Consider the following 72,089-nt stretch of genomic DNA (forward strand, 5'->3'; position numbering starts at 1 on the left):
CCTTATAACATTTATCATATACATAAGTGTTTTTTGCGCTTTCGCGTGTTCTAACTACACCGTCTAGATGTTACAGATGATAATCTCCGAGTAGGTCACCGCGCACCGTTTTCGCCGCCCGTCTCACCAAACAAGTCTATATCACCGACCAGTTTCTTCACTACATCCTCTACCTCATCCTCTAGCTGTTGGGTCTCTGCATCGCTTAGTCCTTTGGCGAACTCGCCCCCTATCGACTGAAAGTCAATAGTTGGGTAATGGGATTGAACCACTGCGAGGACATGAGTAGCAACGGACACAATGGCGTTGCGGTTGAAGCTCTTGAAGTTCTCCCACGCTGCCTTACACCTTTGGATGATGGTGTCCAAACGTTGCTGCCTGCCGTCGGGCTGAGTAGCCATTTCCAAGTCGACGCAGTCAAGCACTGGCTTAATTGCGGCAACTACAACGTTGAAGTTCTCCCTTTGGGTCTTGGCCTCCTGCACCAGCACATCAAACTGCACCTTGGCTTTATGACGGTAGCCTGCAAGTGTTACAATGTTCCATCATACAAGAAAGCTACTTCAACAGTAATTCCAACCAAGAGGTATTCACCTTTCAGCTTCTCGGCCAATTTGTCTACTCGCTCTGACTCCTTCGCCTTCTCCTGGCGAAGTTGTTTGACGGCCTGGCGAAGTTGGTCGAGCTCTGCGTCTTGCTCTACAAGCGCAACAATTAACACAAAAAATATGGCTGTTCAACAATGCAAAAGTACATTCGCTGATATACCGTACCTGCTTTCCCCTCGGATACACTTTTAAGATGTTCGGATTTCTTCTCCAATTGCTCGGAGGCACTCTTCAGTTGGCCGGAGACAACGGCCAGTTGCTCGGATTGACTCCACACCTGCTTGGACACAACCACCAGTTTTTTGGTCAGGACCCCCTTCTAGTATTCTAGGTCCCGCGCGTTGGACTCTACAAGGTCTCATTCGCGTCGGGCCCTCTGGATATTTCTCTCCGAGAGGTTCATCTCCTCTTTGAGTTTTTTGTTCTCCTCAGCAAGGGGCTCCATTCGCTTTATCATCTGGCGACGCTGCTCGGCAATCCGAGTTATCTCCTGCGCATGCATAATGACAATGTTGAAATGCAATTCCTAACATCAAAGAGGAGCACTCCAGACGTAGTACTAACCTTGATCTGCTTCATCACCCTAGTAAGGGAGGTCTCCAGTCTCCTGAACTCCCTGGTGGTGTCCTCCTCTTCGATAATTACTATATCATCGCCGTGCTTTCGGAGGATTCAGACAGCTTGAGCTCGAGGTTCTTCACGCTCGATCTCCTCCACCTCGTCATCTTCTACTGTAGCTAGAGGCACTGCCTGGGGGCTTGGTGGTCAGATGGCGGGTCCGACCATGCCCTCTGACACCTTGGGGGGTGCTGTCTGGTCCTTCGGCGTTGCAAGATTTTCCACTCCAGATCCTGGTGCGATGCCGGTTACTGCAGCTTCTACTCCTAAGGACCCGGTGATGCTCACCGTTGCCGAGGGGGCTATCGCCGACTCGTTCGTCGTTGACGACAACTGTTCGTCGCCGCCAAGTCCGCTAATGGTAGCGATCAGCTCCCCCGCGTGCTGCCGAGCACCCGGGGACTCCGGGATGGGTTCCAACGACATCTCCCCCGTCCCGAGGCCAGCCTTTGGCTGCTGCTCAGTCTGAACGGGCAGGGTTGGATCCATCGTTCGCCTTGCACTGCATCAAAATAGTTCATCAGTCACCACAAAAAGTTAAGAAACTACAGCAAAGTAACTTTAATACAAGGATACTTATGGCTTGGTCTGCCGGTTCAATTTCTTGAACCAGTGGTGCCTACCCGAGCCCCCAGGCGCAGCCGTTGGGTCGACTCCCATGCTCTGCGGGGGAGGTCTCGGCTCCTCCTTAGTCGACCTCTGTTCTACCTATCGCTCTGGGGTCCTCTCCGCCTGCTGCTCTGGGTTCGCCTCCGCAAGTTGCTCGGGGACTTCTGTCGCCTGCCCTGTAGGGACTCCCGTCGTCTGCTGTGCGGGAACTTCCCTCGCCCACTGTTCGGGGACTGCCCTCGTCTATGGTTTAGGGACTTCTCTGCCTTCCCCTGATTGATTCCCCGTGCGTGTGCTTTGCGGAGGCTCCTTCGTGCTCGGTGGAGGAGCTATCAGAACTTCGTCGTCGTTAGACCAATCGAACACCGTGGTCCTTCATGTTTGAGTGGTCTGATCATCGCCAAGCGAGATGCCACCTGGTTTGCGGGGAGCAGCAACTGCCGTCTTCCTCTTCTTCCGAGCCGGCTCGTCCACTGCTGCCCTCTTTCCCTAAGTTTTCTCTGACACCGGGGGAGGACTCTCCGTTCGACCAACATCCATACCCCCCGACTTCGAAGAAACGCCAACAAAACTTTCTTCAGGTTGAGCTGGTGGTCGTGCATCCACCGCTGGCGACCAATCGCCTCTCGGCATGCCCAAGAAGTACGCAACCCTATCCTATGAGTGGATCTTCGCATGAGTGAATTAGTATACTACTCAGCAATGATAAAAGAAAAAAGCTTCTAAAAAACACATAGCTGTGATATTTACCTGAGGTGGCAGATTTTTGCAGTTGAAGGGCTTTGTATACCCTGACAAGCTGAATGAGGCAAGCGGAGCAAATAGCTCCGCAGTCCGCTCTTCAACAACGTTCCTCGATAGTCTCCCCTTTGAACTCGAAGCCTGGGTGCGCTCTCTCCTTATAGGGCTGAATGCGGTGCACTATGAAACTCGCTGCTACTAATCCGCCATTGGTCCTTACGCCCTTTATTAAGCCGAGGAGTTCCTTCACTTGCTCCATATCATCGCTGCTTGGCGTCTCCAACCAACTCCTCTAGTTCTCTGGGATGTGGTCGGCGTCACAGCGGATTGCTGGGTGGCTTTGTCTTATGTAGAACCACCTGGCGTTCCACCCCTTCAGTGACGTGTTCAGCGGCATAGTAAGGTACTCGCCCGCCATCCCATCGTGCAACTAGAGGTACACCCCACCAACCACTTTGGAACCAAGGCCGCCTCTCTTCTTTAGCCAGAACAGGTGACGGAAGGGGTTGAAGTGGGGTAGGATTCTAAGATATGCCTCACAGAAATGGATGAAGATTGATATGTGAAGAATGGTGTTGGGATGGAGGTTGCATAGACTAACCGCCTAGAGCTCCAATAGATCCCTCAGGAATGGATGAACAGGGAATCCCAACCCGCACCAGAAATAATCCTCGAATACCACTGCTTCGTTAGTATGAGGCGTCAGAAAGGACTCATCGAGGGCCAGCCGCCATCCGGCGGTGGCACGGTTAGGGAGAATGCCAGCTTCCACTAGTCTATTCAGCTCTGCCTCTCCTGTTTGCGACAGCACCCACTCTTCGTCACATCAGGCGCCGGTGCTCGCCTTCTTGGGGCTTGTTTTTTTCGATTTGGCCACTCCCTTCTTCGGTGCCATCTCTCAGATCCGATTAGGGTTTGGCGGTGATTGCAAGTGTGAATGTGAAATTGGAAATGGGAGGACTACGGAGGAAGATGAAATAGCAAAGTGGCAAAGGTGGAAACTTGGGATGCGGCGGTGCAGTTATAAAGCACTTTCCCCACCTCTTCGTAATTAAGGGATTTTGGGAAACCGTTCCCGCGATTTGCGCCTCTCCGAATCCTCCGTAACAGCAAGGTGGGCCGTAACCTGGGCTTTTGCGCAACCGCAGCCCACGTCGCCCATTTATCGCCGCCACCGCCATTAGTTGCTACTCGCCGAATAATCGCCGACTTCTTCACCATTTATTGAGGCTCAGTGACCATCACTGTACAATCATTACTCTGGTTTTTTCTCCACAGTTTGATTTCTCTGATATCTCTGCTTGTAGCTCATAGACTGGTTGTCTGCTCGGCTGGTCTTTAACTGTTTCTCTGTTTCTGACCCTAGCACCATGTGACTGCGTCACCTACTGTCTGGCTCGGGGACTAAGTGGGCACACTTCACCTTGCGGTGAATGTGCTTTATCTCTTTTTGGGGCCACGCTTGGGGACTGGCTGCCTGCTCGGCTGGTCTTCTACTATTATTCTACTTTCTGACCCTAGCACTACATGACTACGTCATCTACTGTCAGGCTCGGGGACTAAGTGGGCACACTTCACCTCGCAGTGAATGTGCGGGATTTTTTTCTCGAAGACTACATGCCTCTTGAAGAAGATTGACTCATTCTCCCATGGTCGAACTCTAAGTGCACACTTGGTCCACTGTGAGGAAATTTTCTATTCTGAACTTGAGCTTCTTACACCCTTATGGCAAGCCGTGCTTGGATCTTACTGCTCGGCTGTGGTCCTCGCTGCTCGCAACTGCTCGACAACTCGTCATGGTGGTCGGAACATGAGTTTAGCTGCTCGGCTTTGTTCGCACCTGCTCAGACAAGCACAAGACGACGTTGTTCAACGGGTACAAGGCGCTCGGGGACTAGCTGTGGGGGGTATGACCCCGGATACCCACGGCATACCACATGGGCTGCGCCCTCAGGGGCGGCCCAGCCCACAAGACGAAGCCTTGCGGGGCACGATCCTGGTCGGCGCCTTCCGCAAGACATCTGGAAGATATCCTGAAGATACTACGAGATCTGTTAGGATATGTATGATCCTAATATTTCTGTAATCAGTTATTACTTTGCGGTTATCTCTCAGATCTAACCGACTTGTAACCCTACTCCCCAGACTATATAAGGCGGGTAGGGACCCCTCCAAACACACGCAATATCATATGATAGCTAATACAAACCAACAGACCACAGGAGTAGGGTATTACGTTATACTGATGGCCTGAACCTATCTAACTCGTGTGTCTCTGTTGCCTTCTTGTTCTCGATCTCGCGCTCCTCTGCCGATCAATCTACTTTCGTGGGATACTCCTCAGAGGACTACTGATGATATTCTGTCGACAGTACGTTTAGACGTTGGAAGCATCTAAACAAGCCCCATCTTTTTTTTCTTTGCATCCCTCTCTCGCTGACCTTCTATGCCAAAAAAAATGAACATCATGTTACCTTTAGAATCAACAAAGGGTTTGTTTAAATCAATTAGGACTACTTACCAGTTAGGGCTAAAAAACAGTGTAAATTAGCTGTGATTGGTTAGCTAGTTGGCCAATAAGTTGAAGACTTGACTAAAAAGTTACCCAACCTATTAGTGTAACTCCATAAGCGTCTTTATATTCTTTTCTTATTGATAGAAATAAGGATTTTGTTGGAAAATACTCTTCAATAATTTTTAATTGGATATTTAAATATTGTCCTTCTCTATTTTGAATTTCTCCCTAGCTAAAGATGGAGAGTGGGATTAGTTCTATAGAGTGTGCATAAGATATAAAAAAGACGTCGGTTTTTATTTAAATGACTCTCTAAATAATGATCTATGGCGTGTTTGGTTTGACGAATAAGTTAGTCCATCATCTCCTCATTCCTCACTTTTTTAAGTTGGTTTGTGAAATAAAATATGTTTATGCATCATTCGCCTCATTCTTCACCAGCTAATAACTGGTACCAGTACGAGGAATGAAGTCATTCCACCAAATTTAAAGAATAAACTTATGACGCATTACCTCATCTAGGATGAATGAATCCTCGAACTAAAAACCCTATTAGAGTGCGAGTTTAAGAAATATTCCTTGAGATACTCTTAGAGCAACTCCGAAAGACTCGTTATATCCTTTATAATTTATAAGAATAGTGATTTTAGTGAAAAAAAAAATATCCTTTAACATTCTCTTTAATTGGATCTCTAAATACAAACATTCTCTATTCTAGAGCCAACCAAAGATAGAGAACGGGAATAACTCCCTAGAATACACACGGTATAGAAAAGTTGTGGGTGGTACAAAAATATAGAAAACGATTTTTACTCAAACGACTCTCTAAATGATGATTCATAGAGTAAATTTTAGAAGAAGAAAAAACTCTTGAAGATACTCTTAACATTCTGTTTGGATGAGTTAGAACTAGTTTTTAGCTAGGTTAGCTAGGTAATAATAATTGTATCAAACAAGCCTGAAAGTACGATGATATTCGAGGCATTGTTGTCGTACTCGGAAAATGAGCGAAAAATAAAGTAAAAGGCCTTCTGAAGTAAAATCGGAACCGTGCATCAATCCTCGAAATGGACGGCCGAACTGGGCCACAAAGTCCACGCGTTATTTGGGCCTAGCCCAGCCTAGGCTAATCTGCTCTCGCTGCTTGTCGTTCCTTCACTGTCTTGTCGTGCTCGTGCACAAGCACAAGAAACATATGGAATCCTTCTCAAAAAAAGGAAAGAAAGATAGATAGATAGAAAGATATGGAAGTGGAATCCTTCTCAAAGGAAGGAAAGAAAGATATGGAAGTGCACAAGCACAAGAAACATATGGTTTGTGATGCCGTTCCACGTCTCAGCAGCATTTTTTTTTCACGTATACTAAGGCTAAGCGATGTAGTTGGCCTTCTCCTCCTGCATGGACTCCACGATCCTTGACCACTTGGTGCGGACACTGATCACCAGCAGCGAGCAGGCCTGGCATGCCAGACCACAGATCATGCCCGGCCATAACCCCTGCAAAGAAGTCATCATAGAGCATATAATCAAAGTCATATTGACTGTTGCACATCTCCAGCCTGTTCGGTTGGCTGGTTCGTATCGTTGCTGGTTCATGAAGAAGTACTGCTGGCTGGTTTGTGTGAGAGAAAAATACTGTTCCAGCTGAAAATTTACGATCATTTACGATAAGCCACAGCCAAACAGCATGGCCACCAAGTAGTAAGCCACCAGGTTGGTCATCGCCGCGAGATGCTGCCATCCGCAGCCCCTCGACACGCCTGCCCGTTATCATCAGTCATTTCAAGGCATCCCCAATCATCAGCCAGTCACTTGTGCATGCCGTTGTACATGTCTGTGAATATATCTAATCTTTCGGCGATGTTTTTTTTTTTTGACCTCTCATCTTAAGTACAGCTGTAGAATCTGTTCGGATCGTTCGGCGATGTGGTCGCCGGCCGGTAGGTCTCTGGGCTCTCACCTGACAGGACACCCTGGTGCAGAGTCGAGCACGATGGAGACGATCACGAGTGGCGTGTGATGGCAGTGAACTCCGACACCACCACCGTGCTCCCACCGAGGTTCGCCCAGAGGCCGTTGCTGAGCGCCAGCAGCAGGACGAAGGAGACGCCGACGAGCACCGACAGCTTCAGGGTCACCGATACGGCGTTCTTGGCCTTGTCCACGTTCCCGTCCCCGACCTCATTTGACACCCGGGTGCTGCGCGCAATGCACGGGACACATCGACACGGCCGGTGCCGGTCACCATATATAAGGCCAGTCTCAGTAGGGGTTTCATCTTACAGTTTTCAACACACCCATATTTTGGAAACAGTGCAGAAGAGTTTCATCACTATGAAACTCTCTCTACTCCCATGAAACTTTTATCTTCTCTCTCCTCATCAAGACAGTGCCATGTCAGCATATTTAATGCCCATAAAACTCTATAAAATCCCCATTGAGACTGGCCTAAGCCCAAGGCAACACACGAATTGAGGCTCTGGCAGGCAAGCGCACGAATGCTGCATAAGCAGCATGGAAGTGCTTAATTAGGGGCAGTACCTCACAGCGGCACTGAACCCGTACGTGATCATGAAGGCGATGGCCTCCGTGCTAGTGCTGCACACAATTATCCACCGATCAGTTTGTTACGTGGGGAGACACAGAGTAATATCAATCAATTATTCTATCTTGTGATGATCCGGTTTCAGAGTTTCAGTCTCGCGAGACGGCGACGTACCACATGGCGATCAGCGACGTGCTCACCGCGCTCAGGATGGATCACTGCACAGGTATTAGGATGGATCACTTAAGGTTTGACATCGACACACATCAGGATGCAATGCATCCGATGCATCAGTGTCAGAAAAAACAATCATATCCTACTTTTGTGAACTTCTCTGTGAGAACAATCTAACTAACGACATGACACTATAACCGAACATTTCTACCACCATTGCTCCTACTAATAAGCCTTGGCCGCTTGCCGTGGTGGTAGAAATGTTGGGTCCTACTAATAAGCCTTGGCCGCTTGTCGTGGTGGTAGAAATGTTCGGTTACAGTGTCATGTCGTTAGTTAGATTACAGCTAGCTAGTAGTCAATAAAGATTCTGGTTGGAGAAAGAAATCGGATATGTCGATCCGTAGACACCACCAGTAACGGCCATGTCACAACTCCTCAAAAAAAAAAAAAACGGCCATGTCACAAGGTTTAATTCCGAGTTGGACGTCCAAAATGTACACGGTTCTGATGCCTTAGTTACAACTAATCCATGGACACGGAGCGTTTAAGTCAATCAGGAGCCATGATGAATGCGGCAGCCATGAACTTGCAACCAGAGCAAGTCTTTATTTCCACCATATACGTATAAGTAACAATGAACCACGCAAGCTCGAGTAAGTAGATTTGATTACTGACAACCGAGTACGCTCGGGTGGCAAGGCCCGGTGGTGGGGACCTTGCCGGCCGGAGTTCGAGCCCGTGTGGCTGTGAATTTTTGGTTTCTCATCGGGTTTGTCTTAAATAATAATTTCAGTGTCTCTCACGCAGACGTGCCACAATGGTCAAGTAACGTAGTTATAGATTTGTTCGTATACCGTGTGTGGTGGTGTGTGTCTATATCCAAACAGATTCTACACCTGTATTTAAGGTGAGAGAAAAAAAAAAGTAGATTTGATTACTGGCCTACTGGGCGGTAGTATGACTGTCCTTTTCTCGAAAGTTTGGCGGATGGCAGTACGAAGTAAACACCTGTGCTGTGATATTCAATTCGATGGGCGGTCCGTGCACGCCGCGAGCTAGTCTCGCGGAAATAAACACCTGGTAGCGAATTAGCGATGATCATCTCCAAAACCACCTTGCCTGGTCATGTGCCCATGCCACCGTACTAATACTGAAATAGCAGTACTACTAGTAATCATACCTGAAACTCTGTTTTGGCTAATGCATTCCAGGCAGGGAATCGCTCCCCTCCACAGTTTACTTTCCAAAAAAAAAAACTAGTAATCATAAATCATCATTGTATTGATTAACATGAGTCAGATCGTCATTCGTGTGATACGTACGTCCACTCTAGGTAGACTAGAGCCTTGCATTGTGCTTCCAACTTCCGGCAGCACGCAAAACCGCAAGAGATTAATAAGGTAAAAGTACTCCCTCTAGCTATTATTCACGAGTGATATTACAACCTTGTTTATAATGAAAAACTAGTTGTAAGTTATTGATGGAATGAAAAACTAGCATGCATAGAATGAAAGTTAGATATGACTTGTATTTGTGTTCACAAGTGGTACTAAAACCTTGCTTATAATATTGATCTCACGGGGTATCTAGTTCTTTGTCTTTGCAAGTGATATCTAACTAACAATATTGTTAAGGATGATATTATTGGTGCACTCCGATAGGTATCACGCTTTAAATGTCCATCTCTTATATCTTACATCATTTGGTAGACATTGTCCTCTCATATTTTCTATATATGTATATGTGCAAGCTTCTATCCAAACTCTTAACACATACGTAGGGAAGCTAATGCAACCAATTCGGGTTCATGAAACTTGTTCAAATCCTTTACACATGGTAAAAATGCTTGGACAAACAACATGGATTCAAATAAATTTTAATTCATATATTTGTGAAAGGGTTGTCATCAATTACCAAAAAGAAAGAGACGAAAATCTATAGTTTGGTTTTGGTGAATTGATGAAACCCTAAGTTGCTCTAAGTATGGAATTGAGATAGGTTGGTTCAAGCCAAGTGATGGAGCAATTGAAGTCCAAGGTGATGGTGATTGGACATGTGATGGTGATCAAGCTCCGACTTGAAAAAGAAAAAAAAAGAAAAATAAAATGGGCTCAAGGCAAATGTATATTTGATATGGTCATTTTATTTTGGTGATCAAGACACTATAGAGAGTGTGATCACATTTAGGATAGATGGTCGTACTATTAAGAGGGGAGCTCTTATCGAACAACTCGATCATCTAGTGCCACTAGGTGTTGAAATACATGCATTGCATTTTAGGCCTAGTGCACAATCAATGAGAAGTGATTAACCATTGGAAAATAATTGTAAAAATGCTAACACACTTGCACGTAATGGTTAAACACTTGAGGTGTTGGCACATTTGCAAAGGAATCAAAGGAGGTGAAGAAGGGGATGAGATGCTGCCTCTGGGGGCACCGTCACCCCCTATCCGGTGCACCGCCTGCCCTAGGACGGTGACCGTTTGGCCTTGGCTGAGGAGGAGGAATTGGGGGCTGGCACCATCAATGACGGTGTACACCGCTAGGTGCAAGGCGGTGCACCGCCGGGGTGCGTCCGGTGCCACCGCCCCTTTATTCTAGAGGCTGGCATTTTTGGACTTAGGGCCGAGGGGGCACCGCCCTAGTCACCTCCACCCCCTGGCGGTGCACCGCCCTAATTATCCAAAGAGCAGGGGTTTCGGGGGGGGGGGGGGGTTGTCCTAGGTGGTCACCATCACCCCTAGGGCGGTGCCACCGCCACCCTGTTCGGTGTCCCAACGGCTAGTGGATGGCAGTTGAAGGGGCACCGTCACCTCCCTGTCCGATGGCACACCGCCATATCCGATGCCCTCGCAGAAGCTGCTCTGAAGGGGTAATGACTTTATTTGTTGGTGGGCTTATGAATAGATGTGGTGGCCGGCCTTGGCCAATCACTTGGCACTTTCCACACTTGAGTACACCCTTTGGGAGCTGAGCAAACACAATCCACTCACTTGCACACTTGATTTCATCATTTGAGTGAGATTGGAGAGCCTCTAGTGCATTGCTCAGTGATCTTACATCTTGTGGCACTAGTTGGGCGATTTGGGTTGGTGGAGATCTTGTTACTCTTGGTGTTTGTCGACACCTAGATGGCCCGATGATTGGAAGGTGATTGTCTCCGGCTCCGATCGTGGTGATTGTGAGGGGTTCTTGTGCCTTCCCTGATAGAGCGCCAAAGGCAACTCTAGTGGATTATGTGTGGCATGTGGATCGTCATCTTGTATTGACTATGTGGCACCCGGTTGCAGGTTAGGCGTGTGATGCCTATTAGCGCGTGAATCTCCAAGTGAGTGAATCACCACAACGGGGATTAGCTTGCCGACAAGCAAGTGAACTTCGGAGGAAAAATCATTGTGTCATCATTATCTCTTTGGTATTCTTTGGTATTCATTAATTGATCACTTGCCACGGCGGTATATCTTCTCTACCACTCTATTATATTATGTTGTGTATTTATCTTGTATAGAGCTTGTGGTAGCTATAGCTAGTTGTGTAGCTTAGCTTCTTAGTTGTAATTAGTTCCTCGCTAGCTCAACTAGTGTAGAGAGTAGCAACATATTCTTTGAGTCTAGAATTGTTGGTAGGTGGCTTGCCTTTTGAGTAGAACTAGAGAAATTTTCATTTCGTCATTTAGTTGTCTAACAAGTTACTCTAGTGTCTTTGTAGAAATTTTTATAGGCTATTCACCCCTCTCTAGCTATTTAGGACCTTTCAAGTGGTATCGGAGTTGTGGTCACCGTTTATTTGAGGCTTAATAACCTTCGATGTCAAAATGGCTCAAATCAATAACACCAAGAAGCCACCCCAATTTGATGGCATAAATTATCTATATTGGAAGGCAAAGATGACCACCTATATCAAGTCAATCAATAGAAAGGTATGAAAGGTGGTGGAGACGAAGATTGAGGTTGCCAACCCAAAGAATCCCACCACAGCAAAAGAAGTATTGCTCTAAAACAATGACATTGCTCTTAGTGCCATTCATGATGCCATGGATGAGAGAACTTTTGAGCAAATCAAGAACATTGAGATGACTCATGAGGCATGAAAGAAGTTGGAGAAATCATTTAAGGGCACTCAAGCGGTGAAGGGTGCAAAGGCATACATACTCAAGGAAAAGTTTGCTAGCTTCAAGATGAAGGATGATGAGAGTGTGCTAGAGATGTTCCATAGGTTACAAGTGCTTGTCAATGATCTCAAAGCACTTGGTGAAGAGGTGAAGGACAAGGACTTCTTCCACAAGTTCTTGAGATGCTTACCATCAAGATTTGGCACATTGGTCACCATACTAGTGAGGAGTGGTTTGGACACTATGACACCAAAATCAAGTATTGGGAGATGTGATGACCGATGACACTTATAGAGATGATGACGAGAAAGAGGAGAAGAACAACAAGAAGAAAGATGACAAGAAGGATGAGAAGAAGAAGAGTGTGGCATTCAAATCCACATCATCCTCCAAGGGCAAGGCAAAGCAAGAAACATCAAGTGAAGATGAGTGCTCAAGCTTTGATGAAGATGATGATGAGAAGATGGCTCTCTTTGTGAAGAAATTTGACAAATTCATGATGAAGAATGGCTATCATGCAAGAAGGAAGAAGTCATCATCCAAGAACAAGGATGACAAAAGGAGGTGTTTCAAGTGTGGTAGCAAGAATCACCTTGTTGCTCAATGCCCCTACAATAATGAAAATGAAGATGATGACAAGAAGAGCAAGAAGAAGAGCAAGAAGGAGAAGAAGGAGAGGAGAGACAAGATGACCTTCAAGAAGAAGAAGAAGGGTGGTTCATATGTGGTCACTTGGGATAGTGATGCTTCCTCAAGTGATAATGATGATGACAAGACCACCAAGAAGAAGGCTCTTGCAAACATTACCATCAATGAGAAGTCTTCGCTCTTCGACATTCCATCGACATGCTTCATAGCTAAGGCCACTAAGGCAAAAATCGATGATGAGTGTAGTAGAAGTGATAGTTAGAGCGATGATGAGGATGAACCATCCAAGGATGAGCTCTTTGACATGTTAGAAGATGCTCGGCCGCATTTTGACATTAAGAGAAGGGAATGCAAAGACTTGCGTAAGGAACTAAAAGCCCTTAAGCAAGCCTTTGATAAGCTCAATGCATCTTATGAGAGACTAGAGGAAGCCCATGAGAAGCTTGATAAAGCTCACAAGAAGCTTGAAAAGGCTCATTCTACTCTTGAGCAAAACGAGAAGGAGCATGTTGTAACATGTGACATAGGCTGAACTTGTGATATTATTGATGAATCTTTCTACAAGCCTATTATTGTTGCATCCATTAACCCTTCTTGTAGCTCATCTAGCACTATTACTTCACCTATGAGTGATGGTTTCACTAGTGATGTCTCACTTATGGTTGAGAGTAAGACCTTAAAGTAGGAGGTCAATGAGCTCACTCGCTCCTTAGGCAATACCTATGGTGGTGAGGCCCACTTGGTAAAGTGCTTAGGTAGCCAAAGATTTTCTCTCAACAAAAAGGGATTGGACTATACCCCCAAGAAAGGCAAGGCGGCCTTTGCAACTAACAAGACTAGTTTTGTGAATGACAATGATCGATTTTGCAATAGATGCAAGCAAGTTGGCATGTAGAGCAATATTGCAAGAACAAGGAATCACAAGCAAATATATCCTAAATTAAGTTTGATTCTTGTTATTTGCTTACCAAAGGTGTTAATGGGGTGCATGCTAAGTTTGTTGGTACTCCAATTGTGGGCTCAAAGAAGAAAGCCATTTGGGTGCTAAAAAGCTTAGTCACTAACCTTTAAGGACCCAAGCAAGTTTGGGTATCTAAAAAATTGATCTTCTTTTGTAGGTCAATTACAAAGCCAGAGGAAGGCATTGGGTTCTTGATAGTGGGTGCACTCAACACATGACCGGTGATACAAGAATGTTCAACTTAATCAATACCAATGGTAATGATGATTATGATAGTATTATATTTGGCAATAATGGCATAGGCAAGGTCAAGGGGCTTGATAAGATTACAATATTAAATGACTTGAGCATTTCCAATGTGTTGCTAGTTGAGAGCTTGAACTTAAACATATTGTCGGTAGTTCAATTATGTGACCTTGGTTTCAAGTGCATATTTGGAGTGATGATGTTGAGATCATAAGTGTAGATGGCTCTAATCTGATCTTCAAAGGATTTAGATATGGGAATATATACTTAGTTGATTTCAATGATAGTGAAACTCAATTGTCAACTTGCTTATTCACTAAGTCTAGCATGGGTTGGTTATGACATAGAATGCTTGGTCATGTTGGAATAAAACAATTAAATAGATTGATTAAGCATGATCTAGTTAGAGGCTTGAAAGATGTGGCTTTTGAGAAGGATAAGCTTTGTAGCTCTTGTCAAGCCAGAAAACAAGTTGGTAACATCCATCCTAAGAAAAGCATCATGAGTACTAGCAAGTCACTTGAGTTGTTGCATATGAATTTGTTTGGGCCAACACAATACACTAACATCTGTGGAAACAAATATGGCTTTGTGATAGTGGATGACTATACTAGATACACTTGGGCATTCTTTCTAGTGGATAAAAGTGATGTGTTTGCAACTTTCAAATCATTTGTCAAGGGCATACACAATGAGTTTGAAACAACCATCAAGAGAGTTAAAAGTGACAATGGTAGTGAGTTCAAAAACACTAGAATTGATGATTTGTGTGATGATTTTGAAATTATACATCAATTCTCGGTCAAGTACACTCCACAATCAAATGACATTGTTGAGAGAAATAATAGAACACTTATTGACATGGCACAATCTATGCTTAATGAGTATAATATGAGTCAATCTTTTTGGGCCAAAACAATCAACACGACTGCCTATTGTAGCAACCGTCTCTATGTCACCCATTGAAAGAGAAGACACCATATGAGCTCTTGAATGGTAGAAAGCCCAACATTGCATATTTTCAGATTTTTAATTGAAAATGCTACATATTGAAGAAAGACACTAGATTGAGCAAATTTGACAAAAAATGTGATGAATGATTCTTGCTTGGATACTCAACCACTAGCAAAGCATATAGAGTTTGGAATTTGGCAAGTGGTACTCTTGAGAAAGTTCATGATGTTGAATTTGATGAAACCAAGGGTTTCCAAGATGAAAATGAGAATCTTGATGATGTTAGAGGAATTCAATTGACAAATGCTATGAAAAACATGGATGTTGTGAATTGAGGCCTAAACAAGTGATAGATTAAGAAGATGATCAAGTACAAGTGCTCTCTAACTCAAATGTGCAAGATGATATACATCAAGCAAGTACAAGTGGCTCTCATGATAATGTGCAAGATCAAGTGGTTAGTTCATCATCTCAAGTGAATCAACAAAATGAGCAAGCAAGTGCAAGCCATCAAGTTTCAATACTTCAACCGACCAATATTGCAAGAGATCATCCATTGAACACTATAATTAGAGATATTTCTAGAGGTGTACAAACAAGATCAAGATTAGCTTGATTTTGTGAGCATTTCTCATTTGTATCATCCATTAAACCAAAGAAGATAGAAGAAACATTGAATAATATTGATTGGGTGAATGCTATGCATGAAGAATTGAATAACTTCACAATAAATCAAGTAAGAGAGTTAGTTGAAAGACCAAAGAACCATAATGTGATTGAAACCAAATGGGTCTTTAGAAACAAGCAAGATCAAGATAAGATTATAGTGAAGAACAAAGAAAGATTGGCAGCATAAGTTTACACTCAAGTGGAAGGTCTTAACTTTGAAGAAACATATGTCACAGTTGTTAGATTGGAAGCAATTAGAATTTTGCTAGCCTATGATTGTACCCACAACATCAAACTCTATCAAATGGATGTGAAGAGGACATTTCTCAATAACTATATCAATGAGTTAGTTTATGTTGAGCAACCGTCCGGTTTCGAGGACGACCTAGCTAAGGTTGCATTTGGATTCGTCAGCTAATAGAAAGTGGTGTCAGTTGAGACGATTGGGCATGAGGAGGTGAGGGCACTGTCCACCGTGTGTGGGTGTGGATAACTGTTTGGGCAATGAAGGCTCGGGATGACCACATACGACTCCTTGACCACCATCGAGTTAGGGTGTGTTTAGTTTGAGCCGTGACTAATCAGGCAAATGATCCTGCCCATAGACATTCAAAATCAGATGACTAGGAACATTGCGTGGCCCAAACAGTTCTGCCAGGAGCCAACTAAACAGGCCTCGGCAGGGCCGATCGCCCAAATGGTGGATGGTGTACTACAGTTCGGTAGATGGTGGCGGACAGAAATTGGTTAGATGGTGCGGACAGAAATTTAGATTTAGATTGTATGTGTGTGTGTGTTTTATCCAAGTGTGGTGTAGACAGACCTGAAGAAATACAAGCGCCCGTGCTAGGCACATAAACCACTGATTCATATGCACGGCAGCTCCATAAATGATATGGGGGACAACCGGTAGCCCTGTATGTATACTACACGTTCCTTGGTGTCCAAACACACTGAGAAGCAACAACCTGCCTGTGCTACTCCACAATAGGCCACCGGAGCGGGAACAACACATCGATGAACAACACCGTGCCGCACATGGAGATAGTGTCTTCTTTGATGCACCTGCGACTTGTCGTCGTGAGTTGGGATATCGACTAGTATAGGAAGGCGTGCGTATATACATTCAAAAGGGCACATCGATAGGTCACTCTGCTCATCGACCGAGCCTAGCTAGCTGAACATCGAGAGCGAGGCGGACGTGCTATGAACAAAGCTAGTGTACTTTTATTTACCTCTCCGACTCAAATGGGCTTATTTACCTCTCAGACTCAACGGAGAGTACATGCCTAAGCTAAACTAGCCATGCAAAAACGCACAGGCCAATCAGCTTCTTCATAAATAGGCAGCTTGACACGCATACACTTGTTGTGTATGCTACTCCTACTTCAAGATGGCAACGGGTAAAATCCGCGCAGATACTGATATCACAAACCCCGCCAACGACATTATTTCTATGCCCGCACCCACGCCCGCCACCCGCCACCCGCCACGGGCTGCACAATGCGCCCGCTATCTGCGGGCATATTTTGTGGGCGGGCATGCCCGCATACCCGCCTTTGAATTGCATGGCGGGAAGACAACGGCGGACTGCGGGGCGTCTACAGCGGCCTGCGCGACGTCTACGGCGTCCTAGGTCGGAGCTTCCGAGCTTGGAGGACGCTGGCCGGAGTCAGAGCCTCAGAGCGGGGAGCACAACGGCCGGCGTCGGAGCCTCGGTGCAGGGAGGCCGGCATCCAGCCGGCGTCGGAGCAGGGAGGCCGGCGGCCGGCGTCGGGGAGCTGCGAGTGGGGTTCTGGGGGAGCCAGAAGGCGCGCGCTGGGAGCGGAGCAGCAGCGCTCGCCGCGACCTGTGAGTGGGGAGGACAGACTGTCGAACCTGAGGCGCAACCGTGCGTCCGAGGCTTCGCGCGACACCGCGACCACCAAGGGGAGGTGGGTCGCGTGGGTAAGGATGGGTGACGACGGCTGCTGGCTGAGTGGTGGGATCAGGAATTTGGATGAGGAGCCCTAGAATCTAAAGCTTATATACCTCTTCGGCAGTGGTCCCACATGTCAGTGCGGGTTTGCAGGTGCGAGCATGCTCTTTTCTTACCCGTGTAGCTTTGCCTGTTGGGCACAACTTTCTACCGCACCCACCAGGTCGGGTGCCCGCGAGTACGCGGATATTTTCTACCCGTTGCGATCTTTATTCCTACTAGCTATCTGCCGATCCAATCACTCGTCCACACTACTACAGAAAAGATTGGTAGCAACGTCTCCTTTTTTAGGGATGACTCTATATTAAGTCGCCCCTTAAAATGGTTCCAAACGAACTGCCCCTACAAATCTATTTGTAGGAGCTGCTGGTGTTATCAACCGTCCCACCTGAAAGGGGACCGTGACGCCTAAGAGGTGGGTGAATTAGGCAACTTAAAACTCTAACTTTAAACTATGACCTCTTTTTCTATTCTTAGCAAAACCTATATAAAAGATAAACTATCTAAATGTGCAACTACGGTTTGCTAGTGTGTTGCTATCTCTACCGCAAAAGGAGTTATGCAAACAATATAAATGCGGAAGCTAAAGAGTAAGGTAGAGATATGAAAACTTCCGTCGATGACTCCGGTATTTTTACCGAGGTATCGAGAAGCGTGCAAGCTTCCCCCTAGTCCTCGTTGGAGCCCCTTACAAGCAATCCCTCGTAAGGGCCAAGCTCCCGGTCGGGTAACTAAGGATAGCCCCGGGCCTTCCCCACGCGCAAGTGGGTCTCCGGTGTGTGATCTCGCAAGACTACAAACCCCTACAATATACAACAATAGTGCGTGCAAGCACCGAGTGGTAAGAGGTATGCAAACCTCACTAAACACTAGGCCTAAACCTAGAGCAAACACATAAGCGGTGGTCTAATCAATCTAAGCACTTCGTAAAGCACCTACTCTAATCACTTAATGAATCACTAAGTACTATGCAAGTGGAGATCACTAAAATAGTATATCAACACCCTTGGTATGTTTCCTTAGCTCTACTCAACTCAAATGGCTGGATGGGGGGCTATTTATAAGCCCCACTGAGAAAGTAGTCGTTGAGGATAAAAGCTCAGCTTTCTGCTACTGACCAGACGCTGATCACATCTTGACCGGACACGTTGATCGAACTCTAGGCTGAGTCCGGTCATCATCGACCGGACACGTCCGGTCGCGCTGGCGCTGCTCTGGAACCTTTCTGGATTCGATCGGACACTACACCTCGTGTGTCCGGTCATCCAGTCTGCTGCGTTCGGTCACGCTAAAAACATTGCCATGACGATAAACAGTATCACCGGTGCGTCCGGTCACTGCTTTGCTCAGTGTCCGGTCACTGCTGCTCAGCGTTTGGTCACAGCTGTCGACGCCTGCTGTTGCCTGTTACCGGTGCGTCTGGTCACTCATAGAGCCACATCTGGTCACCTCTGTCGGGCTTGTTTCTTCGTAATCTTGCATCTGGCTTGGTTCCAATCTTCATGCTTGGACTTTGCTAGACCTTGGATGTCTTCTATGCATCTTCACATGTCTTTCTTGAGGTGTTGATCATCGGATCATCACATCGTCTTCGTCCAAGTCACGTTTTGTATCCTATTGAACTACAAAATAAATACTTGCAAATCCATTAGTCCAATTTGGTTATGTTGGTCGTCAAACACCAAAATCCAAAGTAAATGGGTCTAGGATCCATTTTCCTTGCACCACTGCTACAAATAGACGTCGAATATTAAATATTAAGTGCTAAAATTTGAATTTTTCAAACGACCTCAGATGGAGAAACGATCAAAATAAAAGTTGTAGATCTCGAAAAGTTATAGAACTTTGTTGTTTATAACTTTTTCATTTAAAATTATTTACTATTTTAAAATACTGTAAATTTAGTTTTTAAATTGTTAAAGAAGTCTGATTTCTATTTTTAGTCCCTGTCTAAAACTTGTAACTAGTCTTTCTCCTTCATACTAACTTCCAATTTGATGATTTTTTTCATAAATTTTTCTAAAATCATGCTCTATCAATTTATTATGTTCTTACAGCTATTATTTTGGTCATTTTTTCATATGACTTTCTTTTATCAATTCAAAATTTGAATTTGAAAAAATGGCAACTTCAAACAATATTTTGAATGAGTAAATTATTTTAGCAGAAAAAGTCATGAACATAAAAGTTGTATAACTGATCAAGATCTACAACTTTTATTTTAGTCATTTGTTCATCCGATAAAGTAGTAGTAAACATTGTTCATAAATTTACTACTACTTCGTCGGATGAACAAATGACTAAAATAAAAGTTGTACATCTTAACGAGCTCTATAACTTTTATGTTGATGACTTATTCAGCAGAAATCATTTACTGTTTCAGAATATCGTTTGAAATTGTCATTTTTTAAAATTTAAATTATGAGTTGTTCAAACAAAGTCACATGAAAGGATGACCAAAATGAAAACGGTAGATCTCAAAAAGTTATAGAACTATGTAGTTGATAATTTTTCATTTGAAATCATTTTATCAAGGAAAACTATGTTTGAACTTCTTAAATTTGAAATTTAATTTTCTCAAATGACATAGGATGGAGAGACAACCTAAATGAAAGTTGTAGAACCCAAAAAATTATACAACTTTATAATTGACAACTTTTTGATTTGATATCATCTTTTCATGGAAAACTACATTTGAATTTCTTAAATTTAAATTTTGAATTTTTCAAATGACTCCGGATGGAGAAACAACAAAAAACAAAAGTTATAGATCTCAAAAAGTCATATAACTTTGTGGTTGACAACTTTTTAATTTGAAATCATCGTGTCAAAGAAAAGTATGTTTGAATTTCTCACATTTCAAGTTCGAATTTTTTAAACGACCTTGGATGGACAAATAACAAAAACAAAAATCATAGATCTTGAAAAGTTATACAACTTTGTAGTTGACAACTTTTTTATTTGAATTTGTTTAGGGTCTCAAACACACAATTTAAACTCATTTGACAATAATATGAGGAGAAAGAAAATCCATTATAGACACAAGTAAGTGTAAGTGCAGTGGTTAGAATAGTACTGCACGAGAGGGAGGCCGCAGGTTCAAATCCCATTGGCCACAAAGTGCACGAGAAACACCGCTTGCGACTTAAAAAATTGTGGCCCAGATTAAAATAAAACTTGCTATTTTTGGCTGACAGGTGGGGGCCTCCTTGGATAAAAAATTGCTATTTTTTAGCCCGAATTCATGATTTTTGGAAAACTGATTTATAGGGATGGCTAGCCAACCGCCCCTAGAACACCGCGACTTGCGACTTCAAAAAAATTTGTGGCCCAGATTAAAATAAAATTTGACATTTTTTGACTGACAGGTGGGGGCCACCCCAGATAAAATTGCTATTTTTTGCCTAAATTCATGATTTCTGAAAAAATGATTTGTAGGGGCAGTATAAATCGTCCATTTGTAGAGACGGTTAGATAGGGGTGGCTGACCCAATCGCCTCTACAAATAGTTGTGAGCCACCTCTATAGAGCTGCTTTACTGTAGTTGAAAGCTCTAGTTTGGTTTCGGTAAATTGATGAAACCCTAAGTGTTAACCTAATTTATCAAGTGATCATGATATAGGTAGCACACTCCAAGTTGCGAAGCAAACAAAGATCATAGCATGATGAAGATGATGCCATGGTGATGATCGAGTGCTCGGACTTGGAAAGAAGAAAGAGAAAAACAAAAAGCTCAAGGCAAAGGTATAAACCATATGAGCTATTTTGTTTTGGTGATCAAGACACTTAGAGAGTGTGATCACATTTATGGTTGATAGCCATACTATTAAGAGGGGTGAAACTCGTATCGGAATGCGGTTATCAAAGTGCCACTAGATTCTCTAACTCATTGCATATGCATTTAGGATCTAGTGAAATGCTAACACCCTTGAAAATATTTGTGAAAATATGCTAACACATGTGCACAAGGTGATACACTTGGTGGTTGGCACATTTGAGCAAGGGTGAAGAAGTTAGAGGTGAAATGGAGTTGGTCGCAATGATGCTGGCGTCGGTCAAAGGACCAGACGCTGGGTCGCTCAGCGACCGGACGCTGAAGGGCAGCGTCCAGTCGTGTTGTCGGACGGCACAGTAATTAGGGTTAAGCACCGGACACTGGGGTGTGTCCGGTCAAGCATGACCGGACGCGTCCGGTCGGCAAAAACATGTTTTGGACCCTTACTGTAAATGACCGGACGCTGAGGGTCCAGCGTCCGGTCAACTCTGTCAGAGCATCCGATCAACATTTCGACCGTTGAGATCAAACGTTCACTGTTGAACGCAAGAGACACATGGCCGCCATCGGGTGACCGGACGCTGAGGAGCAACGTCCGGTCAATAGGACCGGAGCGTCCGGTCACCCCGATCAGTGCCCAGTGAAGGGGTACAACGGCTCTATTTCGTGGGGGCTTCTATTTAGGCCCCATGGCCGACTGTAGCTCACAACTCTTGGCTATTTGTATTGACATAGCAACCTTGTGAGCTTAGCCAAAGCCCTCCCACTCATCTCCATCATTGATTCATCATCATAGTGAGATTGGGAGTGATCCAAGTGCATTGCTTGAGTGTTTGCATCTAGAGGCACTTGGTGTTCGTGTTTCGCTATGGATTTCGCTTGTTACTCTTGGAGGTTACCGCCACCTAGACGGCTTGGAGCAGCGAGGATCATCGAGCGGAGGGTGGTGATTGTCTCCGGCCCCGATCGTGGTGATTGTGAGGGGTTTTTGACCTTTCCCCGGCGGAGAGCCAAAAGGTACTCTAGTGGATTTCTCGTGGCTTGTGTGATCCTCATCTTGTGTTGGTTGTGTGGCACCCTATTGAGGGTTTGGCGTGTGAAGCCAATTAGCGCGTGAACCTCCAAGTGAGTGAATCTCCACAACGAGTACTAGCTTATCGGCAAGCAAGTGAACCTCGGTAAAAATCATTGTATTCATCCTTTGATTCCGAGGTGATTGGTCTTTATTGATATTGATTCTTGTGATTGATTGGTTCACTCCTCGACATGGCGGTATAACTCTCTTGATCACTCTCTTTACTTTACCGCAAACTAGTTGACAAGCTCTTTAGTGTAGCTAGTTGTGAGAGCTTGCTTGCTTGGTTGGTGTGGCTCTTTAGTTAGCCTTTGAGAGCACACTAACATAGGGTAGTGTCATAGCTATTGTGTGAATTGACACTATCTAAACTAGAATTGTGGTAGGTGGATTGCATTTTGAGTAGGCTAGCGCAACACTTGCTTCGCTTCATAATTTTCTAACCTTTTGTTAAGTGTTGGTGTAGAAATTTTTATTAGGCTATTCACCCCCCTCTAGCCATTAGGACCTTTCAAGTGGTATCAGAGCCAAGGTCACCATTATTTGAGGCTTAACAACCTTCGGTGTTAAAATGGCTCAAATCAACAACTCCAAGAAGCCACCCCAATTTGATGGTACAAATTATCCTTACTGGAAGTCAAAGATGACTACACATATCAAGTCAATCAATAGAAAAGTGTGGAAGGTAGTTGAAACCAAAATTGAGATTGGTGATCTGGAGAATCCCACCGCCGCCGAAGAAGTGCTTCTCCAAAACAATGATATTGCTCTAAGTGTCATTCATGATGCAATTGATGAAAGAACATTTGAGCAAATCAAGAATATTGAGATGGAACATGAAGCTTGGAAGAATCATTTGAGGGCACTCAAGTCGTGAAGGGTGCAAAGGCATACATCCTCAAAGAAAAGTTTGCAAGCTTCAAGATGAAGGAGGATGAGAGTGTGCCGGAGATGTTTCATAGGCTTCAAGTGCTTATCAATGATCTCAAAGCACTTGGAGAAGAGGTGAAGGACAAGGACTTCTCCCACAAGTTCTTGAGATGCTTACCTTCAAGATTCGGCACATTGGTCACTATTCTAGTAAGGAGTGGTTTGGACACCATGACACCAAACCAAGTATTGGGAGATATCATGACTGATGATACATATAGAGATGAAGATGAGAAGGAAGAAAAGAAGGAGAAGAAAGATGAGAAGAAGAAGAGCATGGCATTCAAGGCCACATCATCAAGGGGCAAAGCTAAACAAGAGACATCAAGTGAAGAAGATGAATCTTGGGATGATGATGATGATGATGATGAGAAGATGGCTCTCTTTGTCAAAAGATTTAGCAAGTTCATGGTGAAGAAGGGCTACCATGCAAGAAGAAAGAAATCTCCATTCAAGAACAAAGAAGAGTCAAGAAGGTGCTTCAAGTGTGGAAGCAAAGATCATCTTGTTGCTCAATGCCCATAAAATAGCGACAATGATGATGACAACAAGAAGAACAAGAAGAAGGACAAGAAGGAAAAGAAAGAGAAGAAGGACAAGATGGCATTCAAGAAGAAGAAGGGTGGTTCATATGTAGTCACTTGGGATAGTGATGCTTCCTCAAGTGATGATGATGATGATAGTGATGATAACAAGACCACCAAGAAGAAGGTTCTTGCAAGCATTGCTATCAATGAGAAGCCTTCTCTCTTCGAATCTTCATCATGCTTCATGGCTAAGGCCACTAAGGTACAATCTTGTTATGATGAAAGCGATGAAGAACATGTTGATGATAATGAACATGAAAATGAAAATGATAGTGATAGTGATGATGATAAACCTACTAAGGACGAATTATTTGACATGCTAGAAGATGCTAAAGAACACTTTGACATTAAGAGAAGGGAATGCAAGAGCTTGAATAAGGAGGTAAAAGCCCTTGATGAGCTCAAAGCAACTCATGAGAAGCTAGAGGAAGCCCATGAGAAGCTTGGCAAAGCTCACAAAAAGCTTGAAAAAGCTCATTCTTCTTCGCTTAAAGAGCAAAATAAAAAGAAGCATGTTGAAACTTGCAATGTAGGTTTAACTTGTGATATAATTGATGAATCACTATCTATGCCTATCATTGTTGCTCCCACTAACCCTTCTTGTAGTACTTCCACTTCTACCTCATCTAGTAGTGATGGTCTCACTTGTGATGCCTCACTAGTGGTTGAGAATGAGAACCTCAAGAAGGAGGTCACTAAGCTCACTCACACCTTAGCTAAGGCTTATGGTGGTGAGGACCGCTTGCTTATGTGCTTGGGTAGCCAAAGAGCTTCTCTCTACAAAGAGGGATTGGGCTATAACCCCAAGAAAGGCAAAGCGGCCTTTGCTCCTCACAAGACTAGTTTTGTGAAGAACAACGGTCGGTTTTGCACTAGTTGTAAGCAAGTGGGTCACAAAGAGCAAGAATGCAAAAACAAGAGCAAAAATGCTAATGTATCCTCTATTAAGCTTGATTCATGCTATATGCTTACTAAGAGTACAAATGGTGTGAAGGCTAAGTTCATTAGTAAACCATGGATAGGCTCAAAGAAGAAAGCCATTTAGGTACCAAAGAGCCTAGTGACTAACCTTCAAGGACCCAAGCAAGTTTGGGTACCTAAAAAGAATTGATCTTCTTTTCTAGGTCAATTACAAAGCCGGAGGAAGGCATTGGGTTCTTGATAGTGGGTGCACTTAACACATGACCAATGATGCAAGAATATTCAACTCAATCAACACCAATGGCAATGATGGTTATGATAGTATCACATTTGGTGACAATGGCAAAGGCAAGGTCAAGGGACTTGGTAAGATTGCAATATCCAATGACATGAGCATATCCAATGTGTTGCTAGTAGAGAGCTTGAACTTCAATTTGCTATCCGTGGCTCAATTGTGTGATCTTGGATTCAAATGCATATTTGGGGTAGATGATGTAGAAATCATAAGTGTAGATGGCTCTAACTTGATCTTCAAAGGCTTTAGATATGAGAATCTATACTTGGTTGATTTCAATGCTAGTGAAGCTAGATTATCTACATGCTTGTTCACTAAGTCTAGCATGGGTTGGTTAAGGCATAGAAGGCTTAGTCATGTTGGAATGAAACAATTGAATAGATTGGTTAAGCATGACTTAGTTAAAGGCTTGAAAGATGTTGTGTTTAAAAAGGATAAGCTTTGTAGCTCTTGTCAAGCCGGCAAACAAGTTGGAAACACCCATCCTAAGAAAAGCATGATGAGCACTAGTAAAGCATTTGAGTTATTGCACATGAATTTTTTTGGGCCAACATAATACACTAGTATCGGTGGAAACAAATATGGATTTGTGATAGTGGATGACTACACTAGATACACATGGGTATTCTTTCTAGTGGACAAAAGTGATGTGTTTGCAACATTCAAATCATTTGTTAAGGGCATTCACAATGAGTTTGAAACAACCATCAAGAGAGTTAGAAGTGACAATGGTAGTGAGTTCAAGAATACTAGAATTGATGAGTTATGTGATAAATTTGGAATTAGACATCAATTCTCGGCCAAATACACTCCACAATCAAATGGCCTTGTTGAGAGGAAGAATAGAACACTTATTGATATAGCAAGGTCTATGCTTAGTGAGTACAATGTGAGTCAATCTTTTTGGGCTGAAGCTATCAACACGGCTTCCTATTGTAGCAAATGTCTCTATTGTCACAAATTGAAAGAGAAGACACCATATGAGCTCTTGAATGGTAGAAAGCCCAACATTGCATATTTTTAGGTCTTTGGTTACAAATGCTATATCTTGAAGAAAGGGACTAGATTGGGCAAGTTTGACAAGAAATGTGATGAAGGATTCCTATTTGGCTATTCCACTACAAGCAAAGCATATAGAGTTTGGAATTTGGATAGTGGTAGTGGTACTCTTAAGGAAGTTCATGGTGTTGAATTTGATGAAACCAAGGGTTCACAAGTAGAGAATGAGAACTTGGAAGATGTTAGAGGCATTCAACTTTCAAATGCCATGAAGAACATGGATATTGGTGAATTGAGGCCTAGGCAAATGAATGATGATGAAGATGATCAAGTGCAAGTGCTCTCCAACTCAAATGTGCAAGATGATACAAATCAAGCTAGTACAAGTGGATCTCATGACAATGAACAAGATTAAGTGGCTAGTACATCATCTCAACCCAATGATCAAGCAAGTGCAAGCAATCAAGTTCTAATCCTCCAACCAACCAATATTGCAAGAGATCATCCATTGGACACTATCATTGGTGATATTTCAAGAGGTGTACAAACAAGATCAAGATTGGCATCATTTTGTGAACACTTCTCATTTGTGTCATCCATTGAAGCAAAGAATATAGATGAAGCTTTGAAGGATGTTGATTGGGTGAATGCTATGCATGAAGAATTGAATAACTTCATAAGAAATCAAGTATGGGAATTAGTAGAGAGACCAAAGGGACACAATGTGATTGGAACCAAATGGGTCTTTAGAAACAAGCAATATCAAGATGGGATAGTAGTAAAGAATAAAGCAAGATTAGTAGCACAAGGCTATACACAAGTTGAAAGTGTTGACTTTGAAGAAACATATGCCCCAGTTGCTAGATTGTAAGCAATTTGAATCTTGCTAGCCTATGCTTGTGCCCACAACATCAAGCTCTATCAAATGGATGTTAAGAGTGCATTTCTCAATGGCTACATCAATGAAGAAGTATATGTAGAGCAACCTCCCAGTTTTGAAGATGATAAGAAGCCCAACCATGTATACAAGTTGAAGAAGGCTTTGTATGGATTGAAACAAGCACCGAGAGCAAGGTGGACACCACTTTTTTCATCAAGAAGATTAGAAAAGATCTATTTGTTTTGCAAATCTATGTTGATGATATCATATTTGGATCAACCAATCAAGATTTTTGTGATGAGTTTGGAAATATAATGGCTAATGAGTGTGAGATGTCCATGATTGGAGAATTGAGTTACTTTCTTGGTCTTCAAATCAAGCAATTGAAACATGGTACATTTGTAAGTCAAGGCAAGTACATCAAGGACATGATCAAGAAGTTTAATATGAGTGAAAGTAAAGCCATTAGCACACCAATGGGAACCAATGGCAACTTGGATAGTGATGCAAGTGGCAACATGGTGGATCAAAAGTTGTATCGGTCTATGATTGGAAGCCTACTCTATGTGACCGCATCAAAGCCGAATGTCATGTTTCGTGTATGCGTGTGTGCAAGATTTCAAGCCTCACCAAGAGAAAGTCATTTGAAGGCTACAAAGAGAATATTGAGGTACTTGAAGCATACACCAAATGTTGGTTTATGGTATCCCAAAGGAGCAAAGTTTGAGCTAGTTGGTTACTCTGACTCGGACTATGCGGGATGCAAGGTTGAAAGGAAGAGCACCTCGGGCACATGTCAATTGTTGGGAAGATCACTTGTTTCATAGTCATCAAAGAAGCAAAATAGTGTTGCATTATCAACCGCCGAAGCCGAATACATATCCGCCGGTAGTTGTTGTGCACAAATACTTTGGATGAAGGCCACTTTGAGTGACTTTGGAATTAAGTTCAAGAAAGTGCCATTGCTATGTGACAATGAGAGTGCAATTAAGTTAACAAACAATCTAGTTCAACATGCAAGAACAAAGCACATTGATGTCCACCACCATTTCATAAGAGATCGCCAACAAAAAGGGGACATTTGCATTGAGAGTGTAGGCACCGAAGATCAACTTACCGACATATTCGACAAGCCATTGGATAAGAAAAGGTTTTGCAAGCTAAGGAATGAGTTAAACATATTGGATTTCTCAAATATGTGTTGATGCCCCCCCACTCATATGACATGCCTCTCCTTCGAGCAATCCAAGGTAAAAGTTGATTGGCATGATAATACATCTTTGCTAAGGACATGATTAGTGCATCTAGTCACATTTTCAATTTTATTAGGATCTTTCAAGTGGTTCTATTTTATTAGGCTCATTCATGAAAATCAAATGATTTTGATGTTTATATGATATCACTATTGCTTCTATGCTTGACTTGATCTAGTGATAGCATATGACATGTTTATGGGCTTGTAAACCTAGTGTTTAATCTAGAAAATAAGCTATAAGTATTTAACTCAACATGGTACAAGATAACCCTTATTTGGAGGTGTGAAGAAGCTTGTCCTTGGATCAAACCGAGTTAGATATCTTTGGCAAATGATCTAGATTGGACCAAATTTGGGAAAATTATCCTCACCCCATTGATTGACATTGATAATCTCGACCCTACAAGTAATACTATCTATATCTTGAACCTTTGTGGTCATTGATGACAAAGGGGGAGAGAAACAAAGATAGTAGTAAAAATAGTGAAAAGGGGGGAGAAATATCATAAAGGGAGAGAAACATAAAGATATATTTGATATATGACATAGGGGGAGAAAAGTGACAAAGGAAAGGGATCAACTAAAATTTAGAGCACATAAGTAGGGGGAGCAAGCTCATGAACTTGTATGGTGCATTTTAATGTGCATTTCATATGTTTTGCTTGCATGGCACAAGTTTTAAATTTTGATATCCATGCTTGTGTGGTGTATGATAATTGTAGGATTGAATGATGAAATGAAAAACTAGCATGCATAGGTTATATAGTGATTTCATTTTCAAGTGTTGTTTCCAAGTGGTATCAAGCTAACCATGATGCTAAGGATGGTATAATGGTGTACTCCGATTGGTATCACGCTTCAAAGGTCCATCTTTTACACCTTAGCATCATGTGGTAAACATTGACTCCTATATTTCCTATCTAAGCATATGTGCAAGCTACAATCCAAACTCTTAGCACATATGTAGGGGGAGCAATTGCTACCATTTGGGGTTCATGAAACTTGTCCATATCCTTTTACACATGGTAAATATGCTTGGACAAGCAACATGAATTCAATTGAATTTTAATTCATATCTTTGTATAAGGGTTGTCATCAATTACCAAAAAGGGGGAGATTAAAAGCTCTAGTTTGGTTTTGGTAAATTGATGAAACCCTAAGTGCTAATCTAGTTTATCAAGTGATCATGATATAGGTAGCACACTCCAAGTTGTGAAGCAAACAAAGGTCATAGCATGATGAAGATGATGCCATGGTGATGATCGAGTGCTCGGACTTGGAAAGAAGAAAGAGAAAAATAAAAAGCTCAAGGCAAAGGTATAAACCATAGGAGCTATTTTGTTTTGGTGATCAAGACACTTAGAGAGTGTGATTATATTTAGGGTTGATAGCCATACTATTAAGAGGGGTGAAACTCGTATTGGAATGCGGTTATCAAAGTGCCACTAGATGCTCTAACTCATTGCATATGCATTTAGGATCTAATGAAATGCTAACACCCTTGAAAATATTTGTGAAAATATGCTAACACATGTGCACAAGGTGATACACTTGGTGGTTGGCACATTTGAGCAAGGGTGAAGAAGTTAGAGGTGAAATAGAGTTGGTCGCAATGATGCTGGTGTCGGTCAAAGGACCGGACGCTGGGTCGCTCAGTGACCGGACGCTGAAGGGCAGCGCCCGGTCGTGTTGTCGAACGGCACAGTAATTAGGGTTAAGCACCAGACACTGGGGTGTGTTCGGTCAAGCATGACCGGACGTGTCCAGTCGGCAAAAACATATTTTGGACCCTTACTGTAAACGACCAGACGCTGAGGGTCCAGCGTCCGGTCAACTCTATCGGAGCGTCCGATCAACATTTTGACCGTTGAGATCAAACGTTCACTGTTGAACGCAAGAGACATGTGGCCACCATCGGGCGACCGGACGCTGAGGAGCAGCGTCCGGTCAGTAGGACCGGAGCGTCCGGACACCCCGATCAGTGCCCAGTGAAGGGGTACAATGGCTCTATTTTGTGGGGGCTTCTATTTAAGCCCCATGGCCAGCTGTAGCTCACAACTCTTGGCCATTTGCATTGACATAGCAACCTTGTGAGCTTAGCCAAAACCCTCCCACTCATCTCCATCATTGATTCATCTTCATAGTGAGATTGGGAGTGATCCAAGTGCATTGCTTGAGTGTTTGCATCTAGAGGCACTTGGTGTTCGTGTTTCGCTGTGGATTTTGCTTGTTACTCTTGGTTGTTGCCACCACCTAGATGGCTTGGAGCAGTGAGGATCGTCGAGCGGAGGGTGGTGATTGTCTTCGGCTCTGATCGTGGTGATTGTGTGGGGTTCTTGACCTTTCCCCAGCGGAGAGTCAAAAGGTACTCTAGTGGATTGCTCATGGCTTGTGTGATCCTCATCTTGGGTTGGTTGTGCGGCAGCCTATTGAGGGTTTGGCGTGTGAAGCCAATTAGCGTGTGAACCTCCAAGTGAGTGAATCGCCACAATGAGGACTAGCTTGTCGGCAAGCAAGTGAACCTCGATAAAAAATCATTGTGTTCATCCTTTGATTCTGAGGTGATTGGTCTTCATTGATATTGATTCTTGTGATTGATTGGTTCACTCCTCGACGCGGCAGTATAACTCGCTTGATCACTCTCTTTACTTTACCGCAAACTAGTTGACAAGCGCTTTAGTGTAGCTAGTTGTGAGAGCTTGCTTGGTTGGTTGGTGTGGCTCTTTAGTTAGCCTTTGAGAGCACACTAACATAGGGTAGTGTCATAGCTATTGTGTGAATCAACACTATCTAAACTAGAATTGTGGTAGGTGGCTTGCATTTTGAGTAGGCTAGCGCAACACTTGCTTCGCCTCATAATTGTCTAACCTTTTATTAAGTGTTGTTGTAGAAATTTTTATTAGGCTATTCACCCCCCTCTAGCCATTAGGACCTTTCAGTAGTGCCATGTACATGATCCTCAAGCCTTCGATTGTAACATGTCCCCTTACCAAAACCAATGTGACGGTCACACTGTCGTCTCTGTGTCCCCTTCGGCTCCTAGGTCTTCCAGCAGCACATTCAGCGCCACCCTCATGCTGGTCCGTAGAACCATGTAACACCCCTGGTGTTAGTCTTGCCTAATTGCACTTGCATTTCATGATCATGAGCATCCTTCATCCATTCATGAGCATATATCACTTGAAACATGTGAAACATGACTATGAAACAAAAGTATCATTTCAATTGTTTTTCATCGTTTCAGTACCTTTAGTGCTTGATTATTGTATGACCAATGTATGATATGGCTAAATATATTGTTAATCATCTTAACTATGCTTAGAAAGTCATTAGGAACAATGTTCATGTTGATCATTTTGCCTAATTAAGTTTCCAAGTCATGGGTTGACTTGTTTTGACCCTAGGACCCTTTGGTTTGACTGTTCAAAAAGTACCACTTAGAATGTTTGCATGTCTGAGCAACCTAAAACAAAGTTGTAGCAAATTATATAAGGAACAAAAGTTATTTTGTGACCAAGTCATGAAAATGTGCACAACATGCTCAAAACGGTCCCACAAGTCAGAAATTGGGTTGGGTTCAACACTTAGAAATTTCTAAGTATAAACTCCATTTTTCAGTTTCTTGAACACAACTTTGGCATGATTTTACTCTCTGTCCTTTGCGAATTAGACATTGATCTCTAAATGAGTTTTGTAGCTGGCATGTAGGTGTACAACTTTTGTTTTGAATTCTTTCGCTAAAGATCAACGGATTAGGAGATAGAGCACCATCATTTGGCGCTGTCAATCAGTTCCTTGTCCTCTGAATCGATCTACAGTGTTCCGGCTTCAGTCAGTTCATGGCCGACCAAGGTCAGATGGTGGCCGCCGCGTGTCCGCCACGCGCTCGGCTTGCCCTGACCACGCAGCGCGCTGGCTGGCTTGAAGAGGAGCGCGCCCTGCTGCCCTCCGCACGTGCTCTGCCCTCATTCACCCCTCCGTGCCTTCCCCATTCGCAGCCATAGCGCACCGCCGATGCCATCAGCTCCGCCGAGCTCGCTCGAGCTCGCCGTGGCGCCACAGCCACCACCATCCAACCCGTAGCTCCGCCATCGCCTCACGGAGCCAGCCAAGCTGTAGGTGAGCGACATTGTCGAACCGTGCACCACCGCGGCATGGCCACCATGGTCGCCACCGGTGATCTCACGCGGTCCCGCCTGACCGCTTCACCGTAGCCGCTAGCCATAGCATAGGAAGGTCCGCCTTGTTTACCAAGAGCTTACGCGCGCCTTGTATGGCCACCAACCGTCAGGGTTCACCAGAGCACCACCGTGCGCCATGGCTGAGCCACCGTGGGCCATGGCCGGCATCCCTGGAGTCCACTAGAGTCTAGTTTTAGGGGTACTATGGATGCGAGAGGCCGAGGTGAGCACGCCGGTGTCGTCGGGTTCACCGGAGAACTCGCCGTCGGTGAATTCCGCAGCTGCTGCGCCGTCGTCCCCCTCCGTCCCCTATTTTCTCTCGCTGACGTGCGGGCCCCTTTTGTCAGTCGCCGCTGCTGCGAGGGAACCGGAGCTGGGCTGCGCCGTTCTGGGCTGTGTGCGCGCACAGTCGTGGGCCGCCTAAGCCGTTCGGGCGGGCCTAGTAGCGTTTAAATGAATTGTTTTCCATTTATTCTTTATTATTTAAAATTTGAAATGGTTTGAAAAATGTTTGGGTACTCAAAGTTGTTCCAAACCTGTTAAAATAAATTTGTCTAGGTTCCTTATCATCAGATCTACTTGGGAAAAATTGTGCATGTCATTTTTGAGATACTTTGATGTAGAATTTTATTTAATCATGAATATTGCTGATAACTTGAAAAATATGTAGAAAAATCTATAGGCTTCAGAAAAATATGATTCCAAGTTTGTTAATCTTCTTATGTCATGTATTTGCTAGGAAAAATATGTTTCATGCATGTGCTGTGGGAAAATTTTGAGGTGTAGTTCAAGTACCTTTAATAGCTGATTTTTGTTATTTTTGCTAGAGAGCAAACTTTGTATAAAACATGCATGTGATAATTTTTGTACAGTCATTGTATGCTATGAAGAACATAGGAAAAATACTAACTCTGTTGTTTGACACTTTTCACAGTACAAAGTATTTTCATGTACAAAATCATGCCATAGCTTGTGATTTTTGTGTAGGCTAATCCACTCATTCAAACACCATGAAAATCTGATGGTAGACTTCTTAGGGTAATACTATGCTGTAGTAATTTTCTAAGATTTTTCTAAGCAAGAAAAATAGAGGTTGCTATTCAAACCTATTATTAATTAGGCTTTAATTAAGCATTGCTTTATGTGTTTAAGAAATTAGCAAAGCTTTGGTGTATCGTTGAAGCATTTAATAAAATGTGTTGAATTAACATATTAGTAGTAGAAGAGAATGCAGTAGATGACATGTGCTTGTAGTATATTTTCTTGGATGATATTGACTACCTTGCATTCAAACATATCCATTGTATTCATCTCATCCGATGCACCGATTACATAAGCACTTACGCACATTGCATCATACAGGATCGCAAACCGAGAACCCCGTCGTCATACCCGAGGAGCCCGAGGAGTAGTTTGAGGTGCAGCCATAGGAAGTGCCAGAAGCCGACGAGGAGGACGTTGAGGAACTTCCGGAGTGCCCCGATCACCGTCCGAGCTCCTTCAAGAGAGGCAAGCCCTAGAGCATTTTCTCCCGGTTTGCAATTATTAATTAAATGCTTTACTTTAATTGATGCATTACGTTCAGGAGTTGTTTGCAACCGTTGATGCATTATACCTTGTTTACCTTTGTTATACTATATCCTTGTTACCCTGGTATCCGCAGTCGAGTCAATGCTTAGCTGGCTTAGACCGGTAGAAGTCAGGTGATTTTCTGTCACCTGCGAGCTATAGGTGGTTACCTGGATCTGCTTGGATGACTATGAAGTCATGGTATAACTAAGTGTTAAATGAAGTTGAGACCGGACAGAGACTTGCAGAGTTTTGGACTGTAGTGCTTTCCGTCTGTGTCGATTAAGGACCGACCGTTGTTGGGCCTCGAGTCATGTTGAACGCATGCCTTACATTTAGCTGGCCGGATAAAGTACCTTTCGACCGTGAAGCTGGGAGATTTTTCGGGCCGAGTAGATTGCCCGCAATGCACTGTGCCGAAGCAGGTGTGGTAGGACACGGGGGCGGGATGATAAGACCAAAGTGCAGTCGGTCGGCCCTCGGGTACATGTGGTTCCTAGCAAACTCGAGATTCCTAGAAAGTTGACTCGGTGATCAATATCTCACTTTAGCAGGTGAGTGAGGTTTGTGTAAGGAATAAATCACCAGCTGGTTAGGAATCGATTCGAATCGCCATCGCTCCTGGATAGTGAGCACTTGACTTGAGTGACTTCATCGTAGTAAATGTTTATGGAACACTTGGATAGTTATAATGAATATGACAGTATGGAAGTTGTTTAATGATCATTGGTTATCATTATCTGCTTAATCACATGTTTACTCTAGTATAGGTGCAAATCTAGTCGACAGGTTCATAATAATTAACTTGGCAATAATGCTTTTAGAAAGGTTCTTGAAATGCTAAAAATGCTTCTTTTGCAAATGAGTCAGCTACACTACTATAAAGCCCTTCATAATCCTTGGTGTCACTTATTTTCGGTTATGTCGGGTAAGTCTAGCTGAGTACCTTCTCGTACTCAGGGTTTTATTCCCACTTATTGCAGATGGGCAGATGTATTACGGCTACTGTATCAATTGCCTGTATCCTGCGATGGGTGATGCTTAGGACCATGGGCATGGTCATTCCTTACATCTCGTCTGATGCTTTTGTTGGAGATGATCATTCGCTGGCACTATATTTAAACTTCGCGTGAGTGTGTGTGTGTTTTGAACAAATGACTTCTGCTACTTTTATTCGAACTGGTTTTGTAATAACTATGTTGAAACTCTGATGTATCTGAGATTGTGAACTTTTATGTAATATGTGATGGTGACCGCTAAACTTATTACGATCTTGGCTGGAGTGGAAGTTGGTTTGAAATCCTTCGTGATTTCACTGACTACCGGGTTATATGGGCTTAAGTTTGCTAAATCGTCTGCTCTGGCGGATGATTTTCTTACTTAATTTCGTATAATTAGTCGGTTCTGTTACAAACCATTCCCTCCTTGCCCAGATGCTTGAGGGTAACGAAGGACCCGACCATCTCCCTCCCTCCCTGGCGGGACCTTGTGGTACTCCCTTGCGTTCACGTACACAGGGGCTGAAGCTACACTATAGTTAGGGGGTGCACATACACCCTTCCCCTAAAATGCAAAATCAATGAGTTTGGTTAAAATTTTACCATATATGCATCCCCGTGAGACATGTTTATGCACCCACAAGGCAAGTGCAACCCCTTTAACTTGCTCTAGCTTCGCCACTGCACGTACACATCAAACCTGATGAGGTCTGCGCCGTCCGCCTCGATGCCCTCGACCAGCACTACGCTGTCGGATGCCTCACCTCCGCCATCACTACCACAGTCAAAGGACATCGAGAAGCGGACGGACTCCGATACTACGCCAATAGGATTTTTAGGGGCAGGCTCAATACCGTTTATAGCAACAGGTTTGGTCAGTCACCTTACCAAATCGTTGATACAAATGGTTGATTTATAGGGCAGTTGGCCAGCCGCCCCTACCAATCCAATTTATATCCATTTTTTAGAAATCAAGAAATCAGGCCAAAAATACCATTTTTTAATCTGGGGAGGCCCCCCACTAGTCAGCCACCTGCACCGCCCACTCCGTTAAAGTCGTAAGTCACGGTATTTTTCATGGGAAAATCACGTGTTTCATGGCCGGTGGGATTCTAACCTGTGACCTCCCCTCGTGTGATACTCCTCTAACCACTGTATCTCACACTCACTTTTGTCCAATATATATTTTCTTTCCCCTCATATTATCCTCAACCGAGTTTAAATTGATTGTTTGAGGCCCTAAATGAATTCAAATGAAAAAGTTCTCAACTACAACGTTGTATAACTTTTGTATAACTTTCTAGAGTCTGCAACTTTTATTTTGATAGTTTCTCCATCCAAGGTCGTTTACAAAATTTGAATTTTAAATTTGAGAAATTCAAATATAGTTTTCCTTGACAAGATGATTTCAAATAAAAAAGTTGTCAGCTACAAAGTTGTATAACTTTTCGAGCTCTATAACTTTTACTTTAGTTGTTTCTCCATCTGAGGTTATTTGAAAATATTCAAATTTTAAATTTAAGAAATTCAAACGTAATTTTCCTTGATAAGATGATTTCAAATCAAAAAGTTATCAACTACAAAGTTGTATAACTTCTCGAGATTTATAACTTTTATTTTGGTTATTTCTCCATCCAAAGTCGTTTGAAAAATTCAAATTTCAAATTTGAGAAATTCAAACGTAGTTTTTCTTGACAAGATGATCTCAATTGAAAAAGTTGTCAACTACAAACTTCTATACTTTTTGAGATCTATAACTGTCGGGTTCATAAACCCGGGGTCCCTCATGGACCTTCTTCCTAGCAAAAGCTCAGCCTAGCAGACGACGTCGCGAACGACGCACAACTCTTGGGCCGGCCCAAAAATCTAACGACAGGCCAGAAGGGCGATCTAGTCTCTGATCGGATGTCTTGGCTAAGGAGGAACGACACTCGCTTCTAACTCTGGGCCGCCTCTCTGACTAGAAGGCCTAGCCAAGGAGGAACAACGCTCGCTTCCGACTCTGGCTCACCTCTCCAACCGGAAGGCCTGGTCAAGGAGGAACGACGCTCGCTTCTGACTCTAGCCCGCCTCTCCGACCAGAAGGCCTAACCAAGGAGGAACGACGCTCGCTTCCAACTTTGGCCCGCCTCTCCGACCGGAAGGCCTGGCCAAGGAGGAACGATGCTTGCTTCTGACTTTGGCCCGCCTCTCCAACCGAAAGGCACCTGTTTCTCTGACCAGGAGTACACCAAACCTCTGCTTATAGCTCTTCTCCGACTAGGAGGCCAGAGCCGACTGGGGAATGATCGATCGGGGATGCCCGCTCGGTGAAGACCCAGGAAACGAACACAGCAAATAAGGCAGGGCGCTCTAGTCAAACTGCAATACCAGTGACCGTACCCTGTACACCTGCAGAACAGTACTATCAGGTCATGTCAGAAGGGTACTTTATAACCTTCTAGACATGTTAGAACACCAATAGTGTTGTGGGCGCTGACATTTGACCTACAGTACGATAGGCGCCGACATTTGCCATACCAGAAGAACACGGTGGAACCAACCATATGCGTCCAGCCATCAACAATATTGTGGGTGCTAACAAACCGCCTTGTACTCGACGGCGTGGGCAACAAGACTAGGAAACACACACACACACACTCCCTTTCTCTCACTCTCTCTCTTGTAAAGCTGTCCCCTTCATCTATAAAAGGGGATGCGCTCTCTCCAAATGAAGGATCGATTCGGATAACGAACGACTCGAATGACCAACAACAAACAATAGATGGATCATTCTAATTCTCTCTGCTCGGCTTTAGCATTCTAAGGCCAAACAGAGCATACATGCAAACACTTAGCGCACGTCAGAGCTCCCATCACTCTTGGCCCTTTAGTCTGGAGTCTAACCGGACCTCTGATACCCCTATCTTACTCCCTCTTGTTTATAACCCCATAGCAATTTTCGGGCACCTAGGCTCAGGAATAAAGTCACCGACCGACTCAAACTGGACGTAGGGCACATTGCCTGAACCAGTATAAACCCTATGTCATTAAGTGCTAGGCCACATCCGATCACAACGTATGGCAAAACTACAAATATTTATGTGTTGGTCACTTTTCGCATCGACAAATGGCGCCGTCCATGGGGAAGACGCTGTATGTTCACACTTTTGGTCATCGGATGGCCCACCTTTCCACCGTCTTCGGCATGGCGAGCTCAAGCGATGCAACTCGCTTTGGCTCACTGGAGTTTCCCATGCTCCCACCTATTGGTATGTGGGTTCCTCCCATCTTCAAGCCGTATCAGGCCTTCCTCTTCAGAAGCCTGGACTTCGTCACTGACCGGCTCGGCGTACTACACCTCCACGAGGAGGCACTTGTTCCGGTGCCCATTGGAGGGGTGCCCTTCGTTGGCTCTAGGACTCCCGGCGACTTCAATGAGGAGGTGCATGTGGTTTGCTCCGAGCATACGCTGGGCTCAAACCCCGTTGTGAGTAACGTACATACTGTTCTTTACTCACTTTTTATATTTTCCACCGACTCTCCGGAGGGACCCCATTGTCATTGCCATGACTACCATGCAACCGGTTCTCCTATGACCTCGTGTCCCCCGTAGACGCGTACGCATGGGAGCTCCGAAAGATGCTAGCGTCGCCCCCTCTCACATCCGAATTCATGGGGATGGCAGGCCATGCTCCTACCTCTTTCCACAACCTCATGGATGATGATGTCGAGAGCGATGGCTCTAGCATCGGCAACATCATGGCACCTAGCCACCCTCTATCCCAGGAGTGCGCTATGGCAGACGCCCCAGGACAGCCGCCGGTGGTAGCAGAGTCTCTACAGACCCACACCCCTCTGGACCATCGTGTGGAGGCCCTCGCATGTGTGTAGGGGCACGACGAGCAGCAACAACAAAGGCGGTAGAACCAGCCACCACCTGCGCTGGTGCGCTCGGCACACCACATTGCGCCTCATGCGTGTAAACCAGCGAGCGATGCCCGGGGTCACGCCCGCCAGGTTTAGCGCAACATCATTGATGGGGGGAACTATCCTCCATAGTTCGCTTGGGCTGGCCAGAACATCGCTGCAGCGACGATGCTTCTGCGCGGCCTTCCCGAGCCTATCGACCCATAGGAGCAGGTGGTCCACCGGAACCTCCGGGCGCTGGTGGAGACTGCTGCCATTCAACAGGCAGAAAGCTCTGCGTCGTGCCACCAACTCACAACCTCCCTCCCCACCAGTGGAGCGGGGACACACCAGATGAATCACTTCATTCACTCACCACTACAGTAGTCGAGCACGGAATAGGAGGCCGTAGCGGCATCATGGCCTGATCTGGCGCCCGCTCCACACCGACCCCCTATGCACAAGCGGCTTGGACTGAACCGAGATGCTCGCAGCGTCATCAACAACCGACGTCGAGCCTGGCATGATGATGACCTCCATCGGGCGATGGTGAGAGTAGGCAGTACGGGTCCTGGCCGGACCATTAACGGGAGCGGTGAAACACAACCCAGGCATGGTCACTGACCGACGACCGAAGTCCCAGCCTAGATGGCCTAGGACCTTGGGCCTTTGGCCAACGCATCTAGAGAGCATTGTTCCCACAATGCTTCCGACTGCCTACCAACATCACCAAGTATACCGAGGAGACGAATCTCGATATATGGCTCGAAGACTACTTGGCTCGCCTGCTGAGCTAGAGGAGTGGATGATGACCACTTCATCATTCAATACCTCCCCATCTACATGGGAAAACATGTTCAAGCATGGCTTGAATTCCTCCCACATGACAACATCCACGACTGGGCGGACCTCAAGAGGATCTTCATCGAGAATTTTCTGGCGATGTATGTCCACCTTGGGAACTCCTAGGTCCTCAGGAGCTACCAGTAGGAGCCCAACGAGTCCCTACGGGATTACATCCATAGGTTCTCAAAGCAATGCAACTCCCTTCCTGATATCATTGATATGGATGTCATTAGTGCATTCCTCTACGGGATAACCTACGAGTCCCTGATCCACAAGCTTGGCTGCTTGAAGCCCTGTACCACTCGTGACCTGCTCGACATCACCACAAACCATGCCTCCAGTGAGGAGGCAGTCGGAGAGGTCTTCAATGAAGCCTAAGAATGAACCAAACCGATCCATAGGGTTCACACCATTCTTCATGGCCTACGGAGCTAAAGTAGTGCTGCCCTCCGACCTCGACCATGGCGCCCCAAGAGTGAAGGCCTTCAACCGCGACTGAGCCATGAAGTCTCAGCAAGATGCAGTCGACCTGCTTGAGGAGGCCTATAAGACGACCTTCATCCATTCTGCTCGCTACCAGCAAACTCTCTATAGGTACTATGAAAGGAAAGTCAGAGGGAGGATCCTCGAGGTCGAAGACCTCATGCTTTGAAGGACCCAATCGACTAAGGAGAAACACAAACTCTCTCCACCATGGGAAGGATCCTATACGGTGATCGAAGTGATCTGACCAGACGCCTACCGACTGAAGGACGACAATGATGATGTTCTCACCAACACTTGGAACATCGAACAGTTATATCGTTTCTTCCCCTAAAATTTGGTTTTACCATTTTCTTTCATTCAACGTTCACTCCTACAAAGCACCCCGGCCCGAACACTTTTGGCCCAGGTCGCTCGGGGGCTCCATGAGGGTGCGATACCACCTCTCTCTTTTACTATCATATAAGTAAATACTTTTTACCCGAACAAAAGGGTAGTCCGTAACTTTAATTACCCTATGTAACTTATGCTTCAAACATTCCAACCGATCACACCCTGCCACGACCTACGGTTATGAGCAGCTGAGCCTTATGGGCCATGTCTGGTTTCTTAAGGTTGCAGCCTACGGTTCAAATGGGCAGGTGCGAAAAAGAAAGAATAAAAAACAAAGCTATGCTAGGGTAAAAATAAGGAACGAATGGGACAAGCTGCCCCGAACGAAGTGATTCATCACAAAATGAAAATTGATGTATTCATCAAAACAACTGTTCACACGGGGGGCTTCCCCATGAACTTATCCTTTACATATGCTAAGTACCTCTACTCTAATTTCTACTATGGCTACCCAACGACATCGCTACTGGCTCGACCAGCGAAGATAAGGACTGCTCGGTCTCTGTCGCAATGATGTTTGGCTCGGTCGGAGGCGGGGCAATGTTCGCTTTCAACCCAGGCTTTGCTCCATCCACAGGCTAGATGACGTCTTCCTGGCATACACCTTCAGCCGCGCTCACATAGCGAGCCTCCATCACCCACTACGTGGAGACTTGCTCGGCCACCAACTGTGTGTATGGCAGCAAGCTTTCCCCGAGCGCATGGATGGCATTTGGGCTCCAGCCATCGACATACCCGCTAGAGATGGCGGCAAAGTCTAGGTCTGGGTGGTGCGTCACCACCGAAGTCAGCACCCCTGATGTCCTGTAAAACATCTCATCGGAGATAAGTGCCCAAACTTCATCCGGGGCCTCTGCTAGTTGGATGGCAGGCGTGCTAGTGCTTAGCACCGACTCGAACACCTCCGAGACGACAACCTGGGCAACATTGTAGATCTGGTCAAGCTCCCCCTCGAGAGCACGTCGCTCTTCAAGGGACTTGGCTAGCGCCTCCATGCTCTGACCGATCGTCGCCTTGGCTGTCTCTAGGTCCTACTCTAGAGAACCAACCCTTCCGTCTAGCTCTAGAAGAAGGATGACAAGCTCAGAAGCAAGCTAAAGGAAAAAAACCAAGACATCAAAGATGGAATAGGTACATACCAATGTGGGTGTTCTCAAGGATGGAGAGTCCCTCCTCCTACCGAGTCACCTGCTCGCATAGCCGAGCATTTAACTCCTCCGTCCCCAGCACCTACCCCCGAAGCACGAGCACCTCCTGGTCGAGCTCCAATCGAGCCTTCTGCTACAACTCTAGGGCCTCCAAGGAACTCTAGAGCACCACCTCGATCTTTGCTAGGGATTTCTAGAGTGCTGCCTTGGTATCCACCTGGCAGACCTTCGCCGCATCAAGTCCCCGCTCAGCGGTGATCACCTCGACCGCCCGGTCTTGAGACTCACGGCGGGTGTACTCCAGCTAGCACTCAAGCTTAGTGACCCACCACGATGCCGTAGCCTCCCACTCCATCCGAGTGTGCACCTCCCAAAGAAAACAGGACTTGCGGCTCGACATCTCCTCCAAGCCCTATAAAGCAAGAAGCAGGCGTGCTGAGACAACAAGTGAAAGACCTAGGAGCCAAGGACAAACATAGAAAACTTACCTCTATGATGCAGGGCAGGTCGACCATCACCGCCTAATGGACAGACTTGACCTGCTCTAAGGCCCCCTCGAGCCTCGCCCTGGTTTGGGTGAGATCGGACTCCATTGTGAGTCGTCTCCCCCCAAGTATGTCCCAGAGCTGCACCTCCTCCTTATCCCGAAGGATGAACCACACCTTCCTTGGGTCGTCGGGGCAGGGCCACACCAGGTCGGTGGTCACCCACAACTCACTAGAAGGCCCAGCCGCCGACTGGACCATAGCTAGCTCCTACGATGACGGGATGGTCGGTGGCTCCACCTTGGTGCCTATCTTACCAGGGTAGGGGACCTCCACCTCCTCGACCTCATGGACCACCGCCGAATGCTCTACCTCTAGCCTAGCCACATCGCCTCCCGATGCCTCTAGCTCCGACCAGGAGGGTGAGCCATGCTTCCCTCCACCGGGCATGGTAGGGAGCCTGGTCTCCCTCCCCTCTTCCTCTATAGCTGATGCAGGAGGGATCACGAGGGTCACCTCCAACCTGACCTCCACGATCGCCACCGAGATAGCCGCCAACACTGTCACCGCCGCTGCCGTCGTACTTGTGATCGATCGAGAGGACCTAGCCCCTGAAGGGGAAGGTCGCACCGCCACCACCCTGCTCTCCTCGCCGCTCATCGCGACACGCTGCATGGTGGGCCTCCACTCCTCCCACATGGGAGGCGAGGCAATGCTCAACCCCATCAGTATCTAGCCACTGTCAAAAAATATAGGTCAGTTGCATTAAAAAACTCAATTATGAGATAAAAGAAACAAAGAAAGCCTACCAGGACACAAGTGGTAGGGCTCTGAAGCCTCGACCCGCTGGCAATGGGACCACCAGACAAGGGCCGCTCGTAGGTCACGAGCCATGCCCCTCACCTTGACCAGGGGGGAGTCGACCCGGATGGCTCCCGATCGCCCTGCGAGTCACCGCAACCGCCGGCTCTAGGCACGCCGAGCGAAGCAGCTAGTGGGGCATCCCCCATTGTGGGTCACATGCCGATGCCGGCCCCGATGCTCTGATCGCCTAGCCTACCCCGCCATACCTAGAGCAGGTGGGGACAAGGCCGGCGATAATTTTGAAGGGTGCAGCGACCGTGTCCGCTTGACCTCCCACTCATCGATAGCGTCCAAGCTCATAGCACGCTTCCTTGGCATGGGAACATTGCCGCGCCTCTCTGCCTCCTGCCCACCGCTAGCGGACGTGTCTGTAGGCTTGTGATGCTCCATCGAGGTCATGATGACTTCCTAGCCTCCCTCATCTTTAGAAAAGATCACGTCATCACCCATCTCTGTGGGTTCCTCTGACTCGAGCTCCGCCTCTACGTCGCTCCTATTTTCGCCAGCCCACACTCACCGGGCGATCACCTTCCTTCTGGTGCCGACGCCGAGCCTTCTTAGCTCTCTTCTTCTTCTTACCGTCTGCCACCTCCTTCAGGGCCACCTACTGAGCCACGCCCTCTAGCCCCTTCAGAAGGTGCGGATCGAGATTTATAACCGGTGCGTCCCTGTGAAACGGATGACTTGAAGTCAAATTATAGGAGAGCAAGATCGAAAGGGACACATGAATAAGGAAAGGAGAATGAACCAGATTGGGTAGCTTCCCTAGCGTGGAGAGGTCTGGGCTTTCCTTCAAGGGTCTCTACAGGCCTTCAGTTGCAGCACCCGGTCGAGTTGGCTCTAGACTTCATCCTTCGCCAACTACACCAGCGACCCATGGTTGGGGTCCATCGGGTCGGAGTACAGCCACATGCAGCTACGTCCTTTCCGCTAGTGGGGCAACCCGATGGTGGAAGAAGGTGTGGAATACCCGCACCCCATCGAGGCCATGCTGCAACAGCTTCTGGTGCTCCGCCCCGATGATCTCTAGCTTGTTCTACCGGCTAGAAGGGCCCCACGACTAGCTCTCCCGCCTCTCCAGTCTCCTTCCGGTGAACGGCGGGAGCGGCGCCTCCATTGGGTTCCTTATATAGAACCACTCTCCGTGCCACCCCCGATTAGAGTCGTAGGGGGTGTACGTAGGGTAGGAGCCTGATGAACTCGGCTTCTTCTGTAGGGCAAAGCCACCAATTAGCGTGGTCCTGGCTAGCTTCCCCTCCGACAAGGCTCACCCGGTGAAGATCCATCGGAAGAAGTCCACGTGCGGCTCCATCCTGAAGAAGGCCTCGCAGACGATGACAAAGCCAGCAACGTGCAACACCCTAGTCGGACTGAGGTGCTACAGCTCTAGGCCCCACTCATTGAGGAGCCCACATAGGAACTAGTGCGTGGGGTATCCGAGCCTGCGCTCATGGAAGGCGAGGAAGGAGACGACCTCGCCGGCCTAAGGTCGCTAGAAAGCCTCCCCCGCAGAAGCCCTCTAGTGCGCCACCTCCTTCGACGGAAGCAGCCCCTTCTCGGTGAAGGCGGCTAGCACCGTCTCATCCATGTTTGATGGTCTCCAGCTCAACATTGCGCTCCGGATTTAGGAATGGATCTGTGAGTTTCTCCTCTCCCTCTCTCTACCCTTTTTCTCCTAGGAACCACCACGGCACACGAACGCTCTTGCTGAGAAAGAAGAAGGAGGAGAGACGACAGTTGGGGAATAGGCGAAGGAATGGGACAAAAGCCCTCTTCCTTCCCCTATTTAAGGAGGAGGCATAGCAGTTGGAGAAAGGCGAAGGATTAGGGCAAAAAATCCTCTCCTTTCCCCCATTCAATGCGGATGGGATGCGGTGGGACATGTCCTGACTGATAGGATGCGCCCTGCTTGATGAGACAGCACCTGGTTAGACGGAATGTGGCCTAGGCATGGCCCACCACTACCGCATGTCGGGCGCGAGGAACTAGGTGCAACCGCATGCTGGCGGCCCTCCGCCTTCCCAAGCAAGACTTGGAAGGGCCCAACAACAGGATCTCCACCAAGGAGAGACCAACGGGCTTCCTGAGTCGATCGGATGGCTCAGGTGAATACCGAAGGGACAGGTAAGGAGCCAAGAGATGCCCCATGTGGGCCATACTGACTTCGTCATGAACGACGAACATAGATCCCATTCAGACATATCTGATAAGAACTCCTCAAGCCTGTCACTTGAGTCGTCAAGGTAACTCTACCAATCCCCCTTACTTTATTTTTTTATGCATGATCATTCATTCATCCATTCTCATACATACATTCACACATTCATTCATACAAGTCATTCATTCATCCCATACATCCAAGGCATCACATATGCAATTAATGCATCACAACGCTTCGTATTGCATAATGAAGTGGTAGTTGCCTCATTCAACATGAGCAACGACCGACCGGGGTTTGAAGGCTAGCCCGCGAAGGGCTCAAGGCTGCCTCATGTCAAATAGAGCTAGGGAAGAAAAACACAGATGAGCCCCAGCGGCCCTCGCCCAATCTGCTCCAAAGCAGATAGGGTCATCTCAACCTTCTTGTTCGATCCTAACCTCGAGCCATGCCCATAGAATCTCTATCGAGGGGAGGCCAACGGACCACCTGAGTCTATCTCGAAATGACCCGGGCATCTATTGGGATGTGGGTTAAGGAGCAGTGGAATGCCACATGAGGGCTATGTCGACCTCGTCATGAACGATAGACCTGGATTCCACTCAAACATACCCGTTAGCGAGCTCACCGAGCGCGTCACTCGAGCCATTGAGGCAAGCGATGTTAGCTTAGCCCCTCCGGTTGCAAAAAAACCATGGACGGGGTAATGCATGGAACTAGACCAACCCCTACCGAGCCCAACGGGGCTTAGAGGCTCAGGTCACCCAACACTGACTCAGGAAATCAACCGATCGCGTAGGTCACGGGTGGGACAAACATGGGCGAACACCCCAAACAATGGTTTGCGGCCCCACGAAAAGAGTACGAAGATGCTCAGCCTCCAACCGACTCACCAGTCGGACGCAGGCTCGGGGGCTACAGCCACAGGTGCGCTCACGTGCACCCGCTGTCAAAATAAGAAATTCCCCTGCTGACAAAACAAAAAAAATCCAAACGATTCTGCCTGAATCGCCTAGGGGCTCGGGGCTACACCTACGGGTGCGCTCGCACGCACCCGCTGTCAAAACAAAAATCCCTTAGTCAATTCTATCCGAAATCACCCAGCGGCTCGGGGGCTCCTGTCGGGTTCATAAACCCAGGGTCCCTCATGGACCTGCTTCCTAGCAAAAGCTTGGCCCAGCAGACGACATTACGAATGACACGCAACTCCTGGGCCGGCCCAAAAATCTAACGATAGGCCAGAAGGGCGAACCTCTGCTTACAGCTCTTCTCCGACCAGGAGTACACCAAACCTCTGTTTACAGCTCTTCTCCGACCAGGAGGCCAAAGCTGACTAGGGAACAACCGACCAGGGACGCTCGCTCGGTGAAGACCAAGAAACGTGCAGAACAAGTAAGGCGGGGCGCTCCAGTCAAACCGCAATACTAGAGACTGTACCCTGCACACCTGCAGGACAGTACTGTCAGATCATGTCAGAAGGGTACTTTATAACCTTCCAAACATGTCAGAACACCAACAGTGTTGTGGGCACCGACATTTGACCTACAGTATGATAGGTGCCGACATTTGCCATACCAGAAGAACACGGTGAAACTAACCACATGTGTCCAACCATCAACAGTATTGTAGGCGCCGACAAACCGCTTTGTACCCGACAGCATGGGCAACAAGACTAGAAAACACACACACTCCCTCTCTCTCACACTCTCTTGTAAAGCCGCCCCCTTCATCTATAAAAGGGGACGCGCTCTCTGCAAAAGAAGGATCGATTCGGACAACGAACGACTCAAACGACCAACAACGAACAACAGACGCATCATTCCGATTCTCTCTGCTCGACTTTAGCATTCTAAGGCCAAATAGAGCATACGCGCGAACACTTAGCGCACGTCAGAGCTTCCTGTCACTCTTGGCCCTTCGGTTCGGAGTCTGACCGGGACCTCTGATACCCCTCATCTTACTCTCTCTCGTTTATAACTCCACAACAAACTTCGAGCACCTAGGCTCAGGAATAAAGTCACCGATCAACTCAAACTAGACGTAGGGCATGTTGCATGAACCAGTATAAACCTCTGTATCATTGAGTGCTAGGCCACATCCGATCACAACTATACGGTAAAACCACAAATATTTACGTGTTGATTACTTTTCGCACCGACAATAACTATTATTTTATTCATCTTTTTCATGTGACTTTGTTTGAACAATTCAAAATTTAAATTTTAAAAAATGACTACTTCAAACAACATTTTGAACCAGTAAATGATTTTAGCTGAAAAGTTATCAACAACAAAGTTGTAGAACTCATCAAGATCTATAACTTTTATTTAGATCATTTATTGATCCGACAAGGTGGTAGTATACGTTGTTCATAAATTTATATATCTCTCTTATAGTTTATGTAACCATACAAGAGATGTAAATTTATGAATAATTTTTACCATCACTTGCTCGGATGAAGAAATGACTAAAATAAAAGTTGTAGATCTTGATGAGTTCTATAACTTTTATGTTTATGACTTTTTCAGCTAAAATCTTTTACTCATTCAAAATATTGTTTAAAATTGCTATTTTTTGAAATACAAATTTTGAATTGATAAAACAGAGTCACATGAAAAGATAACCAAAATAATAGCCGTAAGAACACAATAAATTGATAGAGCATGATTTCATAAAATTTTGGAAAAAAATCATCAAATTTGAAGTTAGTATGAAAGAGAAACACTAGTTTCAAGTTTTAGTCGGAGATTAAAAAGAGAAATCATCGTTCCTCAACAATTTAAAAATTAAATTTCTAACCGCATTTTTAAACAGTAAATGATTTGAAATGAAAAAGTTGTAAACAACAAAGTTCTATATTTTTTTGAGATCTACAACTTTTATTTTGGTCATCTCTTCACCCGAGGTCGTTTGAACAAATTTAATTTTTAGTACTTAATTTTTACTATTCAGCGTCTATTTATAGGGGTGGCTCTATATCCAGCCGTCTCTATAAATCAGATTTATAAGAACAGCTACAAATAGGGCCATTTGTAGGGGCGGCTAAAAACACCAACAACCTCTATAAATAGATTTATAGAGACGACCTATTTGAAACCCATTTGTAGGGACGACTTAATATAAAGTCACCAACACACAAAAAAAAACAAGGCATTGCTAAAAATCATTTTTTAGTAGTGCATAGGACCACCACCCTTTGGGTTAGACTTTAGGGGTGTTTGGTTTTCGGACTAAATTTTAGTCCCTGTCACATAAGATGTTTGACACTAATTATGAGTATAAAAATAGACTAATTATAAAACTAATTGCATAAATGTAGACTAATTTGTGAGATGAATCTTTTAAAACTCATGATTTGATAATGTGTTACTACATTAAAAATGTGCTAATAATAGATTAATTAGGCTTAATAAGTTTGTATAGTAAATTAGTCTCTATCTGTGTAATTAATTTTATAATTAACTCACGTTTAGGGGGTATTTGGATCCCGTGACTAAAATTTAGGAGGTATGTCGGGAAGATGTTGCATGGGGTATTCGGATACTAATAAAAAAATAAATTACATAATCCGTCAGTACTCCACGAGACGAATTTTTTAAGTCTAATTAATCCGTCATTAGCATATGTTTATTGTAACAAAACATTATCAAATCATGGACTAATTAGGCTTAAAAGATTCATCTCGTAAATTAGTCGCAAACTATGTAATTAGTTTCGTAATTAGTCTATATTTAATACTCCATGCATGTGTTTAAACATTTGATGAGACAGCGACTAAAATTTATGAGGTGCAACCAAACACCTCTTAGTCCTCCTACATACAACATGTTCGCTTGGTCGTAAACAATCGTAAATTTTCAATCAAAACAGTATTTTACTCTCATATCAAATCAGCTAACAATAATAATCTACGATCGTATACGATCGTTTCAGCCAAGCTGAATAGACCGATAATATCTGAATGTCTGACGTGATAACTTTAGCTTTAGGCCTAGATCCACAACACCGCCGAAGCTTCTCGGTGTGGAGCACGTAGCGGGCGGTGATGCGCACGAGGCGGGCCTCCTCGTCGTAGAAGAGAAAGGACGAGTCGAGCCAGCCAGGGCCACTAAAGTCCACGTGGGTCCGGTCGTTGCCGGTGGCGATGCCGCGCCAGCACTCCCAGACGCGATCGATGTTGGCGTGGTGCGGGTAGAAGAGCGGGTCGCGGCCAGCCGAGTAGTGGGTGCCCATGTCCTCGACGTTGGGAAGCGAGTTGTCGCCGGCCCAGGTGTGCATCGTGTTGTGCGGGGCCCACTCCACCGTGCCCGGACCTGGCAGCGATGGGCCGCCGGCGCTGTAGGGCTGCCACGAAGAAGAGGGAAGACAACGCTGCGCCACTAACCATCTGAAAAGTTTACCAAATCAAATTGTGAATCACTTAGCTTGCATTAATTTGTGAGTCCCCGGTTACGCATGCCCAGCCCCACGCTTGAGTTTCTCGGCCGTCAGCCCCGCACTCCTGCAGCCTGTTCGGTTGGCTGGTTCGGTTCATAAAGAAGTACTGCTGGCTGGTTCGTGTGAGAGAAAAATACTGTTTCGGTTGGAAATTTACGATCGTTTACGACCCGGCACGGTCAAACGAACAGCCTGCTGGACGCCCGCCGCGCGATCTCACCCTCATGGCCGCGGCGCACGCTGGCCTCGCCGCAGTCTAAGCGCACGTCGCCGACCTGGCCGCACGCCCGCACCCTGCTCCACCGCACGCGCCTGACCTGCTGGCCACCACGCCTCGGCGCGCTGGGCACCAAATGCTGCTGAACTGGCTAGGCACGGCTGACAGCCACACACAGTATCTGCCTCTCCGAGATGTCCAGCACGGCCGGCAGCCACACATCTGCCTTCTTGTGCCTGGTTTTTGTTCAACGCACGCTGGATGGCCCACACGAGTAGTTTCCTGTTCTGCCAATGGAAACTAGCCACCAGTTTCATATTTGAGACTGCCCTAATTAGCCTCTAAGCATGAGACTGAGAGGAAGATAATAAACAAAGACGGCAGAGCTTAGCTGGCGGAGTCAGGAATTATGCATAAGGGGTCCGTTGAAGAATTTCAAAATATGAGAATTAGTGTACCTTATTTGTTTAGATTTTTGTCTTGGGGTTAGGCTTAGGTTCATATTTTTCTAGATTTATTCTAGTATTTGACGATTTAACCATGCTCGGTATTCTTCACGTAGTAGATGACCGTGTATATCGACAATGGGGCACATGTGATGACTCATCAATATTGAAACCTAGCGGCTTAGTATTACGGAAGTGCTCATACCCGCTAGGTGACCATGTCCGTCGACAACATGGCACATATGATTACTCACCGAATTGTTATTGCTAGTTAAATACGTGTTCACTAAAATATAAGTATAATGAAACATAAGTATTATAATAAACCAAAAAAATTAATAGATATATCTTAATATGGTAGGCAAACAAATTTAGATAAACCAAAATATTTTATTCTAATTATATTCTATGTAATTTTGTTGTCTAAGAGATATCAATAAACATTATAACAAGATTTTCTTTATTATACTTTTTAATATAAACATAAACTATTTACCTTTATATGTAATATATATATTAAAAACATTTGTATTGTTAGGGGACTTATATTTAAAAAATTTTGTATTTTTAGGGGGGCCATGGCCCCCGCTACCCCCCCCCCCCTTGACTCCACCGGTGAGCTGGACTACACCTGTTTATACATGACTCGGATGTTTTTGTAGGATCTGCTGTTCGTCGGTCAAGTTCTTCTCCTCTCAAACAAAGAAGTCTAGGTCAACAACCTTGGGTGGCGTGTGGCTTGGCTCCCGTATCGGGTTGTACAACGGCGACGCCTCGTCGGTGAACACCTCAGGCATACCTCTACCCTTGGGGACATATGAAAGGATCAAGATGTTCAAGAGAGGGGTAAATTGGGCTAATTCTAAATTTCTTGCAATAATTAAGCCCTACACTTAGCTCATTTTACCCCCTTGTGCCTAGAAGTGTTTCTATTGTTCTATCGTACAAGAGTTTTGCACCCTATGTTCCAATCATACTCTAGCAAGACAATTCTAAGAATATAGACACATGAATTGAATTGCTCAAATATAAATGCTCAAAGTAAAGAGAGGAAGAGGAACGCATCGATGTTTTTTTAAGATATCGGAGAGTCGTCACTCCCCACTAGTCCTTGTTGGAGCACCTGTGCAAGGGTGTAGTTTCCTCTTGTTCCGCGCAAGGAACAAGTGCTCTCTATGGGCTGATTCTTTGACACTCCGTCGCGGAGAATCGTCCACAACTGCTCACACCATGACTTGGGCTATCCACAAGCTACGTCGGATGATCACTTAGTTTCCAATCACCACCAAGCCATCTAGGTGATGGCGATCATCAAGAGTAACAAGCACAAGCTCTCACTTGACCAAGACAAGCCTAATAAGAAGAGTGGATACACACTTACTACTCCCTATGCACTAATGAGGTCCTTAATCTAGGATTATCAAATCTCAATCACCCCACTAGGCTCTTGCTCTCCCTTGCACTCCAAATGTATTTCTCAGCTGAACATATGGGCAAGAGTACTAAGTTGGATGAGTAGGAGAGGTATTTATACTCCCCACTTCAAAACATACTCGTTGGGGTCCAACTCAGCACATTTCAGGTGACCGGACGCTCAGGTCAAAGTGACCGAATGCATCCGGTCAGTGGCCAACGGCTATATGACGCCAGCCCAGTTATCAGAGACCGAACTCTGACTAGCGTTCAGTCGCCACCCATCAGACGCGTCAGGTCAAAAAAATCCTTCTTTGGATGCTTACTGTTGTTGACCGGACGCTACCTCTAGTGCATCAGGTCACAACGTCCTCAACGTCCGATCGAAAAGCAAACCCTAGCAATGTGAGCTAATACTGACCGAACACGACATCTGTGAGTCCAGTCCAGTGTCCGATCGATCAACACGCCCTAGCTGCGCGAGCTAACACTAACCGGACGCGGCACTGGTGCATCCAGTCCAGCGTCCGGTCATCATCCAAGCCTCCATTCACCTCAAATTTTACTAACTTTGTGAACGGCATTGACTTCAACTTATCTATGGGCTATCCTTGAGCTACCTAGTGCTAAGTTTGACAAGTGTGCACCACACCTAAACCATTAGACTCATCTAGGTCAAGCTACTAGTTCATACCCCCTTAATAGTATGGCCAAAGGAAAAGAAACAAAGTCCTAAACTACTCTAAGTGTCTCTCCAACGCCAAATGACACTTAGAACTAGTCTGTCCTTAACCTTGTTGCCCATCCTTTGAAAACCAAAGCGATTTCCATCGACAGGGGCACAAAAACCATAATTGCCCAATCAATTACTATTACCATGACCTAACTCAAGTTGTCTCTGCAAAAACACACGTTAGTCATAGTAATCTTGTGTCGTCATTAATCATCGAAACCCAACTAGGGGCCTATATGCTTTCAATCTCCCCTTTTTTAGTGATTGATGACAACACAACCTCGAGTATGTATAAAACATGAGTGATGTTTTCAACATGCTTGGTTCATATAAGCAATTGACAATAGAAACAAAGGAGGGTTTGGCATGCTTATATGATCCAAGCCAACACAATCTACTTACAAGGTATGAAATAAGCATAAGTACACAAAGTAAAGCTCATTTGTATCGGAGTAAAATGCAAAAGCAAAGCAAATGAGCATAATCAAGTGACATGGCATATATATCAAGGTAGAGAGCACACATGTCACATAAGTCTCACACATATATCACATATAACATAATGCATGAGACTAAACATGAATGCTTGAAGTATCACACACAAAAGAACGAGTCCATCTCACATGCTCCCCCTAAATCTAACATACTCGCTCCCTCTCCCCCTTTGGTGTCAAGCACCAAAACCTAAGGATCGGACGGACTGGGGTATAAGAAGACTGAGTCAGGGCGCTGAGGTACGGTGAGAGATCTGAAACTGAAGCTACATCATCCTTGGAACTTGGAACTCTAAGCGGTTGGACCCTCTAGTCACTAGAAGTGGAGGTTAAGCGGTCTGGGTCTGCTCTGTAGTTTCAACTAACTAGGTCGCTAGCTGTGAAGTAGAAGATGAAGTAGTAGCCTGACCCTATGGCTCAGAAGGTGTCACTATAGGCAAGTGTAGCCTACAACTGCCGCTTGTCGCTAAAACCTCAAGGGTGGAGGTGACTGTCAGAGGCGGCTCGGATGAAGCAACAGAGGACGGTATTCATCTCAGTAGTCCCTGTGATGAGAGCGGCTATGGTAGGAGCATGAGCTCTGAACTCAGGACGGTGTAGGCTAGTCCTATGAGCTCACTAAAAGTAGGCACCCAGACTTCTGGAGATAGAGGGTGTCCTGTCACTAGCATTGACATGGACTGAGTAGGAGTGAAGCCCGTTACTATAGGAGTGAAGTGCTAAGCCTGCTTTGTCCCTGGTGAAGCAAACCACTAAGACACCTGCTCGGTAGATGAGGCAAACTATACAACCAGCTATCCCTAACTCTGAAACCCACTGGGCTGTATAGCTAAAGTCACTGGGGTAGTAGTAGCAGGCTGACCGAGCTACAACATGGGCTGGTGAGGAGCAATCCCTATAGTAGAAAAGGCATGCTACATGAACCCAAGAAGCTGCTGCTGCTACATGGCCTGCTACTGCTGCTAGAACTGATCCTGATGGGTCTGTAGCTGAGCGAGAGCAGCAACTATGGCCTATGCCTGGCGAGTCTGCTCCTCTTGCATCTTGTCAAGTATCGCTATGAGAGCAGGGTCTGTCTACGGTGGCTGGGGTGGAGCTAAGCTAGAGCCACTGGCCTCGCTGTCGTGAGCCCATGGGGGCATTCATGGAATAGGTTGGTAGTCATCATCTGAGCTGTCAGTCGGGTCACTCTAGACCACATCCTCCTGCTATACCTCAAGCTACTCGAGCTCTATCTCGATAATAGTCCCTGATGGCCTTGTCCTGCTCTACTGTAGTCTCTGGCACCTATGGCCTCTAGGCGATGGCTCAGCAGTCGGTGTCCTACTCCTAGTACTGGAACCCATTCAGCTGGTGCATGTCATACTCAGGGAACTCAGTGGTAGTGCTAGTCAACTCAGACACTACCTGAGGGGGTATATGTGAACAAGGCCTTGAGTATAAGAAAGCAGATCCAATGGGCATATGGTAGCTGACGGTGGCCCTTGAATCCCTCTACAAGAGTGTTCTCCATCTCTGAAAGTAGTAAGTCCCAAATATCAAACTGATGTCTAAGAGATCAGGTGGTGGACTAGCCAAAGCTGAATGCGAGTTAAACCCTCATGGTAATCACCTCTCGATAGTAAGGTCCTCCTCATAACGACTTCTAAGAGATGAGCCATAGGTGTAAGGGCACCTAGAGTCCATCGTGAGCCCTCGCTGAATGGCTCTCGAATATAGGCCCTAACAAGGTCGGTGGGTGGCACTGTGCTGCCGTGAGGATGTCTCGGTGGCTGAGTTTGTCCATAGCAAATCTGGTGAATCTGGGTGGCTAACTCTAGAATCCATAGTATCTCTCTGACTCTATTGTTGTATAGCCTGCGGTCATGTCCTCTAAAGGTGAAGTGAATGAACCTATGACCAGGGTCAATCCACAAAGAGGCGTAGAACTCTCTAACCTAGCTAGCAATGTACCTGACGGTCTACCCCAAAAGGTATACCATGCCAGGCAGGTAAGTGAGGTGGGGATGAATCTGCTCTCCTCTAGCGGCCACTATAGCCTCTAAACGGCACACCCTCTGAGATCTAAAAGCTACCCCACTATTCAGATATGCATTATAGAAATCTTCCTAGATCATAGTGTAGAAGCCCTCTGAAGCTCTTTCATCACATTGAGGTGGGAACCACTACTCAAACTCCACAAAGTGTAGCTGCTACACCTGCTGAGCTATGGCAGTCCTCAAGTCCAAATGCTCTACTGGCAGCGGGCCTCATGGTCTGGGAGGTGGCCGAGAGCAACGCCTCTGCCTCTCGAGCATGGTGTCACCTGAACATGAGCATGACCTGAGCATCGTAGTGGTTGCTCCTGCTACTGCTCTGCCTCCTCCTAATGCTGCTCAGTCTCCTCCTGGGGCTCAATCTCCTCTACACGAGTGCCCTCTGGTGCATACTCTAGAGGGACATGCTGACCTCCAAGCATGATAGTACCACATGGACTACCATGCCTAGCCTCAAGCTCCTCAACTAGTGGCCCTCTGAGCTGGTGACAACTGATCGCCAATGCGAATACTGTAATACCCTCGGTGTTACACCGTATAAATCATTAACTAAAACATGTCATGAGCATCATGTTTATGTGTTAATGCATGTAATAAAGTGTGTAGATCAATTTCCATAACTCAAAATGATCAACTAAAATACGAAATGAAAGTTGATTCGATAGTCATGTTATATCACTTAGGGTTTAAAACCATTTTTATTAAGCAAAAATGCTATAGACAATGTATGTGATACTGAAATAAAGTTTGAAGTACAAACTTTGTAGATGACAATGAAATACTTATGGTCGAAAAATAATATTACTAGCTAATATTTCCACTAGCTTAGAAATCGCAAATGAAAATCAAATTCGACTAAAAAACAGAGAAATTTTCAAGTCTGCCAACAGTTAGACACTGTTATGTTTAGTAATTTATTATAAGAGATTGGGTTAAGGAGTGGTGTAGTGTTATAGATCGATTTGGAAGTCTCATGTGGCATCTTGAGCATGGTGAATATGGTTTAGGTCATAAAGCAACAATTTGGTCGTGTTGAACGCTTTAAAATTCATGCGCGTCACTGTCTCGATGTGGTTGGCGCCAGATGCGTGGTCACCGCATGACCTCTCCATGTAGCACACATGGTTGCGTCTCATGTGATCGCTCTACGCTGCCACGCTAGGTCGGTCGATCCCGCTAGGCTTGGTCGAGGCCGGTCGTAGCAAGCCGCTGGCCCTGCGCCCTGCTGCTCTACCTCATGCTGTCGTCTTGGGTGTCACCACAGTCGTGCTGCGCTGCCATCACATCCGCACTGTCGACCCTTCTCGTGTCATGACGCTGCCGCTATCGACGCCACTGTGATGCTGTGCTGCGCTGCCGCTCGCCTAGTCCTAGCACGCACGTGGGCTGTCTCGGCTGCCCCACGCCGTCGCCTCACCTTAATGACGTTGTGGCTGCATATGCAGTGCCCCCACCTGCCTCCGCACACATGTGGTTGGCCACATTGTTGTGTAGTGGGTGCGTAGATGCCGCCTTAGGTCCAATCGGCCGCATCCCGCCAAGGTGTGGAAGAGCCGAGCTCACCTGCCGCGCCATCTCTCTCTTTCTCTCTTCTCCCTCTGCTTTTCCACCACCGTCGTGTCGCGTGATGGTGAGCTAGAGAGCGAGCACCTCTCATTAATTCCTCATGCTCGTGTATCCAACCTCACATCCCCTCTCTAGCCGACCCCACCCCACTTTGATTGTAGCTCAGCCAAGCTCCAATTTTGGATGATTTGCCCATCGCTGTGCCGTTAAGACCCATCACCGCCCATGCCGTGGCTAGCCTCCACTTCACCCCACGCTAATTCCTCTACACCACTAGCTCGCCTTGGCTCCCTCTCCACCGTGTGCATGCTAGTGGGAGGGCTTCCACCTCCCCGCTACCACTAACGCGGCCGTGTCTGCCGTGACTCATCGCCGTGCTCATCGCGTGCATGTGGCTAGCACTTCTCAGGTAGTCGCCGGCCGAACCACCATTTTGGTTGGGTTCACGGGGTGCCCTAGTGCTTATACCCTATCTGTACCATCCTATTAGCGATGTGGCTCATTGGAACACGGTTGCTGCCATTGCAGGTCACCGCCGATGGGGAGAGCCTACTCTGCTTCACCCCTGTTCGTGCCACCACCGCCCATCGCTTCGCGTCGAGCCCTTGGTGAGCATCGGTCCCCTAGCTAGGTCTACAAGGGTCTCAGGTGGCTGGCATATAGCCTATTGCCACCGCCTGCCTCGCCGGTGAGCGTGGGGCATCTCGGGGACCTCTCTGGTGCGAAGGTAAAAATAGTTGAGGGTTCCATTGCAAAGTCATTGTCTATAGAAATACTATGTGTAGTGTTCACACTATTGTCTGATAACGCGAGGGCGTTTTTGCAAGAGTGCCAGTGCAAGTGGGCTTCCCCACCATGGGCCGCCTCCACGTGTGGTCCGCGTTGGGCCGAAATCGATTTATCTTTTTCGTGGAGAATAGAATTAGCTTTTCATTTTAATTCTGAGCTAAAATTTTGTAAATCATATAAAATCATGTAGGTATCCAAAAATTGTGAAACCAATTTTGTTAAGTTCCTAAAATTGTGCTCTATCTGTTGGCGTATTTAGTTCATATATATACTTGTCGATACCAGGAGCTCTTAAATCATTTAAGAGTGCTTAATATTATTAGGTTAAATATTATAGGAATTTTTGTGGCAAAATGGTGATAATTTTAGCTTTGAAAATTTTACAGTAGCTTCATGGTATTATTATGTGCTCACTATAATTTTTGTAGCTTTAGAATAGACTTAACATAAGGGTAGTTAAATGCTCTTTGTTTCAAATATACATTAAATCATTAGTAGAAATAAAGATATATCCTTCATTTGTAAAGCTAGGTGTTTGTTAGTTAAACCCAACACTTTACTTGATGAAGATGATAGTTAGTTTAGTATCTTAGTCATTAGAGCTAGCTTAGTAGTTTACCATGTGTATTCTTATTTTAAGAGTTGCTGTTGCCGAAATCCTAAGTGTTGTATCATCATGGCATGCATGTAGAGAACGAGTTGGCAGAGATCGTGACCATCGGAGATCACGAGTTTGAGGAGGTGATCAGGGGAGTACGAGGAGGAGATCCTCATGTAGGAGGAGGTCTCGGAGCCACCCCTAACTGACTAAGCTGACACCCTGCCTGCCCATGGCAAGCCCCAGTGCATAACCCTTATTTTGAATAATCACTGTATATATATATATATATATATATATATATATATATATGTGTGTGTGTGTGTGTGTGTGTGTGTGTGTGATGTGCATTTATGTTATAGGATTTATATTGAAACTACATGCATAGATAACCTACCTATGAGTCCTACTAGCATAGGTCGAGTAGCTGCTATGCTTAGGCTATCGGTAGCATGAGTAACCTACTGTTACTCACAATAGGTGATTATTATTATCACTCTCATGATAAGATGGTGAAAGGAAATGGAGACCGGGCAGGGATATGATACGGGTATTGGTGGGTGTAATAGGTTGCGTCCCGCAACCAATGGGGCATAGCTTGGTTACACTGTTTTCCCTATCTGTGTTGGTTAAGGACCGGTCATTGCATTGGATTCTAGCTAGGTCACAAACTTATTATCCTGAGCACATACTTACTTATGGGAGCGGGAAGGCTCATTGCTCTCTTGTCGTGGGTTCTGGCTCTTTCCAAACTGACTGATTGGAGGCGGGGATGGTGGAGGTCTAAGCACCACAATGAGTCCAGGACTCAGGAGTGGGGGCTTGGAGTTCAAGTTTGGATAGGGACCTGGACCCCTTAATAGGAGAGTGGTGGGTTGGCCTTGCTTGTGCCTGGGGTACTGGTGGGGCATGTGTTTTAGGGTACCCAGCTGGGCTACATTGCTTTGTGAATCACCATGTAATATAGTATGACTTGTCTACGATCTAGCACCATAGTAAGAACTGGAAGATGAAAGATGGTGAAATGGATCTGATTGCTCAACTCTTGCTTGAAGTAGAACAGGTGCTTATATAGAATGGTTAGATAATGAACTAATCATGACTGCTAATAAGAAACATACATAAGGATTTACTACTAGTAATGCTTTTCACAAAAAGGAAACCCAGCAAACCATAAAGCTTATCATATCCTTTGGAGTCAGGAAATTATTCTCACTAGTTGGGTAAGTCTTGCGAGTACATAGTGTACTCAGGGTTTATTTCCCCTTGTTGCAGGTGCAGCTTGAGGAATGGCTGTTGTGTGGAGGATTCTTCTAGTGGGCACAACGGGTCCTTGTATCTTATTGTTAGAAATTTATTTCAATTCCATTGTTTAAATTCCACACTCTGAACTTGGTATTGTAATAATGTATTTTCAAGAACTATTGTTGTATGAAATGGACTAAGTGATGCAAACTCATTCTCATTATTGGACCCTGGGTGAAAAATGTGGATTGTTCGAGTTCTCCCTTGGAGTATGCTCGACGGAACCATTCGATGTAGCTTACTTTCAGGGTGCTTAGTGTCTGGTGGAAGACAAGTACCTCTGGATGCATGCTATTTCGGGTGGTTCTACCACAAATACCACTACCTCTGCCACCTCTCTCAACACACTCTACGATGGCAGCCACTACTGCTGCTCTCTCTGCCTCTGTGTCACCATGCTTGTGCTTCTTCTGTGTAATTGTCTTCTTTGGCCGCTTCCCCTTCTCTTGCTCTATTAGGCAAGGTGGACAACTCTCATCATCGCCAAGATCACCCCCGATGTTCTTGCAGCGAGCCATACTGACACTCTCTGAATATAATCACCACTAAAAAGACCAACTATCAAATCAACTGCCCTTTGATAAGTCAACCACTAGCAAAAAGAACCACTATCAGCTGACACTCATGAGGCTTGGCCTCAATCCGTACTCATGGGCTTGGCCCTGAGTTGTCTGTCAATGTCCACAACCAAGCAATGTCACTGCCCAAACTCACTGACAAATCCCTATGAAAATGAGAGAACTAAGCATGTCGGGGCTCCACACAATCAAGATAAAGTACCTAGAAAGTGAGATTCGCTAGAGCTGAGGGAGTAGATACCGAGGGAGAAGAAGAAATCTCCAGTGGCAGTGGCGGGGCGCACACGGCGAGCGGTGGCATAGGCATGATGCGTGAGGAAGGCGTAGTGGCGGTGGTGGCGCAGGTGCAGCGAGGGAAGGCGCGATGACGTATGAAAGGAAGATGGGTGCAGGCCAATTTGATTTGGAGAGAAAAGTCAGTGTGGACCCCACATGACAGTCAGAGATTGGAAATAGATTGTGCGAGCACTATTATGACTGGACACGCCTTTGCATATGACTGGACGCTACATCTCCTGAGTCTGATCAAGAACATAGAGGTCCAGAACCCTCTCGACACAACTGGACGCATCCGATCTCACATGATCGGACACACTGCAGAGTTCGGTCATTTTCTGAGGAGCACCACTTAACGACCGGACGCAGTGTCAAGTGTAGACCGAACGCGGATGAAGTACTATTCATGCATCAGTTCACTTGAACACCGAATGACCGGATGTGGCAGGTAGAGTGACCGGACGTGCCAAGAAGTGAGTCCGGTCCAGCGTCCGGTCCATGTTCCGTAGTAGTTCCTCCTTTCTCCGTGATGCTTTGTCCCAATCCAGTCCCAACTTTGATAAGACCAAAATAAACACCAATTGGGACTAGATATGAGAGACCTATCTCAAACCCTCAAGTTTTTCAAAATAATTTGCCTTCGGCTATAGTTCTTTCTAGAAAAATAGGCAACACTAGAGTCGAGGAGCAACATGTGGCAGGGTTTATAACCAATAGGAGCTTCAAATGCTCTCCCTATTTGTTGATGAACACAGCGGATGCTCAAAAAATAACGAAAAGAAACAACAAAGCAACACACATGCATATGCAATGCAATACTTGAAGGAAAATCTAGTTGCTTGCCAAGTTTGATCCAAGGTTAAGCTTTTTCACACGCTTTTTCGATGGTTATCTTAACCATGTTAGACAAGCCCTAAGTGCTTTACTAAAAATTAAACATGTTTTATATTACAATGCAATGCAAGGGACAACACAAGCTCATTTTTTAGTGAAGTTACTTAGGTCAAGCACATTGAGCTCATTCCTCAACCAACAAAACATAGCCTCATCTAGTGGTTTTGTGAAGATATCCACCAATTGATCCTCGGTCCTTACACCTTCTAGTGATATATCATTTTTAGCAACATGATCTCTAAGAAAGTGATGACAGATATCTATGTGCTTGGTGCGAGAGTATTGAACCAGGTTATTAGCAAGTTTTACCGCGCTCTCATTGTCACACAAAAGAGGTACCTTTTCTAGAACTACACCATAGTCTAGAAGAGTTTGCTTCATGTAAAGGATTTGTGCACAACAAGCACCCGCGGCAATGTACTCCGCCTCGGCGGTGGACAAGGCCACACTATTTTGCCTCTTAGAGGTATAAAACACTAGTGATCTACCAAGCAAATGGCACCCTCCAGATGTGCTTTTTCTACCAATTTTGCAATCGGCATAATCCGAATCGGAATAGCCAACTAGATGGAATCTAGCTCCTTTGGGATACCAAAGACCAATGCTTGGTGTGTGCTTAAGGTACCTAAGGATTCTTTTAACGGCAACCATGTGAGCCTCCTTAGGATTAGCTTGAAATCTAGCACACATACACACACTAAACATGATGTTCGGGCCTAGATGCAGGTCAAGTATAACAAGCTACCAATCATAGAATGGTAGAGAGTTTGATCAACCGACTTACCTCCCAAATCTAGGTTAAGATGTCCATTAGATGGTATTGGTGTCTTGATTGGCTTACATTCATCCATTTTAAACTTCTTGAGAATATCCTTGGTATATTTTTCTTGAGAGATGAAGATCCCTTCTCCTATTTGCTTGACTTGAAAACCAAGAAAGAATGTAAGCTCTCCAATCATAGACATCTCGAACTCCTTCGACATCAATTCACGAAACTTTTTGCAATAGTCTTCATTTGATGAGCCAAATATGATATCATCAACATATACTTGACAAATGAAGATCTCTCCATCAAGCTTATTGGTGAATAGTGTGGTGTCAATCCTTTCCAATGGTGAAGCCCTTCTCAATGAGGAAATTCCAAAGGCGCTCATACCAAGCTCTTGGGGCTTGATTTAGCCCATATAGTGCCTTGGACAACCTATAAACATGATTAGGATATCTAGAGTCTTCGAACCCAGGAGGTTGATCGACATAGACTAGTTCATTTATGAAGCCATTTAAAAATGCACTTTTAACATCCATTTGATATAATTTCATTTCATGATGAGATGCATATGCAAGAAGGATACGAATGGCTTCAAGTCTTGCAACCATGTCAAAGGTCTCTCTAAAATCTAACCCTTCAACTTGAGAGAACCCCTTTGCAACTAGCCTTGCCTTGTTCCTCACAATGATGCCTTGATCATCTTGCTTGTTGCGGAACACCCACTTTGTTCCAATGACTTTTGCATCCTATGGTCGCTCTTCAAGTGTCCAAACTTCATTACGGGTGAAGTTGTTCAATTCTTCATGCATGGCATTTATCCAATCTGGATCTTGAAGAGCTTCTTCTACATTCTTAGGCTCAATGCAAGAAATAAACGAGTAATGTTCAATAAATGAAGCGAGTTTTTAGAGCGAGTCATTACACCCTTTGAAGGACTCCCTATGATGAGATCTTATGGATGTACTTGTAGTAGGGGTGAATTTCTTCTATCAACCACTTGAGGAGGAGGATGTGGAGCATCAATATCTTGGGCTTGTGCCACCATTTGGTCATGGGAGACGTGAGTATCTTCATTTTTACTCTTCCATCTTTATCATCATCTTGTGGCACATTTGATGAAGAAGGTGGATCAATCACTTGTACATCATCTTCATCATCTTTGGGCTTGATGTCTCCAACCGGAATGTTCTTCATGACCTCCCTCAATGGTTCATCATCTATATCATCAAGATTCTCATGTGCTCCTTGGAAGCCATTAGATTCATCAAATTCCACATCATATGTTTCTTCAACCAAGCTGGTGGTATGATTAAATACTCGATATGCTTTGGACTTTGATAAGTAACCAACAAGAAAAACAATATCACAATGTCTTTGGAACTTCTCTAGGTGTTGCCGCTTCTTGTAGATGTAGCATTTGCAACCAAACACCCAGAAGAATGAGATGTCCGGCTTCTTCCCATTGAGCAACTCATAAGGGGTCTTACCAAGAAACTTTTAGAGAAATAGGCGGTTGGATGCATAGCATGCGGTGTTGATAGCTTCTGCCCATAGATCTTGAGGTGTATTGTACTCATCAAGCATTGTTCTTGCAAGGGTGATTAGTGTCCAGTTCTTTCTCTCTACTACACCATTTTGTTGAGGAGTGTAGGTTGCAGAGACCTCATGCTTGATCCCAACTTCATCACAATATGCTTCAATGTTTGTGTTGTCAAATTGTTTTTCATTGTCACTTCTTATCTTCTTGAGCTTCACTTTAAATTCATTTTGTGCTCACTTGGCAAACTTCTTGAAACATGCGGTCACTTCAGTCTTGTCATGAAGGAAGAACACCCAAGTGTATCTAGAGTAGTCATCAACTATCACAAGACAATAGAGATTGCCTCCCAAACTCTTGTAAGTTGTTGGTCCAAATAGATCCATGTGGAGAAGCTCTAGCACTCTTGTTGTTGACTATGTAAGCTTTGGTTGGATGAGTGCTTTGCAACTTGCTTGCTGGCTTGATATGCACTACAAAGCTTGTCCTTTTTAAATTTTCATATCCTTCAAACCTCTCACCAACTCATTTTTCATTAACTTCTTGAGTGAACTCATCCCAATATGTGTAAGTCTTCTATGCCAAAGCCACCCAAGTGATGTTTTGGTGAATAAGCATGTTTTCAAGTTTGCATCTTTGGAGGTGAAATCCACTAGATATAGGTTGTTGTATCTAAAGCCCTTGAATATAACTTGATGATCATCTTTCTTTGACACAACCACTTCCTTCTCGGTGAACAAACATTGAAAACCAAGATCACACAATTGACCAACAGATAGCAAGTTGAAGCTCAAAGAAGCAACACATAGCACATTTGATATTGAGTGATCATTTGATATTGCAACTTTGCCCAACCCTTGTACTTTGCCCTTTGAATTATCACCAAATGTAATCCTTTTTTGACCATCTACTTCTTCATCTAGTGAGGTGAACATACGAGGATCACCGGTCATATGTTGAGTACGACCACTATCAATAACCCAATGACTTCCACCGGTCTTGTAGTTCACCTACACACACAAGAGATCAAGCTTGTTGTTTAGGGACCCAAACTTGATGAGGGCCCTTGACTTTCTCAACTAGTGACTTAGCAACTCAAATTTGCTTAGGCCTATTCTTGTTGGGTGGACCTAAGAACATGACTTTCATTTTTCCACTAGAATCTTTTCTAAGCATGTAGTGAGCATTGAAGGCAAAGGGTCTAGCATGCTTGGGCAAGGGTTGTGGTGGTGGAGTTTCACACTCATGAGCAAAGTGACCTTCTTGTCCATACTCAAAGCATCTCTTTGGCTTAGGCTTTGACTTGTATTGTCAGTGGATGTTGAACTTGAGCTTTCTTCTCTTGATTTGCCAAGAACCCAATGCCACTTCTATCCATCTTCATCACGGTGTTCATAAGTAGCTCACTTTAGGAGATATTGGCCTCTTGTGAACTTGCTCAAACCCATCTTGAGATGCTCTTTCTCCAACTTAAGTTTCTTATTTTCTTCTCTAAGTTCATCATGGTTCTTCTCCATCTTAAGTTTCTTCTTCTCTTCTCTAAGCATCTCATTCTCAAGTGCCATATCATGATTATTGTCAAGATTCTCTATCATAATTGTGTTGGTGGTTGATAGCTTTTCAAGATCCTTCTTGAGCTTTTCATTTTCATTCTTGAGCTTGACATAATCATCATAGTTGTCGGATTCAACCACTTTCTTGCCTTTGCTACTAGAATCTTGCTCAATGCTCTCAACAATTAAGTCATCACATGATGTGGCTATATCAATCTTAACATTGTTAGTAGCATCATGTGGCTCATTTGGCAATAACTCATGAGAAAGAACAAGATTATCATGATTAACCTTGAGATTGGTGTACTCTTCTTTTAGCAAGTTGTAACTAGTGGTGAGCTCATTGTGTATCTTCTCAAGTTTATCATGTTTTTCTCTAAGCTCCCTTTTAGAGGTTTTGAGTTCCTTGAGTTTGGATGACATAATTTTGTTCTATTCTCTAAGCTCATCATTAGCTTTTTTGGCTATGTCATACTTTGCTAAGAGTGAGTCATTCACAAGTTCTAGCTTCTTATTTTTAGCTCTTGTCTTTCTAATGATTTTAGTGTATTGGTTTAATAATTTGATAAGATCATCATAAGAAGGTGATTTAAATTCTTCTTCACTATCACTACCATTCTCATCATCACTAGCATTGTCATCACCACTAATATCATCATCATTTTGTACCTTTCATTCACCCTTGGCCATGAGGCATACGTGTGTAGAGGATGATTATGGTGGTGTCGGTGGATGTAGTGAAGAACCAATCACAAGAGTGGCCACCTTCTCCTTCTCATCTTCACTTTCATCATCGGATGAGTCACTTGAAGATTCAATGTCCATGAGCCAATCACCAACAATATAGGCCTTGCCATTCTTCTTCTTCTTATGAAATTCCTTCTTCTTGCCATCCTTCTTGTATGGTTTGTTCTTCTTCTCATCATCATAATCACTTGAGTCATCTTTCTTCCCCTTGTACTTCTTCTTGTACTTGTCTTTCTTAGGTTTGGGGCATTGATGAGCTAGATGACCAAGATCTCCACAATTGTAGCAATCCATTTCGAAGATGGGCTTCCTTCTACTACTAGTGAAAATTTTATTTTTCTTGCCATCAAACTTGACACCATTCTTGTTTAGCTTCTTGAGCATCTTGGTGGTTCTTCTCACCATGAGAGCAAGGCTTGCATCATCAATCTCATCATCACTTGAGCTATCATGATCAACTTTTGCTTTGCCTCTCTTCTCTTGGCTAGCCTTGAAAGCCAAATCTTTCTTCTTGGTAGAAGAGGAGCCATCTTGAGGAGTGATGTGCATGTACATTTCATGTGCATTGATCTTCCCCAATATTTGAGTTGCGTAATGGTGGAAAGATCACTTTGATGAAGCACTATCACAATATGCCCATACTTGTAAATGGGGAGGACACTCAAAATCTTTCTCACAACATTGGATGGTTGCATTTGAGTGAGTCCAAGCCCATTGACTTCCACTACAAGAACATTCAAATGTGAATACATTTCATTAGCATTTTCACTAGGAAGCATTTCAAATGAGTTAAGCTTCTTCATTACAAGGTGGTAGAATTTCTCATGCTCACTCTTGGTTCCCTCATGGAGCACACAAATATCCAACCATAATGAATGAGCGTCTTTATGGTTCCGCACATGGTTAAAGACATCCTTGCAAAGGCCTCTAAAGAGATTGTTTCTAGCATTTGCATTCCACTTCTTGTAGTGAACCTCATCACCATGAAGGTTAGCGGGATCCCTAGGTGTTGAAAAACCTTGTGTTGTGGCTCTAAGCACTCCAACATCTAAAGCCTCTAAATACGCCTCTATACGAATTTTCCAATAAGGAAAATCATCTCCCTCAAAGACGGGAGGGGGTCCATCCCCGTGGGACATCTTGCTCAAGGCGGTTAAGCCTAATTTAAGGAGCACGAGGCTCTAATACCAATTGAAAGGATCAAGATGCCCAAGAGGGGGGTGAATTGGGCTAATTCTAAATTTCTTGCAATAATTAAACCCTACACTTAGCCCATTTCACCCCTTGTGCCTAGAAGTGTTTCTATTGTTCTATCGCACAAGAGTTTTGCACCCTAGGTTCCAATCCTACTCTAGCATGGCAATTCTAGGAATATAGAGACATGAATTGAATTGCTCAAATGTAAATGCTCAAAGTAAAGAGAGGAAGAGGAGCACGTCAATGTTTTTCCAAGGTATCGGAGAGTCGCCACTCCCCTCTAGTCCTCGTTGGAGCACCAGCGCAAGGGTGTAGCTCCCCCTTGATCCATGCAAGGATCAAGTGATCTCTACGGGCTGATTCTTTGACACTCCATCATGGTGAATCGCCCACAACTGCTCACACCATGACTTGGGCTATCCACAAGCTACGTCGGATGATCACCTAGTTCCCAATCACCACCAAGCCATCTAGGTGATGGCGATCATCAAGAGTAACAAGCACAAGCTCTCACTTGACCAAGACAAGCCTAATAAGAAGAGTGGATACACACTTACTACTCCCTATGCACTAATGAGGTCCTTAATCTAGGATTATCAAATCTCAATCACCCCACTAGGCTCTTGCTCTCCCTTGCACTCCAAATGTGTTTCTCAGCTGAACATATGGGCAAGAGTACTAAGTTGGATGAGTAGGAGAGGTATTTACACTCCCTACTTCAAAACATACTCGTTGGGGTCCAACTCAACACATTTCGGGGTGATCGGACGCTCAGGTCAAAGTGATCAGACGCGTCTAGTCAGTGGCCAATGGCTACATGATGCCAAGCCCAGTTATCAGAGACTAGACTCTGACTAGTGTTCGGTCACCACCGATCAGACGCGTCCGGTCAAAAGTTTCCTTCTCTGGATGCTTACTGTTATTGACCGAACGCTACCTCTAGTGTGACAGGTCACAACGTCCTCAGTGTCTGGTCAAAAAGCAAACCCTAGCAACGCAAGCTAATACTAACCGGATGCGGCATCAGTGAGTCCGATCTAGCATCTAGTCTATGAACACACCCTAGCTGCATGAGCTAACACGGACCGGACGCGACACCTGTGCGTCCGGTCATCATCCAAGTCTCCATTCACCTCAAATTTTACCAACTTTGCGAACAACATCGACTTCAACTGATCTATGGGCTGTCCTTGAGCTACCTAGTGCTAAGTTTGACAAGTGTGCACCACACCTAAAGCATTAGGCTCATCTAGGTCAAGCTACTAGTTCATAACCCCTTAATAGTATGACCAAAGGAAAAGAAACAAAGTCCTAAACTACTCTAAGTGTCTGTCCAAAGCCAAACGACACTTAGAACTAGTCTATCCTTAACCTTATCGTCCATCCTTTGAAAACTGAAGCGATTTCCATCGATAGGGGCATGAAAACCATAATTGCCCAATCAATCACCATTACCATGACCTAACTCAAGTTGCCTCTACAAAACACATGTTAGTTATAGTAATCTTCTGTCATCATTAATCACCAAAATCCAACTAGAGGCCTAGATGCTTTCAACATCCGAGCCAAGGACGGATCTAGGAAAATGTCTAGGGGGCTTGTTCAACCTCTAGACAGTTTTAGCCTCTCCTCAAGGTGTATCTATGGCAAAAATTCCTATGGGGGGCTCGGGGGCTCCATGGATCCAACGGCCATAGGGGGGCTAGAGCCCCGACCACCCCACCACTGGATCTGTCCCTGGTCCCAACTCTAGATGGGTAGTGTGAACCCAGGGTCCCCCAGTAGCTTGGCTGCAATGCACTCAAAGAAGTAGAGGTAGGCATGGTGGAAGGGGAAGAAGAGCCATGAGTAGTGGATCTCCACACCAAGCTCTAGGTGCCTGTCGATGTTTTATCACCGATAGCCTGCCATGGGGGTCCCCGAGGCAGTATGTTTGGGCTTCAGCGTATGCAGAACTCGATGGTGAACGCAAGAGACAAATGACTTATCCTGGTTCGGACCCTCGATCGTTGAACGAGTAACAGCCCTATGTCCAGCCGGTGTTAGCCTCTATGTTGGATTGATTATGAAGTGTCGTACAATTGTTGTTCTGTCTTTCTCCAAGAGCCCTGCCCTCCTTTATATAGTCAGGAGGCCAGAGTCCTAGTCAGTTTACAATGAGAGATCCTAGTAGGATTACTTAATAGTACTACTACTAAGATTACATGGGAAGAATCCTAGTTAGACTAGATCTTCTTTCTCCCTTGCGGGGTATCCTATGGGTCCCGCATCGACAAGCCCCCGAGCACTTCATGGTTGAGCTCTGAAAGTCTTGTTTTGCTCCTTCAGGTCTTGTTGAGTAGGAACAAACATCATCCGAGTGCTTTCTGGAGTGAAACCTTATAGCGCTTCTTGGGATCTTCGAGTGGTGAGTGCTTTTTGAAGAAAAAGTACATCCATCTGGTTGTAGCCCCCGAGCCTCTTGCTATTTGGAACAAGGAGCTGGAGGATCTTGTCTTGAAGTTGCTCTGATTGTTCGTTGAAGTTTTATCAAAAAGAACTCAAATATGGCTCGTTCCGGGTTCTTTTTGTCGTAATGTCTTGAAGTGGTCTGCGTTGAGGAAGTCTTTTGGTGACGTGCGCTTTTTCGAAGAAAAAGTGCACTCACTGAGTGTAGCCCCCGAGCCTCTTGCTATTTGGAACAAAAAGTTGGAGGGTCTTGAATCTTTATGTTGTTTGAAAATTTGTGTTCTGAAGTAGTCCCCGAGACTTGGATTATGTCATCATCCGAGTAGTTTTGCGGCATCTTTCCGAAGCGGCCCTTTAGTCTTGGATTAAACCATCATCCGAGTAGTTTCGCGGCATGTAGCCTCTGAGCGTATATCCGTGTTGTTTTGTTTAGGAAGAACTCGGATGCGAGGTCTTGGCGTATTCTTTGATAGTCTGCTGTTGTCAGATGTAGTTGTATGGTGGTGGTTTAGTGTAAATGCCTTTTGTTCACGGGTTGTACTGTGCTGGTATATTCTTCCGAATATGCTCGTCTTCGAGTACTGTTCCCTCTCGCCTGAGTCTTCCATTATTGAGTCCTATTTTTTCACTGTTTCCTTTGTCAGGTCTTTACCTTTGGTGCTCCCGGTTCATGTGCACCGCTCTTTTGGTCTATAAATACCCTCCTGTGGTGCTTGTTTTTGAATCATTGAGCATTCTGTTGTGTGGCCTGAAGTCTTTGTAGTCATGGATATGGTAGTTTGTGAAGTTGAGCAGCCCCCGGGCATATTTTGTAGTTCCTGTGTGTCTTGTCGTAGCTGGAGGAAGTCTTGTGATAGGGGTTAGAGGTAGACTAATCCCGCAGTGGTGTTGCATCAGGAAGTTGGTGACGGTAGTTGGAGGAAGTCTTGTGATGTGGGCTTCGTTCCTTCATCCGGCAGTTCTTGGCTGGTGCTCTTTGTCTGCCCTACGGCTGTTCGATGCAGATCAACACCTGATCCTGCATCACGTCGGGCTTGGGTAGACAGATGCCTACCAGCCTCCTTTGGTCCATGCTTTCCTGCTGTGCTGCTGATTTCCATCTTGGATGCACTGTGTTCGTCCTTTGAAGAAAATAGTGTAGCCGAGGGCGGTTTGTTCTACCTGGCAGCAAATTGGAACACGTAGTCATTCCAGAGCCTAGCTGTGTCCGGGTTCCTCTTTGCTACCTTGCTTGTTGTAGTACCGAGTTCGTCAGGTCTTGTAAGATGTGTAATCTTGTACTTCTTGATTTCATTTGTAATAAAAAAGATTCTTGCCTTCTTAGTTGCCATGCTTTCTCCTGCTGTGTTGCTTAAGGAATTTCCGAGTTCTTTTTATCAAGAACCGGGTTCTTTTGTTCCTTCAGAAGTTACCCTCCCTTTCTTCTTTGAGGATGGGTTGTTCTTGCAGTTATCTGATGGCTCCGCAGTAGTGTTGGATGGATAAGTCTGAAATCTGCCCATTGGATTGTACCGTTGTGTGGATTTGTGCCCTCCGTCATTTTAGCTGCGTCGGTAAATGGACCGTTGCGTTCTCACACGGTGTTTTAACGGGCCTGGTGGGCCATTTCTAACGCTGTAAAATTTATTTATAGACCCTTCATCCTCTTTTTCTTTACTGCCTTTCTTTTGCCTTCAAACCCTAGCTCTTAATCATCTGCCGTCGCCATTGCCGCCGCCGTCCTTAGCGCCACCATCTAGCTTCATCTTCCCCAGTACCTTTTTGCTTCTGCTAGTTCATGGGTAAGAAGAAAACCACGAGCAAGTCCCAGGCAACCTTCATGGACGAGGAGTCATCCCTTTCTTTGATCGAGAACCAAGAGTTCGTGGCCATGAGGGCTGCTCAGAAGGTTTGGCCGGCTCCAACAACAAGCGAAGATCAGCTACGCGAGCTCGTCAGCAACGGCTTGATCCAAAGCAAAGTCATCGCTGAATGGAGAATTCCAGGCGAGCATTGGGTTCCTGCTCCAGGTCCTAGTGAGATTGTCCTCTTCATTTCCTTTGTCCGCGCCGGACTTTGCCTTCCTGCTTCTGCCTTCCTTCATCAGTTTTTTGGTTATTTCAGAGTTAGTCTGAACCATCTAACCCCTAATGCCATTCTCCATCTTTCCGTTTTCGTTCATCTCTGTGAAGCTTTCCTTGGAATCCCTCCTTCTCTATCTCTTTTTTGCTACTTCTTTCGTCTGAAACCTCAACCCTGCCGCGAAGAAACCAGCGTTCTTGGCGGTTGCGGGATTCAGTTTCGCCAGGGTCTTAAGAGCAAGTTCTTTAACTATGACCTGGTTGATTCTATAAAAGATTGGCATGCCGACTGGTTTTATGCTGCCAATTTGATCCCTTCCCTTATCGTCCACTCTAGATCTGGTCCTGTGGTGAATGACCGGTGGGACAAGAAACTTGAGTCACCTACTGAGATTCAAGTGATCCAACCACTCCTTGATAGGATTAGCATGCTAAAATAGCAGGGTTTAACTGGTTTCGGTATTGTTTCGAGTTTTCTTTGTCGCCAAGTTCAGCCTTTGAAAGAGCGGGAGCACCTTGGCTTTGAGTATTCTGGGGCCGAGGATCCTTCATGCATGGTCCCAGCTCTTGAGCTGACCGATGAGGAGGTACTCGAGCGTCTCCAGAAGATGCTGAAAGGAGTGAGCGTTATTCCTCCTGCTGTCTCCGAGTTCTCTACCAACAACCCGCCCCCATCTGTGAGTTGTTTATCTCTTTGTTTGGGTACTTCTTGCTGCATCCATTTTTGCTTAGCTTTTCCTTGTCTTGCTATTTTATCCTTTTTCGTAGGAGCTTGGGCGGAACTTTGTTGACCCAATCCCTCTTGATGTTCTCCCTGCCATGGCAGAGACTGGGGATAAGCCTGCTGGAACTTCTGCAACTAGTAAGTCCCCAACCTCCACAGCG

The 72,089-nt window shown here is 45.2% G+C and overlaps 1 pseudogene; it reads right to left on the reverse strand.

Moving 5' to 3' along the window:
* Nucleotides 1-6,458: 6,458 nt before the first annotated feature.
* Nucleotides 6,459-41,451, reverse strand: LOC136455243 (protein DETOXIFICATION 19-like; annotated as a pseudogene).
* Between the last annotated feature and the right edge of the window lie 30,638 nt (nt 41,452-72,089).

Source organism: Miscanthus floridulus, chromosome 5 (genome assembly GCF_019320115.1).
Source record: "Miscanthus floridulus cultivar M001 chromosome 5, ASM1932011v1, whole genome shotgun sequence".
NCBI classification, from domain to species: Eukaryota; Viridiplantae; Streptophyta; class Magnoliopsida; order Poales; family Poaceae; genus Miscanthus; species Miscanthus floridulus.